Source organism: Jaculus jaculus, chromosome 1 (assembly GCF_020740685.1).
Source record: "Jaculus jaculus isolate mJacJac1 chromosome 1, mJacJac1.mat.Y.cur, whole genome shotgun sequence".
NCBI lineage: Eukaryota > Metazoa > Chordata > Mammalia > Rodentia > Dipodidae > Jaculus > Jaculus jaculus.
In genome coordinates this window covers 248,342,415-248,403,362 of record NC_059102.1, presented here as the reverse complement: position 1 = coordinate 248,403,362, position 60,948 = coordinate 248,342,415, and the positions used below count along the sequence as shown (strand labels likewise).

At 44.0% G+C, this 60,948-nt stretch overlaps 1 protein-coding gene across 3 annotated transcripts; it reads left to right on the top strand.

Annotated features, from left to right (window-relative positions):
• The first annotated feature begins 21,866 nt into the window (after positions 1 to 21,866).
• On the top strand, positions 21,867 to 30,328 carry Pdp2 (pyruvate dehyrogenase phosphatase catalytic subunit 2). 3 transcript variants are annotated; one of them, XM_045156854.1, is made up of 2 exons: positions 21,867 to 21,996; positions 25,187 to 30,328. In XM_045156854.1, the coding sequence occupies exon 2, from the start codon at positions 25,224 to 25,226 to the stop codon at positions 26,814 to 26,816; it is 1,593 nt and encodes a 530-aa protein (XP_045012789.1). In that variant the 5' UTR covers positions 21,867 to 21,996; positions 25,187 to 25,223; the 3' UTR covers positions 26,817 to 30,328. The 3 variants fall into 3 exon arrangements, with proteins under 3 accessions (XP_045012789.1, XP_004663531.1, XP_045012794.1); XM_004663474.2 differs by having other exon boundaries at positions 21,899 to 21,996; positions 25,223 to 30,328; XM_045156859.1 differs by lacking the exon at positions 21,867 to 21,996 and adding an exon at positions 22,298 to 22,564.
• Positions 30,329 to 60,948: the final 30,620 nt, after the last annotated feature.

Here is a 60,948-nt window from a genome sequence, read left to right as displayed (position 1 = left end):
AACTTACAGTAAAGTTGAAAGAATAATAAAATGAATGTTTATGGCCTCTCAGAATGTTCACCCAGATTTGAGCACATCTGCCATTTGTTCTCCTCCTGGTTCTCTTTCTCTTCCTTCTCTCATATTTATACATGGAACATCCAAAACCTTTCTGGGGAGCAAGGCTTTATGATAGGGATCTTCAGGTGACATTTCAGATCTAAAAGGTATTCACTCTGGGGTTGGAGAGATGGCTTAGTGGTTAAGGCATTTGCCTGCAAAGCCAAAGGACCCTGGTGTGATTCCCCAAGACCCACATTAGGGGTGCACAGGTCTGGAATTTGCTTGCACTGGCTGGAGGCCCTGGGGCGCCCATTCTTTCTCTCCTCCCCCTTTCTCTGTCAAATAAACAAATAAAAATAAAATATTTATTTACTAAAAAATAAATAAACTATTTAAAAGGTACCCCCTCTGCATAGGAACATCTGAAAAATGATCCCATGTTGTTTCCAGTGTGGCATCCCAATAGGCATATGGCACTGCCTTGCCCCTTTTACCGAAGGCATTAACTTTATTCATTCATTTGTGGAACTAGGTTTGAACACATTGTTGCAGTCAGGTTCACATTGCTGGTAGAAATCATCCAACCCAGAGCAGCTTGTGGGGAACATAAAAGGTTCATTTTGGCTTATAGGCTCAAGTAGGAAGCTCCATGATGTCAGGGAAAACTATGGCACGAGCAGAGGGTGGACATCACCCCCTGGCCAACACAAGGTGTACTGTAGCAACAGGGGAGTGTGCCAAACACTGGCAAAGGGAAACTGGCTGTAATGCCCATAAGCCCGCCCCCAACAATATGCCCTCTCCAGGAGGCATTAATTCCCAAATCGCCATCAGCTGGGAACCTAGCATTCAGAACACCTAAATTTATGGGGGACACCTGAATCAAACCACCACCTTCTGCCCCTGGCCCCCATAAACTGATAACCAAACATGATGTAAAATGCAATGCATTTATCCAACTTTAAAAGTCCCCATAGGTCAAGATCTTTTAACTGAGCCATAATACCAAAAATAAACCCAAAACCCACAATGGCACAGAATAAACATTCACACTGCAAAAGATGTCACTGGCCATAGCAAAGAAATATTCAGCCAATACAAGATTTAAAACAACCAGGGAAAGCCGGGCTTGGTGGCGCACGCCTTTAATCTCAGCACTCAGGAGGCAGAGGTAGAAGGATCACTGTGAGTTCAAGGCCACCCTCAGACTACATAATTAATTCCAGGTCAGCCTGGGCTAGAGTGAGACCCTACCTCGAAAAACCAAAAAGAAAAGAAAAACATCAAACTCTGCTGTAGCTTCAAGTCCAACAACTCTAGTTAGTGACAAATCTCCAAGTCTGATAATTCTAACCAGCAACAAGTCTCTGGCATTCCAATTCCGCCCCTCCAGCTAGGCTACTCACAGTCCTGGAAAATTTCATCAGGGCTGGCAGCTTTCCTAAGCAGCCATCTCATGTTCCCAGCATCTCCACTGCAATCCATGGTTTATCCTCATGGCTCCATGGGGTCTCCATGCAGGCATACAGCAAACCGGCTTCACACTGCCCATGGCCATTTCCAAAACACAAGACTGTTGCAAACTCAATGGCCCTCTCTTTTTTGCATTTCTTATACTCCACAATACCAGGTAGGGTGCCAATTTGTTAGTGCAGGGGGGAATAAAGCAGACTTTGAAAGAACAGGACACTCCTTGAGCACTCAGTCCCCTCAAAAAACTCTACATTCTTCCTATTGCCCCAGTGCAGGTCAGCTGGCCCAATCTCAATTGCAGCTCAACAGACAGCAGTTTTGGCCTAAAGATTCTTTCTTTCTCCATATCCCTCTGCTCATACCAGTTCATCTCTACACAAAGAAACCCTGCACACCTTCTCAGGACACAGGCATAACAGCAAGCTTCTCACATAAACTGCTAGCCCAGTCCAAACAAAACTTTTTCTCACCCTCATAAGCCAAACCTCACAGTCCATAGTTCTTACTTCATTTAGGTCTTTTCAACTCTGACCAGAATAGTCCATCAAGCTGTATTTACAGCACTGTAAGGCATCTCTTAGGCCAAGGTTTTAAGTCCTTCCACATTCCTCTTGAAAATCAGCTCCAAAAGGCCCAAACCACACAGTCAGGTATATAGCGGCAATCCCATGCCTCAGTACCACTTTACTGTTGCAGTCAGGTTCACATCGCTGATAGAAATCATCCAACCCAGAGCAGCTTGTGGGAAAAAAGAGGTTAATTTTGGCTTACAGGCTCGAGTAGGAAGCTTCATGATGGCAGGGAAAACGATGGCATGAGCAGAGGGTGGACATCTTCCCCTAGCCAACATAAGGCATGCGATAGCAACAGGGGAGTGTGCCAAACACTGGCAAAGGGAAACTGGCTATAACACCCATAAGTCCGCCCCCAACAATACACCCTCTCCAGGAGGCGTTAATTCCCAAATCGCCATCAGCTGGGAACCTAGCATTCAGAACACCTAAGTATATGGGGGACACTTGAATCAGACCACCACACACATGCTCAAAAAGTACTCTGCCATTGAGCTACACTCTCAGCCTGTTTGAGGCGTAGCTTAGACACAGAAAAGTACATACCATTGATGAATGTTCATAAATTGAATAGACCCAGCTACCAATGTTATTCCTGCTTAGCCAACCATGCTATGGTCCCATCAGATGGTTACATTTACAAAGTAACCACCATTCTGATTTCTAGTAGCATAAATCTCACTTGCCTAAATTTGAACTTCTAATAAATAGGGTCACTCATTTCAGAAAGGTCCTTCATTTCTGGTTCTTTTGCTCATATTATTTATGTGGAATTCTCAAAACCTATTTTTTTTTAGTTAAAGGTCTTAATTGGCTTTATTTTGCTATTCCAGAATTGAGTCACTCTTTGTTCCATAAAATAGAGCATGCCAAAAGCCTACTTTTTTATATTAATAAATACATTGTCTTCCTGTAGGAGCCTAAAATTAGATTCAAAGAAAATATAACTTATAGACACAATTTCAAAAATCACTTTAATGCCTTATTTATAATATCAAGAATATTAAGTTATCATATGCGATGAGATATTGCTGCATTGCTTTTTCTGAGGAGTGATGAACAAATTCATCCCAGAAAGGGCGTCCATGGCAGACCTGAGAAACTATTTCATCCGTGTCTCGCTTAGTAATGAAGGTGTTCAATTGTGATGACTAGCAGCCACTGACTAGCAGCTACAACAGCGGAGAGGACTCTGCCTCTGCCCCAGCAAGTAACTGCTTATCTATCATTGAGAAGGGATGGGGCCTGTGGCAGTTTGATTCGTCCTCCATAAACCTAGGTGTTCTAAATGCTAGGTGCCTAAGTGATGGCGATTTGGGAATTAACACCTCCTGGAGGCAGTGTATTGTTGGGGGCGGGCTTATGGGTGTTATAGCCAATTTCCCCTTGCTAGTGTTTATCACACTCTCCTATTGCTGTTGTCCACCTTACATGGGCCAGGGGTCATATCCACTCTCTACCCATGCCATTGTTTTCCCCTGCCATCATGGAGCTTCCCATCTAGACTGTAAGCCAAAATAAACCTTTTCCCACAAGCTGCTCTTGGTCAGGTGTTTTCTGCCAGCAGTGCAAACCTGACTGCAGTAGGGTCTTATGCATCCCATCTCTTGCTGTGCCCCACATCCTAAGCCTTCCCTGTCTCCACAAAGGTATGTTAAAAGGTCCAATCTTGAGGGAAATCAGAGCTGCTCTGGTTTCAAGAGCACAAGAGTCATGTCATGCTCAGAGGACTGCGTTCTACAACAGATACATTCAATTATGTAGCCATAATTGATATTGTACTTACACATACAAATAACATAACTTTTAATATGATAATATGCATTATGATGTAAATTCTTGGGCACAGGTCATCCAATGTTTGTACTCATATTTAATAGTTCTGTAACATAGTAGCTACCAGGTAAAGGAGCATATTTTTGCTCTCCTAGGGTGATTTTCCTTGATGGTGAATAACTCCTAGTAAAAGTTCAAACAGTCTTAGTTTAGTCTAAGGTTGAGCAATCTATAAAGAAACAGGTTATTTTGGCTGGCTGTTCTAGTGTAGAAAAAGGTAAAGAGCTGAAACTGGCATCTTTTTAAACATTTTATTTATTTATTGATGTTGTTTTTGAGGTAGGGTTTCACTGTAGCCCAGGCAGACCTGGAATTCACTATGCAGTCTCAGGGTGGCCTCAAACCAATGGTGATCCTCCTACCTCTACCTCCCAAGTACTGGGATTAAAAGTATGTGCCACCATGCCCAGCTAATATTTTATTTATATTTTATCTCAAACTCAGGGTGATCCTCTTATCTCTGCCTCCTGAGTGCTAGGATTAAAGGTGTGTGCCATGACACCTAGCTCTCTGTTTTTTTAAATTTTTTAATCTTTTATTTATTTATTATTTGACAGAGAATGAGGGAGAGAGAGAATGGGTATGCCACTGCAAATGAACTCCAGATGCAATTGCCCCCTTGTGCATCTGGCTTACATGGGTACTAGGGAATCACACCTTTGGCTTTGCAGACAAATGCCTTAACCACTGAGCCATCCCTCCTGCCCAGTGTCATAGTTTTTTTCCTCAATATTTTTATTAACAACTTCCATGATTATAAAAAATATCCCATGGTAATGCCCCCCCCCCACTTTCCCCTTTGAAACTCCATTCTCCATCATTCTCCTCCTCCTCTCAATCAGCCTCTCTTTTATTTTGATATCATCTTTTCCTCCTATTATGATAGTCTTATGTAGGTAGTGTCAGGCACTGTGAGGTCATGGATATGCAGGCCATTTTGTGTCTGGGGGGAGCACGTTGTAAGGAGTCCTACTCTTCCTTCGGCTCTTACATTCTTTCTGCCACCTCTTCCATAATAGACCTGAGCCTTGAAAGGTATGATAGAGATATTGCAGTGCTGAGCACTCCTGTCACATCTTTCCAGCACCATGATGCCTTCTGAGTCATCCCAAGGTCACTGCCATCTGAAAAGAGAAGCTTCTCTACCAAAAGTGAGGGTAGCATTAATATATAGGTGTGAACATTAAGATAAGTGCTTATTGGGCAGTTTGATAAGCATAGTATATACATTTAGCCAGACAGCAACAGACGTTACACCCCTAGGGTTCATGACTACCCCTGTTTTAAGTTTTCAGGATGTATTCCCTCCCATGGAGCGGGCCTCCAGTCCAATTAGAGGGCAGCTGGTTTCCACCATGACAGACGTGCCACTATTACACCCGTTGGCTCATTTGGCCTGGCTGGCCAAGCATAAGGCTTGAAGTGTCCACTATTGAGTATCTTCACTGGTGATTTCTTTCTCTCCCATTAAACTGCATGCAGCATGGCTTCTTCCAGCTTTCTGTCAGCTGGTCTACATGGAGGAGATTTTCAGCTCAGTTCCAGCAGGATTTCTCAGTGGCCTGGCAGCCCAAGTATATGGAGTCTTCAGCAATAGGGTCTTACCATCTATTCCTGGTGGGAAACCCAGGGCCTTGGCAATGGCTTAACTCTGTTTTGTTTTTTTAAAATATTTTATTTTTATTTATTTGAGAGAGAGAAAGAGGTAGGTAGAAAGAAAGAGAAATAATGGGTCCATCAGGGCCTCTAGCCACTGCAAATGGACTCCAGATGTATGCACCACCTTGTGCATATGGCTTTATGTGAGTACTGGGGAATTGAACCTGAGTTGTTAGGCTTTGCAGGCAAGTGTCTTAACTGCTGAGCCATCTCTCCAGCCCCCAACTCTGTTTTTTGTTTGTTTGTTTTTAATTTTTTTAACTTTTTATTTGTATCTTTTTCTCAAATTTTTATTAACATTTTCCAAGATTATAAAAAATAGTCCATGGTAATACCCTCCCCTCCCACTTTCCCTTTTGAAACTCTACTCTCCATCATATCCCCTCTTCCTCTCAACCAGTTTCTCTTTTATTTTGTTGTCATCATCTTTTCCTCCTATAATGATGGTCTTGTGTAGGTAGTGTCAGACATTGTGAGGTCATGGATATCCAGGCCATTTTGTGTCTGGAGGAGCACATTGTACCTAAGGTGTGAGAGTATTTCAGTACTGAGCACTCGTCTGTCACTTCTTCTTAGCACTATGGTGCCTTCTGAGTCATCCCAAGGTCACTGCCATCTGAAAAGAGAAGCTTCTCTAACCAAAAGTGAGAGTAGCATTAATATAAGGGTATGAACATTAAAAGAAGTACTTACTGGGCAGTTTGGTGAGTATAGTATATACATTTAGCCAGACAGCTTCAGACGTTATACCCCTGGGGTTCATGACTACCCCTGTTGTAAGTTTTGAGTATCAGGGTCTCACTCTAGCCTAGGCTGAGCTGAAATTCACTATGTAATCCAAGGTGGCCTTGAACTCACAGCAGTCCTCCTACCTCTGCCTCCCAAGTGCTGGGATTAAAGGTGTATGCCACCATGTTCAGCTTAATATATATATATATTCATATAAAATATATATATATACACACACATATATTTTGGGGGGGGGTTCAAGGTAGGGTCTCGTTTTAGCCCAGGCTGGCCTGGAATTCACTATGTAGTCTCAGGCTGGCCTCGAACTCATGGCAATCCTCCTACCTCTGCCTCCCGAGTGCTGGAATTAAAGGCATGCGCTACCATGCCTGGCTTAAAATATATTTTTTAAAACACACAAAAAGTGCTGGGATTAAAGGTGCACACCACCACACCCAGCTCTTCTTTTTCTTTTTGTCTTAGTTTTTTTTTTTATTACTAATTTTTTGGTTGACAACTTCCATAATTGTAGACACTAACCCATGATAATTCCCCCTCTCCCCCCACTTTCCCCTTTGAAACTCCACTCTCCATCATATCCCTTCCCCCTCTCAATTATCTCTTTTTTATTTTGATGTCATCATCTTTTCCTGAACACTCCTCTCACTTCTCATCAGCACCATGATGCCTTCTGAGTCATCCCAAGGTCACTGCCATCTGAAGAGAAGGTTCTATAACCAAAACCGAGAGTAGCATTAATATAAGGGTATGAACATTAAGAGAAGTGCTTACTGGGCAGTTTGATAAGCATAGTATATACATTTAGCCAGACAGCAACAGACATTACACCCCTAGGGCTCACGACTACCCCTATTTTAAGTTTTCAGTATCAGGGATGTATTCCCTCCCATGGAGTGGGCCTCCAGTCTGATTAGAAGACAGTTATTTTCCCCTATAACAGATGTGCCACTATTGCACCTGTTGGCTCATTTGGCCTGGCTGGCCAAATCTAAGGCTTGCAGTGTGCACTGTTGAGTATCTTCACTGGTGTTTTCTTTCTCTCCCATTGAACTGCATGCAGAGTGGCTTTTCCCAGCTTTCTGTCAGCTGGTCTACATGGAGGAAGTTTTCAGCTCAGTTCCAGCAGGATTTCTCAGTGGCCTTGCAGCCAGGTATGTGGAGTCTTCAGCAACAGGGTCTTACCATCTATTTAAAATTTCTAAAAAAAATATATATTTGAAAGCGAGAAAGACAGAGAGAGAGAGAGGTAGAGAGAGAGAGAGAGAATAAGTGCTCCAGGGCCTCAAGCCACTGCAAAAAAAAAAAAAAAACTCCGGACACATGTGCTACCTTGTACATCTGGTTTACATGGGTCCTGGGGAATTGAACCTGGGTCCTTTGGCTTTGCAGGCAAGCACCTTAAGCACTAAGCCATTCCTCCAGCCCTAAAAGTAGTATTCTTATTTTAATCTTTCAGATGAGATGCTGAGGACCAGAATGGTTAAGACACTTGCTCTAAGTCACACATCTGGGCATTGCTGGGGTCAGTGTTGGCCTGTTTTAGAACCAAGTCTGAGACTGGACATTATTTAGACCCCTGAAAAAAAGTTAAGTGGCCTGCTCCATCACTTGCTATGCTACAACATGACTGTTCCTAGTGAGACAGACAGACAGACACACAGACACACACACACAGCCCACTCTGTGAAGATGCTTCCTATATTGTTTACGCCCCCTGGTGGTCATATGTAAAGTTGCCGTTTGGTTCAATCGCAGTGATCCACCACTAGGGGGCCAGGGCACAGCCTCGCTTTGGTGGGAAAGAACCAGCTGGGTTATTAACTTGTGCTCTTCTCTAGAGCTCTAAGCACCTGCCTTCTCTGCTGGCCAGGAACCTAGAGTGGGTAGACAGCCGGCCAGTGCCACTAACTTCTATAAAAAAGGGCATGGAGGGCTGAATCAGTTGGCTCCACTGTTCTCCAAAGGCATGGAAGACAGATGACATTTCAGGAAGAAAAATAAGGGAAAAGGTCTGGAGGTAGTTCCCTGGATCTGGAAATTAGTGTGAGGAAAAAACAAAAAAACAGATTAAATTTGACCCAGTCTCAGCATAGCCTAGGGATGGGGATGCCCTGATTACAGTCACGGGCCCTTGTTCTTCAGACAGAAATAGCTCTGAAGCCAAGAAAAAGAGGACAGATCTGCCCTGACACCCCACATACTGGCTCTGACACCCCACATACTGCTTATGCCCTCATTGTTAAGTCACCCTACAGCTGGGGTAGGATGCCTACCTCACAAAACTTCATGAGAATGGCTACCCCTTTTAATAGATGAAGAGACAGGGCTCTAACTTCAGCACAGGTCCCTTGCCCAAGTCATACATCCAGTTAATAGTGGTGCTGGGCTTCTATGTCTGCCTGAGATCCAGTCTTGTAAGTCGTCATATCAAGGGGATAGCCTATGCCAGAGGCACTCTCCTCTCCTGTATAAGCAGGTGTAAAGGGGTTAGAGGTTTGGCACTTTCTCCATGAGCCTCAAGGCTACAAGGGCACCTTAGCCCTTCACAGGGGAGGAAAAAGTAACCTGGTCTGGATTTTCAGCCTTCTATGAAGAAGGGGGGTTGTTCCAGTGGAGGCTTGCAGGCTTTGATTGTTCCTTTTGGTTGTTGAAAGAATGTTTGGTTTTCCACCACACAGTAGCCATGCATTTCCCACAGTGGGTCAGAGCTCAGAAACACCCACACATTGTTAGTACCCAGGAAGTGAGGGTTCTATTTGAGTTATTGCTGTTACCTAAGATAACCAGGCAAAAACACAGCATGAGGTGGGGTTAAGTGTGCTTCCACCATGGGGCTCTTGGAGCTCCCCCTCTGGCTACAAGGTGCCCAAACGTGGCCCCACAAACTGCTTAATGTAGATAAAGAAGTTTCCAGGACAAATACTTGACTGAAAGTCCAGAGAAGAGGAACCAGATTCATTTTAACCACTGGCTTCCAGGAAGGACCTGAGGGAATCTGAGAAATCAGTTCAGGTCTATAAACTATTTTATTGTGGTGTTTGAATATGTTGCCCCCATAAACTCATGTGTTTTGAAGGCTCCATCACCAGTAAATGGCAACTTGTGAGGTGAAGCCTTCCTGGAGGGGGTGGGTTGTGAGGACAGGCTTCGGGGCATTACAGACAGCTCCCTCTTGCTAGAGTTCCACCTACTCTCCCGCTGCTGTTCTCCACCTGCTCTGGCAGAGGTGATGTCCAGCTTCTGTTCATACCACGCATTCCCCTGCCATCACGGAGTTTTCCCTCAAAGCTTTAAGCTGGGAAAACAAACAAACAAACAAACAAAAACACCTTTCCTCCATCAGCTGCTTTTGGTTGGGTGCTTTATTCTAGCAATGGAAAGGGAACTGCAACATTTGTACTTGAAAGAATAGATATATGGGTGTAATAGACTCTTGGGTTGCTGTGACCAAATATCCAAGAAAAGCAATTTCAAGGAGAAAATACTTATTTTGGCTCATGATTTTTTTAAAAAATATTTTTATTATTTTTTACAAGCAGAGAGAAATAGAAAAGAGACAGAGAGAAAGAATGGGAATTCCAGAACTCCCAGCCACTGCAAATGAACTCCAGATGCATGCGCCACTTTGTGCATATGGCTTTATGTGGGTACTGGGGAATTGAAACTGGATTGTTGGGCTTTGCAGGCAAGTGTCTTAACAGCTGAGTCATCTCTCCAGCTCTTGGCTTACAGTTTTAAAAGACTTCAGTCCAACGTGGCAGTGGAGTGTGGTGAAGAGGAATTTATGTTGTGGTATCCAGGAAGCAGCCAGGGCAAGATACATCCCATCAAACAGGTCGCCAGTAACCTAGTTCTAACTAGACCTGCCTCTCGCCTTTCACCGCTTCTCAATAACAGCACCATATTGTGAATCTATCAAGGAGTTAGTCTATTCAGCAAATCCCAGTCATCAAGCATTACTAGTCTCTGAAAAATGCCATTACAGACACATCCAGAGGTAAGCTTTACTAATTTCCTAGGTGTTTCTTACAAAATCAACAGTCACTCCAGGCATAGTGGGCAGACCTGTAATCCCTTACTCAGCAGTCAGGGGATAGAGGCAGGAGACTCACAAGTTGGCATCCAGCCTGGACTCTGTGTCTTGTTCAAGTTCGGCCTGAGCAATAAGACCCTATCCAACTGTCTCATAAAGTCAATGGGTTCTGTCAGATGTGATCAGCTTTCAAAGCTTTCAGCAAAGGAAGTTCTTTGAAACATTTGGACTTGCTGGAGGATTCCTCAAAGCCTGCACTATGGAATGACCACCAGGAAGTCCACTCAACCACTTTTTCTTCTAAGGAGTGGACTGTGACCCTTTCTCTCGTAACATTTTGCGGGATTGTATCCCAAGGAACACACTTTGGGAAAGTGTGCTTTCCCATCCATGAGGGATGGACTGTCAAGTCCAGTCCGTGCCTGGACCAAGGACTTACAGATGGGGCATGCTGTCCTACTTGTAAAATTCAAGTCCTTTTAGCCCACAAGCTGAGGACCTCTGCCACTGAGGTTTTCTCTGCATGGAATATTTTCCCTCCCCAACTTCCTTCAGATCTCAGCCAAAACCTACCTTACCAGAGAAACCTTCCCAGATTTTCTAGTCTAAAATAACAGTACCTCCAGGCTCCACCCCCAGACCCCGGGCTGCTCCCAAGGCTCCCTCTCAGCGGCCTCCTTGCGTCTGTGCTGGCAGAGAGGATTGTCTTCCTCTGAGTCCTACTCCAATGAGTGTGCCGCAGTGCTGGTCAGACGTTACTGGGGGGTGACACATGATTAAATACGCACTGCGTGCTTTAAAAGTAAACAGTGAGGCTGGAGAGATGGCTTGGTGGTCTTAAGTCACTTGACTGCCAAGCCAAAAGACACAGGTTTGATTCCCCAGGACCCTCGTGAGCCAGATGCACAAATGGTGCATGCATCTGGAGTTCATTTGCAGTGGCTAGAGGCTTTGATGGGTCCATATTCCCTTTCTCTTTCAAATAAATAAACTTAAAAAAAATTTTTAAAGTAAACAATGAAATGGAAAGTTCAAGTTCCTACCGAGTTTCACGAGCCAGTGTTGAGCATTGTTAACTTCTGGCTTTTGTGCCCCCACTCAACTGTTCCTTCCAGGCACAGTAGGGGAGGAGAGGAGGGACAAAAACACAAAAAAGTCACTGTTATTAACAAAATGCCTCTCTTTTTAGTCACGTTCTGTCCTGGCCAGTTCCAATCCCACACTCTGCTAGCTAACTGCCTAGCTGTTTGCGCGGCTGCTCGGCCGAGGCGGGGGCGACAGTGGTCAGCCCTGCACTCCATCGCTGCGCGGTCACTTCCAGCCAGTGCCTCCCTGGGAGAGAGGCAAGGAGGCGCTGTTGGACGCTCGCGGTTTCCCGAAGAACTGCTATTTCATTAGGCAGCACCAGCTGGGACTCTGGGTCATTGCTTGCGACCTCGTTGACACCGCGGTTTCCCGGAGCTGGAGCCTCCGGGAGCTGGAGCCTCCCGGGTGCGAACGCTTGGGGGCAGCGCCCCCTGCTGGCACCCCGCGGCAAGCCTGGGGTGCTCTCCCGCAGGGGTCAGCGGTGCATCTGCTAACGTCCTCATGCCTCTTCCCACGCCTGAGATCTAGGGCTGTTCTTCGGCTCTTCTCCAAACCTACTTTCATGAAAGGATATGAGTCATTTGCAACTTGGAGCGGAGATGACAACTACACCATTCAAGGCCCTTCCTTTCAAGTAGTTTTATAGAGGCTCAGAAAAGTGACTGGCCCAGAGTCACACAGCAAGCAGATCACAGAGTTAACTGAGCCTGAGGCTTGGGATCTTCAAAGTGATGGAAAGTTCTGGGCCCTCCCGTGAACAAGGCCTTGATGAGGTTGGATGTGGGTCGCAGAGGAAGTGGTTGTTTTGCCTCTAGGGCCCAGATCACTGTGGTCTCGTGTGCAGCTGTTGGCGGGTGAAAGAGACTGTTCTGTGCTTGGAAAAGCCTCACCAAGACTGGAAATTCAGATAGCCTTCCCAGAGGGCTACCTCATCCTCCCTAGAGAAGGACAAGCATCTGCTCTCTGCCTTAGGAGCTTAGCAACGTTCATCTTTTAGGCCTTCTAACAACCTGGTAAGCTTGTTGACGATTTGAGAAAGGAGCCAAGGGAGGACTTAAGAGTTTCAAGGCACCAACTCTGCCAACACCTTAATTTTGGACTTCTAACCTCCAGAACTATGAGAGAGGAAATTTCTTTCAAGCCCCCCAGTTTGAGGTACTTTGTTAGGAGGAGGGGCTTGGGAAACTTCATAAGCCTTCTAAAAAGGAGGAGATAGTATTCGGCATTATGGGAGTTCTCTTAAAGCCTATTAATCTGTGGGCCACCGTGCCCTGCAGTAAATGAGGGTTTTTTTTTCTTTTAGTATATTTTATTTTTATTTATTTGACAGAGAGAGCACCAGGTGAGGTGGTGCACACCTTTAATCTCAGCACTCATGAGGCAGAGGTAGGAGGATTGCTGTGAGTTCGAGGCCACCCTGAGACTACATAGTGAATTCCAGGTCAGCCTGTACTAGAGAAAGACCCTACCTCAAAAAACTCAAAGGAGAGTGAGTGAGACAGAGAGAATATGGGTGTTCCAGGGCCTCTAGAAACTGAAAATGAATTCCAGACACATGCACCACCATGTGCATCTGGCTTACATGGGTTCTGGGGAATAGAACTTGGGTCCTTAGGTTTCACAGGCATGCACCTTAATCACTAAGCCACCTTTTCAGCCCAGTTTAAAAAAAACTTACTAACATACTTACCTGCCTACTCAACATAAAGCCAGATGCAAAAGGTGGTACATACATCTGGAATTCATTTGCAGTGACTAAGGCCCTCACATGCATTCTTTCTCTCAAATAAATTAATTAATTTTTTTTTCTTAGAGCTGGAGGGATGGCTTAGCGGTTAAGGCACTTGCCTGCAAAGTCTAAGGACCCAGGTTCAATCCTCCAGGTCTCAAGTTAGCCAGATGCACATCGTGGCACATGTGTCTAGAGTTCGTTTGCAGTGGCTAGAGGCCCTGGAGTGCCCATTCTCTCTCCCTCTCTCCTCTGTCCCTCTGTATCTAATAAATAAATAAATAAAATGATTAAAAATTTTAAAAAACTTAAATGCCTCTAAAAAATGGGGTTGGAGAGATGCTTAGTGGCTAAACGTGCTTGCTTGAAAAGCCTACTGGCCCAAGTTTGATTCCCCAGTACTTATGTAAAACCAGATGCACAGAGGTGTATGCATCTGGAGTACGTTTGCAGTAACAGGAGTCCCTGGCACCATTCTCATTCTACTTCTCCCCCCCCCATCTCTTTGCAAATGAATAAATAATATATATATTTTAAAATTTTCTCAAGGGGCTGGAGAGATGGCTTAGCAGTTAAGTGCTTGCCTGTGAAGCCTAAGGACACCGGTTCAAGGCTCGATTCCCCAGGACCCACGTAAGCCAGATGCACAAGGTGGCACATGCATCTGGAATTTGTTTGCAGAGGCCCTAGCATGCCCATTTTGTCTGTCTGTCTGTCTGTCTGTCTCTCTGTCTCTCTGTCTCTCTCCTCCCTCTCTCTCTCTCTCTCTCTCTCTCTGCCTCTTTCTCTCTCCGTCTGTCTGTCGCTCCCAAATAAATAAAAACAATTTTTTGTTTGTTTGTTTTTCAAGGTAGGGTTTCACTCGAGTCCAGGCTGACCTAGAATTCACTGCATAGTCCTGGGTGGCCTTGAACTCATAGCAATCCTCCTACCTCTGCCTCCCGAGTGCTGGGATTAAAGGCATGCGCCACCATGCCTGGCACAAAATTTTGTTTAATGTTTATTAAATAACACAAGGAAAGCAAGGTGGGACACCTTGAGCAAAGGGAAGGGTGTGCTATTTACCATGGTCATGGTCTGCTCCCTGTAACTAAGTTTACACAGTAATCTTATCCCTTCAAGTATGAATCTGAGCTTGTGAAAAAGCATATGACAGCTGAGGTTTTCAAACCACCATCTCCAGTTGGTAGAATGGGAACAGCTAATGAGCTGCTGAAGAGATATAAAGATGAGGGAGGATGCAGAGGGGAAGTGTAAGAATGGCGAATGTCGGGATGCCTGTCACTACAAATACCAATGAGCAGAGATAGGACTGGAATCTTTAAGTTGTGTTTTATTCAGAGAGCTAGTGACTTGAGAAGACAGTGGGGGGTAAACCCTAAAAACATTGTTGTCCTTCTCATTGTCTGCCCTGCTTTATAGGGAGGGTAAACAAAGGCAGTTAATCCTTTCAGAGCTCAGTCTTGCTCCTCTGCTCAGGTGGTGAGCCACATTTCTGAGACCTGTCACGTCTGTGTGTCTCTCATTGCCATCTCCTCTCTTGCACTCTTCCCTCATTCTCAGGTACTTTTTTGTTTTGTTTTGATGTAGGGCCTCACTCTAGCCCATGCCAACCTGGAATTAACTCTGTAGTCTCAGGGTAGCTTCCAGCTCAAGGCAATCCTCCTACTTCTTCCTCATGAGTGCTGGGATGGAAAGGTGCGCACTACCACACCTGATGCCTTTTCATTTTTGAGTAAAACAAAGGAGGTTTGTTGAGAAAATGTTGAGAAAGGCCGGAGTGTCAGGTCAGCATACTTGGGATTTTCGCCAGTGTGGTAGTCTGAATGTGAAATGTTCCCCAAAGCTTCACGTGTTTGTGATTAAGCCTCAACTTAATCCCCAGCTGGTGGCAGTGTGGGAGGCAGAGCCTTGCTGGAGGAGGTGTGTCACTTGGGGTGTGACAGCCCCACCCCCACTCCCACAGCACCAGCTCACTCTTGCTGCTACACTTCCTAGCTGTTGGATGTGCTGCCCCAGCTCTGCTTTCCACGCCATGATGAATTGCCCCCTCGAGACTTTAAGCTGAAATAAACCTTGTCCTCCCATAAGCTGCTTTTGGTCAGGCGTTTTGTCCCAGCAACAAGAATGTAACTGCTACAGCTAATAGCCCCCCAACAAAAAAAAAAAATTAATAGAAATGGGGGAAGGAAAGGTTATGCTTCTTGAGTTAAAACTCAGAAAAGTGGACAGACTTAGCAGTGAGGATCTGCAAGCAACTGCCTCAGGCACTTAAGATGCTGAGCCTAGTCAGTGTGTGCTGTTAAAAACCTGGTCCCAGCCGGGTGTGGTGGCGCACGCCTTTAATACCAGCACTCAGGAGGCAGAAATAGGAGGATCACTGTGAGTTCAAGGCCACCCTGAGACTACATAGTGAATTCCAGGTCAACCTAGTCTACAGTGAGACCCTACCTCAAAAAAAAAATTTTTTTTTTTTTTTTTTTTTAAAAAGAAGAAGAAGAAAAGGAGGAGAAGAAGAAAACCTGGTCCTACCAGGCAAGGTGGCGTACACCTGTCATCCCAGCACTCAGAGAGGTAGGAGGCCATGAGTGCAAGGCCACCTGGGACTATGTAGTGAATTCTAGGTCAGGCTGGACTAGAGTGAGACCCTACCTCGAAAAACCAAATAAAATAAATGAAATAATAAAATAAAATACCCTGGTCCTCCTCCAGGGCTATCTGGGCTGGAGAGTTTGATCAGAACAAGTAAGCCATTAACAGTGTGTATTGTTCAGCTATTTATCCAGTCTTCCCTTTACCTAGCAAGTCACCCAAAGATTAATGGGATTTTCATGGCTCCAGCCCAGCCCAGCCTCAAATATTAGGTCTGCTGTAGCAGGTCTCTCTTTCTTTTCTTTTTTAAATTTTTTTGTTCATTATTTATTTATTTATTTGAGAGTGACAGAGAGAGAGAGAAAGAGACAGAGAGAGAGAGAGAGAGATTGAGAACGGGCGCACCAGGGCCTCCAGCCACTACAAACGAACTCCAGATGCGTGTGCCCCCTTGTGCATCTGGCTAACGTGGGACCTGGGGAACTGAGCCTCGAACTGGGGTCCTTAGGCCTCACAGGCAAGCACTTAACCGCTAAGCCATCTCTCTCTTTCTCTGAAGCAGGATTTCACTCTAGGCCCAGGCTGACCTGGAACTCATTCTGTAGCCCTGGCCGGCCTTGAATTTGCACAGTTCTCCCACCTCATCCTCACAAATGCTGGGTTTACAGTCATAAGCCACATCGCCCAGCTTGCACAGGACTTTCTGTCACCACAGAAAGGTGTAAGGAAAGTGTAAGAGAAAACCAAAAGAGAACACCAGACTTGATCTCTACAGACAGACTGTTTATTGAGAGAAACAGGGAGGGGCAGCAGCCTTCCTGCAGGATGAAGGCTGAGGCACTGAGCCAGGCTGGGGTGCAAGCTTATAAGGAGACTCCTAAGAAAAACACATCGTACCAGGTGCAGGTTCAAGGGAAGTAGATAAGGAATTGTAATTATTTGTGCCCTTGCTCAGAATAAGCTTTTTTTTTTTTTTTTTTTTTTAGCCAATTGTCTAGGGAAGGTATCCCACTAGACAGTTTCTGTTCCCTCAGGTTTTCTGAGTTAAGGGAAGTTTATCAATTGGGGGTAGCCTGTCAAGACTGCATGTCTCTGTGACTTCTTTATTGCCTGCTAGTTTAGTTTTAGGGATAGTTATTAACTCTTTAGTTCCCTCTAGTTTTCAAGGAAGGCTATGAACCCTTCAGTTCATTCTGGCCTCTGGTTAGAATAAGCTTTGCAATGTAAAATACTGTCTCCTTCCTGTGTCTTAGCTTCAGATTAATGTCAGTTTCTGTAGGAAACTTCTATGAAGTACCCTATTCATTCTGCTCAAAATTCTAAACAGGGGCAGTTTAATAAAAATATAAAACTTCAGGATTAAGTATGTGTTCAAGGTTTCTAGGAATAAGGTAACAATGCACTGAAATCTTCCAGTGTGGAAACAGATCCACAATGCCTTCTTGAGCTTGCCAAAAGAAAAAGCTATTCTCAAGCAGGAATGCCACAGAACCACTGCAAGGTTAACTCCTGCTAGCTGTCAAAAAACAAAGACTTTTTTTTTTTTTTTTTTTTTTTACAAACTCTTCCAGATATCAACCAGGTCTGATGTTACAATTTGTTGTTTGTTTGTTTCTCGAGGTAGGGTTTCACTCTAGTCCAGGCTGACCTGGAATTTACTATGCAGTCTCAGGCTGGCCTTGAACTCACAATGATCCTCCTACCTCTGCCTCCCAAGTGCTAGGATTAAAGGCATGCACCACCATGCCTGGCTCAATAGTTTTGACAGAAATAAATTGCCACCATTTCAAATCCTCATGACATAAGATTGTTCTCAGAATAAGCTTTCCTAATATACAAGGTCTTGTCTGCATAGCTAAGGAAATGGAACACTTTACTGAACTCATCTAAGAGATCAACCTTCCTACCCCACTGTGATGGTGTGAAACAGATGTCCCCATAAACTCATGTGTTTTGAAGGCTTGGTTCCCAGCTTATAGTAACTTGGGAAGTGGAGCCGTGCAGGAGGAGGTGTGTTGTAGGGAACAGGCTTAGGAGTGTTATAGCCAGCTCCCCCTTGCCAGAAATCACTCTCCTGCTGCTATTGTATACCTGCTGTGGCAGAGGTGATGTCCAGCCTCTGCTCATGGTTTCCCCGGCCATCATGAAGCCAAAATAAACCCTTTCCTCCCATCAGCTGCTTTTGGTTGAGTGCTTTGTCCCAGAAATGAGAAGGTAACTACAATAACTACTCTATCTTCTAGTTTTAAATATATATATTAAATATATATATATATACTTATTTATATATATATTTAAATATATATTTATATATAATATATTAAAATATATAGTTATTATATTATATATATTTAATATATATAACATATAAAAATATATATATTAAATATATATGTGATTTTTATTTATTTAAGAGAAGCAGACAGAGAAAGAGGCAGAGAGAGAGAGAAAGGATACACCAGGGCTTACAACCATTACAAATGAACTCCAGATGCATACATCACTTTGTGCATCTGGCTTATGTGGGCACTGGGGAAGCGAACCTGGGTCCTTAGGCTTTGCAGGCAAGCACCTTAACTACTAAGCCATCTCTCCAGCTATTTTTTTAAAAATATATTTTTAAATTTTTATTTATTTATTTGAGAGAGAAAGAGGCTGATAGAGAGAAAGAGTCCTCTAGCTTTTTTTGTTTTTGTTTTGAAGCAGTTCCTCATGTAGCCAATGCTTGCCTTTAACTCACCATGTAACCAAGAATGACCTAGAACTCCTGATCCTCTTTCCTCCACTTGCCAAATGCTGGGATTGCAGGCATATGCCACTTCTCCTGGTTTTACGGGGGGCTGGGGATTGAACCAAGGTCCTCGTGCATGCTAGGAAGCATTCTTTTAACTGAGCTGAATCCTCTAGCTGTTTTTAAAATCCAGTTTTTCTTTTTTTGCCTGTGTGTGATGTGCATGGGTGTATATGTGTTCACATGTGTATGAATGCACATATGAGTGCATGTGTGTAAAGGCCAGGAATAAACACTAGCTGTCTTTTTATTAAACTTTTATTTATTTGTGTGTGCATGTGTGCGTGTGCATGCACACATGTGCACACAATGGTGCACTGGGACCTCTTGTCACTGTAAATGAACACCAGATGCTTGTGCCATATTTTTGGATCTGGCTTAAGTGGGTGGCTTGGGAATTGAACCCTGGCTTACAGTCTTGAGGGGAAGCTTCATGATGGCTGTGGGGAAATGGTAGAGCAGAGACTGGACATCACCTCTGTCATAGCAGGTGGCAAACAGCAGCAGGAGAGCAAGCCAGATTCTAGCAAGGGGAAATTGGCTATAACACTCCTAAACCCACCCCCACCAACCCCTCCACCTCCCAAATTGCCATCAGCTGGGAACCAGGCATTCAAAACACATGAGTTTAGGAGGGACATCCAATTCAAACCACCGCAGGTGCTGAGCTTTTTGTTTAAATAGAAAAAGAAATGGGCAGGGGACAAGAGTTCTGCATAATTAAGCAGTCTTGGTCAAGGTGGTCTGGTGGGTCATTGTCTCAGTTCTGGTTCTGCAAGGTGGCCAGTAGTCCTTATTGCTAAAAGGAACAATCTGAGTCCCATGAGATGATTGCTCCTGCTTGGGGGTAATCTCAGTGGGGTGACCTGTGTGCAAGGCTCTGCTGTTCCTGGAATTAAAGGTGACTGGAGACTTTCAGGCACCTTTTGGGGGCTCCAGAACAGGACACTATAAAACTGGCAGTAGATTCTTCAGTTATTCTGAAGAAGGAAAGTGAAACAGATTAGATATTATCAGTCTTTTTCTTTTTCCTTAAATTTTATTTATTTATTTATTTATTTATTTATTTATTTGAGAGCTGACAGAGACAGACAGAAAGGCAGGGAGAAAGAGAGAGAGAGAGAGAATGGGCTTACCAGGGCCTCCAACCACTGCAAATGAACTCCAGGTGCACGTGCCACCTTGTGCATCTGGCTTATGTGCGTACTGGGGAATCGAACCTCAAACCGGGGTCCTTAGGCTTCACAGGCAAGCGCTTAACCACTAAGCCATCTTTCCAGCCCCTCTTTTTGCTTTTATTTTCATTTTTGCTTTTTGTTTTTGAGACTGTAGCCAGGCTGGTCTATGTCATGGTCCTAAGTTAGCCTCTCAAGGGCTGAGATTACAGGTGTATATATGTATATATGTATAATGCCTGGCTTGATATCACCAGTTGTTTTTTTTTTGTTTTTTGTTTTTTTTTATATCAGAGGTAGGAGGATCACCGTGAGTTCAAGGCCAGCCTGAGACTACATAGAGAAATCAGGTCAGCCTGGGCTAGAGCAAGACCCTACCTTGAAAAACCAAAACAAACAAACAAAAAAACAGACTCCCACAAAACCAGGAAAAAAAAAAAAGATTGAGAGGGGCAACGGATATGATGGAGAGTGGAATTTCAAAGGGGAAACTTGGGGGGAGAGGAAATTTCCATGGAATATTGTTTACAATTATGGAAGTTGTCAATAAAGCTAAAATCCAAAATACCAACTTCCTAAAAAGCCTAAGGTGAGTGGCAGTATAAATTTCCAGAGCAAGTGTGATAGGAACACTTTCATGCTAGGCAGCTTCTTGGGTCTAGGCTTTCCAGGTAGACCAGTGTGTCTTTTTTTTCTGGAGACCCATTCTCAGGTCTCCAAGTGGCCTTTTCTGCTGTTTCTCCTTCTATGCTTTCAAGGAAAGACCCCATTTGAACTAATACAATTAGAAAAGCTCTATTAAAGCAATTTATAAAGAAATAGGCAATAACCGGATTTTCACACTAGTAAGACCAGAGAGGACTTGGGAATAGCAGGTGCTCTGGTCCTCTATCTTTCCCAACCTACGAATGGTAATAATGGCTATCATCACTTATCCGTGATGGGTCAGTGCATTTTTGAATTCAAGGCTGTGGTTGGTAGGGAGCCAATAAACTTTAAAAATTTTTTTTCGAGGTAGGGTCTCACTCTAGCTCAGGCTGATCTGGAATTCATATGCAGTCTCAGGGTGGCCTCGAACTCACAGTGATCCTCCTACCTCTGCCTTCCGAGTGCTGGGATTAAAGGCGTGGGCTACCACGCCCGGCTTGCCAATAAATTTTTTTTTAATTTTTTTATTTATTTTTTATTTGAGAGCGACAGACACAGAGAGAAAGACAGATAGAGGGAGAGAGAGAGAATGGGCACGCCAGGGCTTCCAGCCCCTGCAAACGAACTCCAGACGCGTGCGCCCCCTTGTGCATCTGGCTAACGTGGGACCTGGGGAACTGAGCCTCGAACCGGAGTCCTTAGGCTTCACAGGCAAGCGCTTAATCGCTAAGCCATCTCTCCAGCCCAACCAATAAATTTTTTAAGAGCAGGAATTTTAGTTTTAGGAGGGTCATCCTGCTCTGTAGAGAAAAGATGAATAGGACCAAGTTGAAGTTGGCAGTTGATTGGCCAAGTGAAGGGCTTGCAATAGTGCACTGGCGAGTGGATGGGTGAGGAGGTGGGAGTGACAGGATTAAGTAAGTGGGAGGGGTAAAGTAAAAAGGCATCAAAATGATCTCATTCTTCGGACTTGGGTCTCTAGGTGCCAGTAGGGGCCATTCCTGGTTTAGAAAGAAGAACGGCTTTGGCAAGAAAATGAGGTCAGGGCAAATTATGCTTTAGGTGCCCCAAGGCCTTCGGGGCAGGTGTCCAGGCGGTTGAGTAGAAGGGTGTGGCGTTTTGCCTGGAGGGATCGCCACAAAAACCTAGAGGAATCTTTGGGAGTATTAACAACAGTGAGGAATTGGAGAGACCTCTCGGTCCTGGTCCTGGTCCTGGTCCTGGTCCTGGTCCTGGTCCTGGTCCTGGTCCTGGGCGACAGTGCAGGTGGAGGGCTCAGCCACGTGACTGTCTGATCCAGCGCCCCAAGTTCTAGTAGATCCCGAGCCCGCAGGGTAGGGCGCAGTGGAGTGAGGTGCTGGCCCCTTCCGACCCCGCCTCTCTGCCTGCTTCTTGCCCTCTTCATTCATTGGGCAATCTCAGTGTCCATCCAGGGCCCACCTCCGCAGATCAGCCAATCAGAAATGGCAGGAGGGAGCTCCCTCCTGGAGCTGGTTCCTAGACTGCGGCCTCTGCCGGGAAGGAAGACCCGGGCGGCGGCAGCTGCGGCAGTGTGCGCAGGCGCTGGATCCCGGGGCTCGCGTGCGGGTGAGAAGGGGCGAGGGTCCCAGGTAAGGAAGGGGACCAGCTGGGGGTTGCGGAAGCCTCCGCCCCACGCCAGGCCTCGCCGGCCGGGCTGTCCGTGGCCCGCGGCGGCGTCCGCTCAGGTGATGGGGCGGAGGGGAGATGAGGTGAGGGGGCGGGACGAGCTGGGTCCGCGGTCACGGTCACCCCACGCTCGCGCACGCGCCACGTGGGGTCCGCGCCCTGGCGGAGGAGCCCGCTGGGCAGCGGGCCACCCGCGCTCGCTGCTCTAGCCTTTGGGCACCCAGGGAGCTTCTCGTCGCCGCGGAATACCGGTCTTTCTGTACAACCCGGGAGTCCCTGTATGAGACGGTGCCCGTGCCAGGATCTGAAGGACATTCTGTTTGGTAGACTAAGGAACCTGCGTGTTTTAATCCGTGAGGCTGTGGTCAGACCCTTGAACTTGAGACCTGCTAACCTGCTAAATTGCTTGGGTGCAGGCTTTAATGGACGGCTTTGGTCTCCCTCGGCCACCTGCCCTCCCTGAAGGGCCAAGGAGCATCCTAAACCCTCAGGGCCCTCATCGACCTCTTCTGCTCCAAATTCAAGGGGAGGGTAAGGGATGCTGGCTTTGGAAAATTTGTCAGACAATGAATTCTACACTCTATGACCTACTGATTGATTCCTCTTTTGAGAAATAAGCAATTAAAATGTTGCTGTAGGGCTGGAGAGATGGCTTAGCTGTTAATCGTTTGCCTGTGAAGCCTAAGGACCCCGGTTCGAGGCTTGATTCCCCACTTCCCACGTTAGCCAGATTCGCATTTGGAGTTCATTTGCAGTGGCTGGAGGCCCTGGCGCGCCCATTCTCTCTTCCTCTCTCTCTCTCTCTCTCTGTTGCTCTCAAATAAATAAAAGTGCCAAAAAAAATTTTTTTAAACAAAAAAAAAAAAAAAGAAAGAAAATGTTGCTGAACAAAGCCAGCAGTTTTGTGGTTTCTAAGTAGCAGGTTTGGGGTTGGAGAGATGGTCCAATGGTTAACAGTGTTTTCTTGTAAAAACTGATGGCCCAGGTTCCATTCCCCAGTAACCATATAAAGTCAAACACACAAAGTGTTGCAGAGGTAGCAGGTTAGTGGAAACTACTTCCAAGTTCTCAGTAATAGAGAACAGATTAGTTAATTGTGATAGATTATGGCAACATCCTACATTGCACATCCACTGAATGTAATATCACCACAACCATGCTTTTATCTGGGAAGCCGGATTCAAAGCTGTTGGTATGGCAGAGATACTGAGTATGGTGGCTTACACCTCTAGGCCCAGTACTTGAGAGGCTGTGAGGTAGGAGGGTTCCCATGAGTTCAAAGTCAGTGTAAGGGCAACAAAGTGAGTTTCTGGTCAGCCTGGCTAGCCGGCTTCAAAAAACAAACAAAAAGTTGTAGGTGCGACAGTATAAAAATATATGCTCAGTGAGTAGACAAACATACTCCCAATGACAAAAATAGTAACTACTCACTCCCCTTTAAAAGAAGTGTCAAGGGTTAGTCCTCACAAAATGAGGATTTATGAGGGCTGCACCTGGTGGCTGTAATTCCAGCTATTCAGAAGGCTGAGACAGGAGGATCTAAAGTTCAAGGCCAGCCTGGCAACTTAGTGAGATCTTATCTCAAAATAAAAATAAGACTGCCAGGCGTGGTGGCACATGCCTTTAGTCCCAGCACTCGGGAGATAGAGGTAGGGAGATAGAGGTAGGAGGATCGCCGTGAGTTCAAGGCCACCCTGAGACTACAGAGTTAATTCCAGGTCGGCCTGAGCCAGAGTGAGACCCTACCTCGAAAAAAAAACCCAAAATCAAAACAAAATAATAATAAGACTGGAGAGATGGCTTAGCAGTTAACACACTTGCCTGCAGTGCCTATTGACCTAGGTTTGATTCCCCAGTACCCACATAAAGCCAGATGCACAAAGTGGTGAAAGCACCTGGAGTTTGTTTGCAGTGGCTAGGGGCCCTGGCACACCCATTCTTATTTTCTGTCTTTCCTTGCAAATAATATTTAAAAAATAAATAAATAAGAGCCAGGCATAGCCGGGTGTAGTGACGCATGCCTTTAATCCCAGGAGAGGTAGGAGGATCACCACAAGTTTGAGGCCACCCTGAGGCTACATAGTGAATTCCAGGTCAGCCTGAGCTAGAGTGAGACCCTACCTGGAAAAACCAAAAAAAGAGCCAGGCGTGGTGGTATACGCCTTTAATCCCAGCATTCAGGAGGCAGAGGTAGGGGAATCATCATGAATTTGAGGTTACCCTGAGACTACATAGTGAATTCCAGGTCAGCCTGAGCTAAAGTGAGACCCTACCTCATAAAACCAAAAATAACTAAGTAAGTAAGTAAATAAAAAGAGGGCTGGGGATTTAACTCAGTGGTAGAGCTCTTACCTGGCATCTGAGAGGCCCTGGATTAATCCTCAGGACTGCACAAAACAACAACAGCAAAAACCTTATAATAATAGTGTCATTCCCATTCTACCCATACTAATGAGTTCAGGCCAGTAAAGCAACGTATCTAAAGTGAAATAGGCCAACATGGTAGGACATGCCTTTATCCTTGCACTCCGGAGGCTGAGGTAGGAAGATCACTGAGTTTGAAAGCCTGCACTAGAGTGAGACCCTACCTCAAAAAAAAAAAAAAAAAAAAAAAATCAAAGTTAAAAAGTTAGTGTTATACCCAGTGTGTCACTGGGCTTCTGAAAATGCCACATTTAGGTAATATTTAACTGTTGTATGCCAGGTTGGGCTCCTGGTAAGGACAGTTCCTACACTTCCCAAGGACATGCCTAAGGTCAAAGTGTCCCTGTCACATTTATTCTGGATATTTATGTTGCCACTCACTCTGAGGCCTTTTAGGGAGCTGGTTGTTTCTGTTGTTTTGTGGGATTTCCCCCTCATCATCAGTACTGGGTATTGAATCTAGGACCTCCCACAGTTCCTAAATTAAGGGGGGGGGCACAGCAGATACCTAAATGAATGCTTATAGTCTGCTGGGGAGATTTTGACCACATGGGCTGGATACTAGGCTCTGGTATAAGAAAGTATTTGGGGAGGGAAGGAGAAGGTGCTTGGATCATTTGGGAGAAACCCCTCAGTGGCTGTGGTAAAAACTGAGAGGAAATTAACAAGTCAAATTCAGTCCATATTTTTAATACATTTTGAAACTTTTATAAACTGTTCAATTTTTAGGCTTAAAAAATTCCCCGCTTGCTGGTGTGGTTTCAGAATGTCAAGTACCGTGGCCTACTGGATCTTCAGTTCTGCAAGAAACCGCATTGCTACATTACAAGGCGGCAGACGCTTATACTCAAGAGTTGTCTCAAATAGGAATCAGTTGAAATGGAGACTCTCTTCTCCATCACTTCCCGAAATAAAAAACAGTTCCCCGTGTGGTGGCTTCACTTTACAGAAAGCCTACAGACACACATCAACGGAGGAAGAGGATCTCCAGTTGCAGCTTAGCCCTGAGCAGGTAAATGAAGTCCTTCGAGCTGGTGAGTCTGCCCACAAGGCTCTTGACTTCAACAGTGGAGTCCCAAATTCAGTGTTACGCTTTGAGAGCAACCAGCTGGCTGCCAATTCCCCAGTGGAGGACCGACAAGGTGTAGCCTCCTGCCTGCAGACCAGTGGGCTGATGTTTGGCATCTTTGACGGACATGGTGGTCATGCATGTGCACAAGCCGTGAGCGAGAGGCTCTTCTACTACATGGCAGTGTCCCTGATGTCTCACCAGACCTTGGAGCAGATGGAAGAAGCAGTGGAAAACCTGAAACCCCTGCTGCCCATCCTGCAGTGGCTCAAGCACCCAGGGGACAGTATCTACAAAGATGTCACATCAGTGCATCTGGACCACCTCCGTGTCTATTGGCAGGAACTGCTTGACCTGCACATGGAAATGGGCCTGAGTATTGAAGAAGCATTAATGTATTCTTTCCAGCGACTGGATTCTGACATCTCACTGGAAATTCAGGCCCCCTTGGAAGATGAGGTAACAAAGAACTTGTCCCTCCAGGTTGCTTTCTCTGGAGCAACAGCTTGCATGGCCCATGTCAATGGGGTTCACTTGCATGTGGCAAATGCTGGTGACTGCCGGGCTATCCTAGGTGTTCAGGAAGACAATGGTATGTGGTCCTGTCTACCTCTCACCTGCGATCACAATGCCTGGAATGAGGCCGAGCTGTCCCGGCTTAAGAGAGAACACCCTGAGTCAGAGGACAAGACACTCATCATAGATGATAGGCTGCTGGGCGTGCTCATACCCTGCAGGGCCTTCGGGGACGTCCAGCTGAAGTGGACTAAGGAGCTTCAGCGTAATGTCCTAGGGAGGGGCTTTGATACTGAAGCCCTCAACATTTACCAGTTCACCCCACCTCACCTCTACACTCCACCCTATCTGACTGCCAAGCCTGAGGTTACATACCACAGGCTGAGGCCCAAGGATAAGTTCCTTGTGCTGGCTTCAGATGGCCTGTGGGACATGCTAGGCAATGAGGATGTAGTGAGGCTGGTGGTGGGGCACCTGTCCAAGGTAGATCGCCACAAGCCAGACCTAGCCCAAAGACCAGCCAACTTGGGCTTCATGCAGAGTCTGCTGCTGCAGAGAAAAGCCAGTGGACTTCATGCAGCTGACCAGAACGCGGCCACACATTTGATCAGACATGCCATCGGTAGCAATGAGTACGGAGAGATGGAGCCAGAGCGGCTGGCTGCTATGCTGACATTGCCAGAGGACGTGGCAAGGATGTACCGAGATGATATCACTGTCACTGTGGTGTTTTTTGACTCAGACTCTATTGACGCATATTACAAGGGGGGTTAAGAGTCTCCCATCCTGTTGCCAGTGCTAAGATAAATGAGGTTTAAAACATTTTTACTTAACTCTAAATGAGCTATTCAAACCTCTCTACTACAAGAACAGGCAGATACAGGTTGTTGAATCATTAGCATGAGAAGGGGGGAAAGCTGCCTAGTTGTAAAAACAGTAGCAGTGATTTTATGTCCCTGTGTCTATTGGCCAACTCTTCTATGTAGAAGGCACAGAATAAAGGTTATAGAATTGGCTTGGGCTCATGTAGCTCACATCCTTTATAAAAACACATAAATTGTGTCATCCTGTGCTGTTAAAGGGTAAGTTTTAATTATGAGTCTAAGAATAAAGAACTTCAGGGACTTCTGAGATCCAGTGACAAAAATCTGCCAATGTGATAATTTTGAGTTACGCACAACTTCTAGGCTATGGAGTTTGTTTTGCTGTTTAATTATAGAAGCCTAGGTTTACAAAGCATACTACAGTACACTTTTCTATGCAATATTCTAACTTTTTGTGTATGGTTATTTTTGTGAAGACATTGTGTAATACGAGATTCTAGTTTTAGTTTATTTTCAAGCCGAATCCTCAAACTTGCAAGCCGGCCCCACTGTAAGTGTGTTTGGGACCTCTCCTCTTGTTTCTCAGCTGAAATTGAGAAGGATCTAGGCCTATGGACCTGCTGAATTTAATTGTGTAGTATTTGGTCCCCTCTACTGAGCCCCACTCCTGGACTTTTGAGCCATACTAGGAGACAGTTTATATCGAATTCCCACCTCCAGGCATTTCTGCTTAGTAAAATGTTCCCCCTAGGCTTCAGGGTTACTGACAGCATTTAGCCTTTCTGATTATCTCTCTAAATCACTCTTTAAAGCCATCTGACACAATCCTTCTACCTCTGCTATGCTGCTCAGCCCCACCCTTCTGCTACTGGAAAATCTGTCACCTGTCCCCTCTTCAAAAAGTTGGAGGAAAGGAGACATTGTGGTCACATGGTAGTTGTGGTTTTGGACATTTGGGCAAGCCAGGCTTATTCGGTGGTTTGTGGATTTAAGCTTTAGCTTGAATCGGGAGAAATGAAATTATGATGGGCCTAAAGAGAACAGCGACAAGCAGATGCTCTCCTCTCTGTAGCTTGAGAGGGAGGAGTGAGTCTTATCAGATGGGATACCTGCCCTTGACTTTTACGAATTGCCATTGCATGCCTCAGAAATTAAACCATATTTAGTATGAAAGTTGGGCAAAATTAAAAATACAGCTTGTCATGTTTTCATGGGCCACAGAGTCTTTGTATTTACTTGACAATTAACCCATATGGATCCTTTTGGAGGGTATAAATTTTCTCTTCTCATGAATGGTTATAGCATTTAAATAGCAGGAAATGTGTCCCTAAATGGAAACACATTTTTTTTTTTTGAGGTAGGGTCTCATTCTAGCCCAGGCTGACCTGGAGTTCACACTATAGTCCCAGGCTGGCCTCAAACTCATGGCAGTCCTCCTACCTTTGCCTCCCAAGTGCTGGGATTAAACATAATTTTTTTGTGGGATTATTTCACAAAACTGCTTCAGTTTTCCTTTACTTCATCAGATGAAACTCAGTGTAGGTAAACTAAACTAGCTCATTCCTTTCTTCCTCTTACCCCTCCTCCAGAGCCATTCACAGCATACCAGAAACCTAGGTTTGATTCCTCACTTTTCATGATTGACATTCAGTCAAGAGTTGGGACCATTCTGTACATTTTCCAGTGTGTCTGATGAGTGATGTGGCTTCATGTAAGAAAGACTCTTTTGGGTAATTCACCTTAGTCCTTTTTCTCACAGACTTAGACCTTCACTTAAAAATAAACTGTGAGCCCCAGCTACCCGACCCTAAGGAGATTGAAGTAGGAGGAACCTAAATCTGAGGCCAGCCTGGGCTACACAGTAAGCCCTTGCCTCAAAACCAAGAAGCCGGCCAACCATGTGAACCACTGCCATTCTGCTAACATAAAGGCTTGTGCAAATGGAGAACTCTATTTGTCTAACATTTTATGTTTTTCACTCCAGCAAAACCCTGGAGTTTACTTGAGCCTTAACTGGCATACAGTCACGTGCCTGTGACTTTGGAGCCTGGCATGGGTCATAAATGTATCTGATTCAGTAAGATCTGCTTCAGTTGATAGAGTACAGACTTCCCACCTGTGTCTCCAAGCAGGTCTGTGTTTCTTCATTGTCTAATAGATGTCCCTGCTATCGAGTTGACATTGAAGAGAAGAAAGACCAATTTATTGCCTGCCTTTTTTCCCCTCCCACCGTGAACTCTCAGTTCTTGCTGTGCTTGTTCCAGAGAGCCTTGCCTCTGTGGCTAAATGCCAGTGGGTCTGGCTTGCTGCCACAGATCTTGGCAGTGACCTTCTTGAAGCAAATGGGCTTCTGCTTTGGGACACTGGGATAGGAAAGGAGTAGTGGTCCTTGTCAGTTCTTCCAGCACGATTGCCATTTCTTTCATAGAGATTTCACTCTGCAGACTTCTTGAACCATTGCAACAGGGACATTGACTAATATTTTAGATGTAACTTTTGAAGTCAATATGCTTTGGTGCTTAAAATGACATTTATGACATTTGGTAAGGAACTGATAACATTGGCATGCTTTATGTATTTTATGTGTAAATAATACAGTGCTGTTGATTTTGGAAATTGTTAAACATATAAGATAGTATTCTGAGTTTGAATTAGTATGTCAGCTCAAATTATTGAGATTCAGTTTTCTGAGATGTTATTTGTAACGTTAAAGCTAATTTATTATAAAGTAAACCTTGAGGTATTTTAATATATAGACATTTTCCACAGAAGTACATGTAGCTTAAGAACTTTTGGTGTTAGGCACATTGGGCAAAACTCAGTTGAGACACAATCAAGTTGGCACTTTTTAAATGTAAGTGAAATGTAAAATGCTTTAACTTGAGTTAAAGAAGAGTACAACAGCAAAATAGAGTATAGCAGCAAAATGCATTCTGAAGGAAGCTGGCTCTATTCTTTGGCCCATTGCCTCTGGTGACCCGTCTTCATCTGATGGCTTTGGGGAAGCTGTGGCTTCCCAGGTCAAACTAGAATATTCTGGATCTGAGCCATCCTAGTTTCATCAGTAAGTGCTTTGTTTGTCTTTGAAACGTGACTTGTGCAGAAGAAAGCCTGCCGTAGCTGCGGATGTGAAGGATCAAGGCTGGTGGCACAGAATGTGACGCAAGCTGCCACGTGCATAGCCGGGAGGAAGGCGTGTGTGGGCTGCTGTGTAACCATCTCCAGAGCCATCTGAGCCTCTGTCCCTTCCTCCTTGGGTACCTTATACCTAACTTGCCACCTGAAAAATAATTTTTAGCAAGCATTTTCTTGGAACAATCATTAACTTTAATCTTTAATAATTACTGGCATTTGTATTTTAAGCTGTGTACCAGTGTTCGTATTTGACACTGATTTTCTAACTGTTAAAGATATTCAAAGAAAACTTCTAAATAAAAGAGGTAAATAAAATTCGCTTTCCTGTAGTTTGAACACTAACTTCTTTAGCCCATAGGATGCTAGGCCAGCTTTTGTTTCACTACGTTTATTTGACCAGGGGAGAGTTTAGGCAATTCAAGAGTGTACCAAAAGAAAAACACTTGAGCATACAGAGTCCTCATTGATGTTAGCTAGGCACATTGAGACCTGAGAAGGAAAAGGAAGTAAAGACTTTTGTTGTGAGGGGTCTCCACATGCTCGGGGCCAAGGTCTTAAAGGATTTTATATTTTACTGGGAGTCTACTTGTATATCTAGCTGTAGCATTAATAGTAGTACTGAGCAAGCTTTGGGGGAAAATCTAGACAGCTACCTCCGTGGAACTGAAGACCCCACTCTATCCCCTGTTATGAATTACACTGTGCCTGCTTGCTCGGCTGCCCCAGTGGGTCCTTATCACGGGTATACATGCTTAGTAATTAAGACTGAAGTGGTTAATCTGGGCCTGGAACAGGTTTTTTGATTGACATAATAATTGCATGTATTTTGGGGGTACAAAGTGATGTTTAGTTCATATATGTTATGTAATGGTCAGATTGAGATAATTAATGTTCTATCACTTTAACTTTTTATGTTTTTTTTTTAAATATTGTGAGAGGTTTTTTTTTTATTAACATTTTCCATGATTATAAAATATATCCCATGGTAATTCCCTCTCTCCCCACCCCCACACTTTCCCATTTGAAATTCCATTCTCCATCATATTACCTCCCCATTACAATCATTATAATTACATATATACAATATCAACCTATTAAGTATCCTCCTCCCTTCCTTTCTCTTCCCTTTATGTCTCCTTTTTAGCTTACTGGCCTCTGCTACTAAGGATTTTCATTCTCACGCAGAAGCCCAGTCATCTGTAGCTAGGATCCACATATGAGAGAGAACATGTGGCGCTTGGCTTTCTGGGTCTGGGTTACCTCACGTTTTTTTGTTTTTTGAGGTAGGGTTTCACTCTAGGATCAGGCTGACCTGGAATTCACTATGTATTCTCAGGGTGGCCTCGAACTCACAGCCATCCTCCTACTTCTGCCTCCCAAATGCTGGGATTAAAGGCGTGTGCCACCACGCCCGGCCTATATTGTAAAAAGTTTATTTTCATTAATTAACTCCTTTTTCCACCATCAAAAGAGATACTGACATTTGTTCTTTGTGACACAGAAAAGACATTTTGGGATGAACAATCTGATTCTACTATAACATTCACTAAGGAAACAGGTCTTTAAAACAAAATCCAGGTGCAAAATCTTTCAGTTGTTTTCCTATCTCCAGTGTACTCCAGCCAAATATTCACAGTTGTGAAGAAATTCATAAATCCCGAGCTGTACTTTACTGTGTTTTTCCTATGTTGTCTGCAGTGCATTCCTGAAAGCACCCTTTATTCCTGCAAAGTCAGGTAGCCTCACTAAAGCAATAGTGGTCACTGCTTTACAGAGCCTCAACCTTTATTCATGACCAAGAACAGAACTCTGTCACCTGACCCTCAATCACAGCCTAAACACCAGGGACCAACAACAAAGCTGGCTCTGGGCTTCCCAGTTCTCATCTCAAAATTCATGTTTGTTTGTTTTTGTTGTTGTTGTTGTTGTTTGCTTGTTTTGTTTTTCAAGGTAGAGTTTTGCTAGCCCAGGCTGACCTGGAATTCACTATGGAGTCTCAGGGTAACCTTGATCTCAAGGTGATCCTCCAACCTCTGCCTCCTGAGTGCTGGGATTAAAGGCATGTACCACCATGCCTAGCTCTGTTTTTTTTAGGTAGAATGTCACTTTAGTTCTGGCTGACCTGGAATTCACTGTGTAGTCTCAGGGTGGCTTTGAACTCACATCAGTCCTCCTCCTACCTTTGCCTCCCGAGTGCTGTGATTAAAAGCATGCAGCACCACGTCCTATTTTCACTTTAACTTTTGATCATTTCTTGAGCAATTTTGGTGATGGAATGGAGGATGTTGAGGGTCTGATAAGAATAAGAAGGGCCAGGTGTGGTGGCACACTCCTTTAATCCCAGCACTCGGGAGGCAGAGGTAGGAGTATCACCATGAGTCCGAAGCCACCCTGAGACTCCATAGTGAATTCCAGGTCATCCTGGGCTAGAGTGAGAGCCTACCTCGAAAAAACAAAAAAAAAAAACAAAAAAAAAAAAACATAAATGAGGAGAAGGGGCTGGAGAGATGGCTTAGTGGTTAAGGCATTTGCCAACAAAGCCAAAGGATTCAGGTTTGACTCTCCAGGGCCCATGTAAGCCAGATGCACAAGGGGGCACATGCATCTGGAGTTCGTTTGCAGTGGCTGGAGGCCCTGGTGTGACCATTCCCCTCCTCCCTCTCTCTAATAAATAATAAAATATATTTTAAAAAGTAAGGAGAAGCTATTGCCCTGCTTTAAAAAATATGATCAAACTCAGTGAAAAACTGCACATTGAGCTGGATGTGGTGACACATGTCTTTAATCCCAACACTTGGGAGGCTGAGGTAGGGGGATTGCTGTGATTTTGAGGCCAACTTGGACCACAGAGTGAGTTTCAGGTCAACGTGAGCTAGAGTGAGGCCATGCTTAAAACATAACAAAACAAAAAAAACCTGAGCTGGTTGTGGTAATGCATACCTTTCATCCCAGCACTTGGGAGGCACAGGTAGGATGATTGCTGTGAGTTCTAGGCCACCCTGACACTACACAGTGAAAGAAAAGCAAAAACAAAAAAAAAAAAACTTCACTTGACATCATACTACAACTAGAATTTAAACCAAATCCAAAGTATTGTCCCAATTCTGGATTTTTGGTAATAATGCATGGGAAACGTCTCTCTGTGACCTTGGCCCAAGGTAGAAGGGCTGCAGCGGAGAAGTTGGTGGCACTGAAAAGAGGGTAGAGGCTGTTTTTGTTAACTCCTCTTCATAGTGCATGACACTGCTTTGTTGTTAGGAGTCGTCCTCCATATACCCAATGTATACATTCCAATGTCCCAACATTTTGGAACATGAAACGAATATAATGTGGGAAAATCACATCTTTAAAAATGAGCTGTTTGTAGCTGGGTGTGGTGGTGCACACCTTTAATCCCAGCACTCGGGAGGCAGAGGTAGGAGGATCGCAGTGAGTTCAAGGCTACCCTGAGAATCCATAGTGAATTCCAGGTCAGTTTGGGCCAGAGTGAGACCCTACCTCGAAAAACCAAAAAAAAAAAAAAAAGCTGTTTGAGAGCCAGGCGTGGTGGCACATGTCTTTAATCCCAGTACTCTGGAGGCAGAGGTAGGCAGATCGCTGTAAATTTGAGGCCACCCTGAGACTACATAGTGAATTCCACATCAGCCTGAACTACAGTGAGACTCTACCTTGAAAAACCAAATAATAATAATAAATAAATAAGTAAACAAAAAATGAGCTGCTTGGGGCTAGAGAAATTGCTCAGCAGTTAAGGTGCTTGTCTGCAAAGCCTAATGACCTGGTTCAAGTCCGCAGTACCCATGTAAAGCTAGATGCACAAAGTGGTGCATGCATCTGAAGTTCACTTGTAGTGGCAAGAGGCCCTGGCATGCCTATTCTGTCTCTACTGTCTCTCTTCCTTCTGTATGCATATAAATAATTTAAAATAATGAGTTGGGGTTAGAGAGATGGCTTAGTGGTAAAGGCACTTGCCCGGTAAGTCTAAGGACCCAGGTTTGATTCCCCAGTATCCAGGTAAGCGAGATGCACAAGGTGGTACGTGCATCTGGAGTTAACAGTGGCTGGAGGCCCTGATGCACCCATTCTCTTTCTCTGTATCTGCATCTTTTTCTCTCTCAAATAAATAAATAAACAATAAATAAATATTTTTTAAATTTTATTTTTCTCAATTTTTAAAACATTTTCCATGACTATAAAAAATATTCCATGGTAAAACCCTCCCTCCCCCCCTTTTCCCCTTTGAAATTCCATTCTCCATCATATCCCCTCCCCTCTCAATAAGTCTCTTTTATTTGATGTCATGATCTTTCCCTCCTCTTATGATGGTCTTGTGTAGGTAGTGTCAGGCACTAAGAGGTCATGGATATCGAGGCCATTTTTTGTCAGGAGGGAGCACGTTGTAAGGAGTCCTACCCTTCCTTTGGCTCTTACATTCTTTCCACCACCTCTTCCGCATTAGACCCTGAGACTTGGAAGGTGTGATCGAGGTGTTACTCAGTACTCTAGTTGCTTCTTTCCAGCACCATGAACCTTCTGTGTCGTCCCAAGGTCACTGCCATCTGAAAAGATAAGATTCTCGACCCAAAGTGAGAGTAGCATTAGTATAAGGGTATGAATATTAAGAGAAGTGCTTACTGGGCAGTTTGATAAGCATAGTATATACTCTTATCCAGACATCAGCAGATGTTACACCCCTAGGGCTCATGACTCCCCCTGTTTTAAATTTTCAGTATCAGGGATGTATTCCCTCCCTTGGAGCGGGCCTCCAGTCCAACTGGAGGGCAGTTGGTTTCCACCATGAAAGACATGCCATTATTGCACCCACTGGCTCATTTGGCCTGGCTGGCCAATTATAAGGCTTGAGTGTCCACTGTTGAGTATCTTCACTGGTGATGTATCTTTCTCCCATTGAACTACATGCAGAAAGGCTTCTTCCAGCTTTCTGTCACCTGGTCTACATGGAGGAGGTTATCAGCTCAGGTCCAGCAGGATTCCTTGAAGCCCAAGTATGTGGAGTCTTCAGCAATAGGGTCTTACCATTGATTCCTGGTGGGAAACCAAGGGCCTCGGCAATGGCCTGTAATGTTCTGGAGGCATCAGGGACCACCCTGGCCAAAAACTCACTGGGAGGTATCCCATCCTTGGCACTGAAAATTTTCTAGCAACGATCTATGGCTTCTTAGTGTTCCATTGTCCAAAACCGAAGGATTCCATTTGATTTATTTGTATCCTCTTAGGTTTTGATTAGCCCTCCCTCCACCTTTCCTTTACTCAATATCCTCCCCGACCTCACTTTGGGTTTTTTCGCCCCCGTTAATCTATTCTTCTACTTACATATATACAATACCAACCTATTAAGTACCCTCCACCCTTCCTTTTTGTATCTTCCTTCCCTTTGTATTTCTTTTTCAGCTTACTGGCCTCTCCTACTGAGTTTTTTCCTCACACAGAAGCCCAATCATCTGTAGCTAGGATCCAAATATGAGAAAAAACATATGGTGCTTGGCTTTCTGGGCCTGGGTTACCTCACTTAGTATAATCCTTTCCAGGTCCATCCATTTTTCTGCAAATTTCATAACGTCATTTTTCTTTACCACTGAGTAGAACTCCATTGTATAAATGTGCCATATCTTCATTATCCACTCATCAGTTGAGGGACGTCTAGGCTGTTCCATTTCCCAACTATTATAAATTGAGCAGCAATAAACATGGCTGAGCATGTACTTCTAAGGAAATGAGATGAGTCCTTTGGATATATGCCTAGGAGTGTTATAGCTGGGTCATATGGTAGATCAATCTTTAGCTGTTTTAGGAACCTCCATGCTGTTTTCCACAATGGCTGGACCCGATTGCATTCCCACCAGCAGTGTAGAAGGGTTCCTCTTTTTCCACATCCCTGCCAACATTTATGATCATTTGTTTTCATGATGGTAGCCAATATGACAGGAGTGGATGGGATCTCAATGTAGTTTTAATCTGCATTTCCCTGATGACTAGGGATGTAGAACATTTTTTTAGATGCTTATACACCATCCGTATCTCTTCCTTTGAGAACTCTCTATTTAGATCTGTAGCCCACATTTTTAAAAAAAATTTTGTTTATTTATTTGAGGACAACAGAGAGAGAGAAAGAGGGAGAGAGAGAATGGGTCTACCAGGGCCTCCAGCCATTGCAAACTCCAGATGCATGCACTCTCTTGTGCATCTGGCTTATGTGGGTCCTGGGGAATCGAGCCTCGAACTGGGGTCCTTAGGCTTCACAAGCAAGCGCTTAATCACTAAGCCATCTCTCCAGCCCGTAGCCCACTTTTTAATTGGCTTGTTTGACTTCTTATTATTTAACTTTTTGAGTTCTTTGTATATCCTAGATATTAATCCTCTATCAGGTATATAGAGGGTGAAGATTTTTTTCCCCATTCTATAAGTTGCCTCTTTGCTTTATTCACAGTGTCCTTTGTTGTTATTTTATGAGGTCCCAATGGTTAATCTGTGGTTTTATTGCCTGGGCAATTGGGGTTGTATTCAGAAAGTCTTGGCCAAGACCAATATGTTGAAGGGTTTCCCCTACTTTTTCCTGTAGCAGTTTCAGGTCTTATGTTAAGGTCTTTAATCCATTTGGACTTAATTCTTGTGCATGGAGAGAGAGAAGAATCTATGTTCATCCTTCTGCAGATACATATCCAGTTTTCCCAACACCATTTGCTGAAGAGGCTGTCTTTTCTCCAGTGAGTATTTTTGGCATTTTTATTGAATATCAGGTGGCTATAGCTACCTGGACTTACATCTGGGTTCTCTATTCTGTTCCATTGATCTACATGTCTGCTTTTGTGCCAGTACCATACTGTTTTTGTTACTATGGCTCTGTAGTATAGGTTAAAATCATGTATGGTGATACCACCAGCCTTATTTTTGTTGCTCAGTATTATTTTAGATATTCAAGGTTTTTTTGTGATTTTAAGTGAATTTTTGGATTGTTTTTTCTATTTCCATGAAGAATGCCTTTGGAATTTTGATGGGGATTGCATTAAATGTGTAGATTACTTTTGGTAAGACTGCCATTTTCACAATATTGATTCTTCCAATCCATGAACAAGGGATGTTTTCCCATTTCTAGTGTCTTCTGCAATTTCTTGCTTGAGTGTTTTAAAGTTTTCATTGTAAAGATCCTTTACTTCCTTGGTCAGGTTTATTCCAAGGTACTTTATTTTTTTTGATGCAATTGTGAATGGGAGTGATTCTCTGATTTCATCCTCTGTGTGTTTATTGTTAGCATATATGAAGGCTACTGATTTCATGTATTTATTTTGTATCCTGCTACATGGCTGTAGGTTTTGATCAGCTCTAACAGTTTGCTAGTAGAGTCTTTAAGGTCCTTTATATACAGAATCATGTCATCTGCAAATAATGATAACTTGATCTCTTCCTTTCCAATTTGTATCCCTTTTATGTGTGGCTCTTGCCTTATTGCTATGGCTAAGACTTCTAGTACTATATTAAATAAAAGTGAGGACAGTGGACACTGTCTTGTTCCTGATTTTAGTGGGAAAGCTTTCAGTTTTTCCCCATTTAGTAATATGTTGGCTGTAGGTTTGTCATAAATAGCCTTTATTATATTGAGATATGTTCCTTCTATCCCTATTCTCTGTAGGACTTTTATCATGAAGGGATGTTTGATTTTGTCAAACGCTTTCTCTGCATCTAATGAGATGATCATGTGAGTTTTGTCCTCCAGTCCATTTATATAATGTATTACATTTATAGATTTGCATATATTGAACCATCCCTGCATCTCTGGGATAAAGCCTACTTGGTCAGGGTGAATGAGCTTTCTGATATATTCTTGTACTCTGTTGGCCAATATTTTTGTTGAGAATTTTTGCATCTATGTTCATGAGGGAGATTGGTCTGTAATTTCCTTTTTTTGTTCTATCTTTGCCTGGTTTTGGTATCAGGGTGATGCTGGCTTCATAGAAGGAGTTTGTTAGAATTCCTTCTTTTTCTATTTTATGGAAAAGCTTAAGAAGCAATGGTGTTAGCTCTTCCTTGAAGGTCTGGTAAAATTCAGCATTGAACCCATCTGGGCCTGGGCTTTTTTTAGTTGGGAGATTTTTGATAAGTGTTTTGATCTCCATGCTTGTTATAGGTCTATTTAAGTGATTAATCTCATCTTGATTTAATTTAGGTAGGCCATATAAATCAAGGAACTCATCCATTTCTTTCAGATTTTCATACTTTGTGGAGTATATGCTTTTATAATATGTCCCTAGGACTTTTTGAATTTCTCTGGCATCTGTTGTGATGTTACCTCTTTCATCTCTAATTTTATTCATTTGTGTCTCTTCTCTCTTTTTGTCAGATCTGCTAAGGGTTTATCAGTCTTGTTTATCCTTTCAAAGAACCAACTCTTTGTTTCATTGATTCTTTGGATTGTTTTTTTGCTTCTATTTCATTAATTTCTTCCCTAATCTTTATTATTTCTTTCCACCTACTGATTTTTGGTTTGCCTTGTTCTTCTTTATCCAAGGCTTTAAGGTGAACCATTAGGTTGTTTACTTGTGACCTTTCTGATTTCTTTTTTTTTTTTTTTTTCTTTCAAGGTAGGGTCTCATTCTGGTCCAGGCTGACCTGGAATTAACTCTGTAGTCTCAGGGTGGCCTTGAACTCATGGCGATCCTCCTACCTCTGCCTCCCGAGTGCTGGGATTAAAGGCGTGTGCTACCACACCTGGCTCTTCTAATTTCTTTCTTTCTTTTTTTTTTTTTTTTGATTTAGACTAATTATATTTTGACCCCCACAATTTTTTTTTTTTTTTTTTTTTGTGGGAAAGAGGTTTATTTTGGCTTACGGGCTTGAGGGGAAACTCCACAATGTCCGGGAAAAGTGATGGCATGAGCAGAGGGTGGACAACAGCAACAGGAGAGTGTGCCAAACACTGGCAAGGGGACACTGGCTATGACACCCATAAGCCTGCCCCAACAACACACTCCCTTCAGGAGGTGTTAATTCCCAAATCTCCATCAGCTGGGGAGACTAGCATTCAGAACAGCTAAGTTTATGGGTGACACCTGAATCAAACCACCACATTCCGCCCCTGGCCCCCATAAACTGATAACCATACATGATGTAAAATGCAGTGCATTAATCTAACTTTAACAGTCCCCGTAGTTTTTATCAATTCCAGTGATGTTCATATATCCCCATAACCCAAGGTCTTTTAACAGCCATAATACCAAAAAAAAAATCCCCTCCCCTCAAAAAACCCATAATGGCACAGAATAAACACACTGTAAAACATGGCATTTGGCATAGAAAAGAAGTATTCAACCACTACAAGATTTAAACAGGGCAAACCTCAAACTCTCTAGCTCTTTTTTTTTTTTAAATTTTTATTAACATTTTCCATGATTATAAAATATATCCCATGGTAATTCCCTCCCTCCCCACCCCCACACTTTCCCGTTTGAAATTCCATTCTCCATCATATTACCTCCCCATTACAATCATTGTAATTACATATATACAATATCAACCTATTAAGTATCCTCCTCCCTTTCTTTCTCCACCCTTTATGTCTCCTTTTCAACTTACTGGCCTCTGCTACTAAGTATTTTCATTCTCACACAGAAGCCCAGTCATCTGTAGCTAGGATCCACATATGAGAGAGAACATGTGGCGCTTGGCTTTCTGGGCCTGGGTTACCTCACTTAGTATAATACTTTCCAGGTCCATCCATTTTTCTGCAAATTTCATAACTTCATTTTCCTTTACCGCTGAGTAGAACTCCATTGTATAAATGTACCACATCTTCATTATCCACTCATCTGTTGAGGGACATCTAGGCTGGTTCCATTTCCCAGCTATTATAAATTGAGCAGCAATAAACATGGTTGAGCATGTACTTCTAAGGAAATGAGATGAGTCCTTTGGATATATGCCTAGGAGCACTATAGCTGGGTCATATGGAAGATCAATCTCTAGCTGCTTTAGGAACCTCCACACTGTTTTCCACAATGGCTGGACCAGATTGCATTCCCACCAGCAGTGCAGAAGGGTTCCTTTTTTTCCACATCCCTGCCAACATTTATGATCATTTGTTTTCATGATGGTGGCCGATCTGACAGGAGTGAGATGGAATCTCAATGTAGTTTTAATCTGCATTTCCCTGATGACTAGTGACGCAGAACATTTTTTTAGATGCTTATATGCCATTTGTATTTCTTCCTTTGAGAACTCTCTATTTAGCTCCATAGCCCATTTTTTGATTGGCTTGTTTGATTCCTTATTATTTAACTTTTTGAGTTCTTTGTATATCCTAGATATTAATCCTCTATCAGATATATAGCTGGCGAAGATTTTTTCCCATTCTGTAGGTTGCCTCTTTGCTTTTTTCACTGTGTCCTTTGTGGTGCAAAATCTTTGTAATTTCATTAGGTCCCAGTGGTTAATCTGTGGTTTTATTGCCTGAGCAATTGGGGTTGTATTCAGAAAGTCTTTGCCAAGACCAATATGTTGAAGGGTTTCCCCTACTTTTTCCTCTAGCAGTTTCAAAGTTTCCGGTCTGATGTTAAGGTCTTTAATCCATTTGGACTTAATTCTTGTGCATGGCGAGAGAGAAGAATCTATTTTCATCCTTCTGCAGATATTTATCCAGTTTTCAAAACACCATTTGCTGAAGAGGCTGTCTCTTCTCCAATGAGTATTTTTGGCATTTTTATCGAATATCAGGTGGCTATAGCTACTTGGGCTTACATCTGGGTCCTCTATTCTGTTCCACTGATCTACATGTCTGTTTTTGTGCCAGTACCATGCTGTTTTTGTTACTATGGCTCTGTAGTATAGGGTAAAATCAGGTATGGTGATACCACCAGCCTCTTTTTGTTGCTCAGTATTATTATAGATATTCGAGGGTTTTTGTGATTCCAAATGAATTTTTGGATTGTTTTTTCTATTTACATGAAGAAAGCCTTTGGAATTTTGATAGGGATTGCATTAAATGTGTAGATTGCTTTAGGTAAGATTGCCATTTTCACGATATTGATTCTTCCAATCCAGGAACAAGGGATGTTTCTACACTTTCTAGTGTCTTCTGCAATTTCTCGCTTGAGTGTTTTAAAGTTCTCATTGTATAGATTCTTTACTTCCTTGGTTAGGTTTATTCCAAGGTATCTTATTTTTTTTTTGATGCAATTGTGAATGGGAGTGATTCTCTGATTTCATCCTCTGTGTGTTTGTTGTTAGCATATATGAAGGCTACTGATTTCTGTGTATTTATTTTGTATCCTGCTACATTGCTGTAGGTTTTGATCAGCTCTAACAGCTTGCTAGTAGAGTCTTTAGGGTCCTTTATGTATAGAATCATGTCATCTGCAAATAATGATAACTTGATTTCTTCCTTTCCAATTTGTATCCCTTTTATGTGTGTCTCTTGCCTTATTGCTATGGCTAAGACTTCCAAAACTATATTAAATAAAAGTGGGGACAGTGGACACCCTTGTCTTGTTCCTGATTTTAGTGGAAAAGCTTCCAGTTTCTCTCCATTTAGTAATATGTTGGCTGTAGGCTTGTCATTAATAGCCTTTATTATATTGAGATATGTTCCTTCTATTCCCAGTCTCTGTAGGACTTTTATCATGAAGGGATGTTGTATTTTGTCAAATGCTTTCTCTGCATCTAATGAGATGATCATGTGATTTTTGTCCTTCAACCCATTTATGTAATGTATTACATTTATAGATTTGCGTATGTTGAACCATCCCTGCATCTCTGGGATAAAGCCTACTTGGTCAGGGTGAATGAGCTTTTTGATATACTCTTGTATTCTGTTTGCCAATATTTTGTTGAGAATTTTTGCATCTATGTTCATGAGGGAGATTGGTCTATAATTTTCTTTTTTTGTTCTATCTTTGCCTGGTTTTGGTATCAGGGTGATGCTGGCCTCATAGAAGGAGTTTGGTAGAATTCCTTCTTTTTCTATTTCCTGGAAAAGCTTAAGAAGCAATGGTGTTAGCTCTTCCTTAAAAGTCTGGTAAAATTCAGCAGTGAATCCATCCGGGCCTGGGCTTTTTTTAATTGGGAGATTATTGATAACTGTTCGGATCTCCATGTTTGTTATAGGTCTATTTAAGTGATTAATCTCATTTTGATTTAATTTAGGTAGGTCATATAGATCAAGGAAATCATCCATTTCTTTCAGATTTTCATACTTTGTGGAGTATATGCTTTTATAGTATGTCCCTATGATTTTTTGAATTTCTCTGGAATCTGTTGTGATGTTACCTTGTTCATCTCTGATTTTACTAATTTGTGTCTCTTCTCTCTTTCTTTTGGTCAGATTTGCTAAGGGTTTATCAATCTTGTTTATCCTTTCAAAGAACCAACTCTTTGTTTCATTAATTCTTTGGATTGTTCTTTTTGTTTCTATTTCATTAATTTCTGCCCTAATCTTTATTATTTCTTCCCGTCTACTAATTTTTGGTTTGCCTTGTTCTTCTTTTTCCAAGGCTTTAAGGCGAAGCATTAGGTCGTTTACTTGCGACCTTTCTAATTTCTTAATATAGGCACTTAAGGCTATACATTTACCTCTTAGAACTGCCTTCATTGTGTCCCAGAGATTTTGGTATGTTGTGTTCTCATTATCATTTGACTCTATAAATTTTTTGATTTCCTTTTTGATTTCTTCATTGACCCACTCATCATTTAGTAATGTATTGTTTAGTTTCCATGATTTTGTGTATGCTCTATAGCCTTTCTTGCTACTGATTTGTAGTTTAATTCCATTGTGGTCAGATAGAATGCAAGGAATTATTTCAATTTTCCTGAATTTGTTAAGATTTGCTTTGTGTCCTAATATATGGTCTATTTTAGAGAATGTTCCATGTGCTGCTGAAAAGAATGTATATTCTGCAGCCTTTGGATGAAATGTCCTGTATATATCTGTTAGGTCCATTCCTTCTATGACCTCATTTAGTCCAGATGCCTCTCTGTTTATTCTTTCCCTGGATGACCTGTCAATTGATGAGAGTGGGGTGTTAAAGTCACCCACCACCACTGTGTTTGGTGTTATCTGTGACCTTAGTTCTAATAGTGTTTGTTTGACGAATTTGGGAGCCCCCATGTTAGGTGCATATATGTTTAGGATTGTAATGTCCTCCTGTTGGAGTGTGCCCTTAATCAATATAAAGTGACCTTCCTTATCTTTCTTGACTAACGTCGGACTAAAGTCTACCCTGTCTGATATTAGGATAGCAACCCCTGCTTGTTTTCTAGGCCCATTTGCTTGAAACACCGTCTTCCAACCTTTCACCCTAAGATAATGTCTATCCTTTGTAGAAAGGTGAGTTTCTTGGAGACAACAAATTGTAGGATCCTGCTTTTTAACCCAGTCTGCAAATCTATGTCTTTTCGTTGGGGCATTGAGGCCGTTGATATTAAGAGATATTCTTGAAAGGTGTGTATTTATGTTTCCCTTTTTTTTGTGTGTGTGTGTTTCTGGTTCTACCTGTGCTCTCTTCTGTTAACTGGTATTTGAGTATAGCTTGTTTTTTCTAGGTTCCTTATATGTGTGCTTTTCCTTTTGTTCAGCATGGAGGATTCTATCAAGTATTTTCTGTAGAGCTGGTTTTGTCTTCAAATACTCCTTTAACCTGCTTTTGTCATGGAATGTCTTTATTTCTCCATCTATTTGAATGGATAACTTTGCAGGATAAAGTAACCTTGGTTGACAGTTGTTATCTTTCAGAACTTGGAATATATCACTCCAAGCCCTTCTGGCTTTAAAAGTTTGTGTTGAATAATCTGCTGTAATCCTGATGGGCTTGCTTTTGTAGGTAACTTGATTTTTCTCTCTAACTGCTTTCAATATTTTTTCTTTGGTTTGTGTGCTTGGAAGTTTGATTATAATATGGCGAGGAGAGGTTCTTTCTGGGTTTTGTCTGGCTGGGGTTCTAAAGGCTTCCTGTATCTGTATTGGCACCTCTTTCCCAATTTGGGGGAAATTTTCCTCTATGATTTTGTTGAAGATGCCTACTATGCCTCTGGAGTGGAGTTCTTCTCCTTCTACTATGCCCTGAATTCTTATATTGGATCTTTTCATGGTGTCCAGAATATCTTGAAATTCCCACTCATACTTTTCTATAATTTTGTCTTTCTCTTTGTTGGACTGCATTAGGTCTGCCACCTGGTCTTCTAGCTTAGATATCCTGTCCTCTCCCTCATCCATCCTACTGGTGAGATTTTCTACAGAGTTTTTTATTTCATTAACTGTGTTCTTCATTGCTAGTAATTCTGACTGTTTTTTCTTTATTATTCCTATTTCCCTATTTATGTCTTGTATTGCCTTCTTTATTTCATTAAATTGGTGTCCTGCCTCTTCTTTGATTCCTTTGATTTCCTCTTTGATTTCTTCTTTGATTGTTTTCATGTGTTCTTTGACCTCTTTGAACATATTTATAATTATTCTTTTGAACTCTTTCTCAGGCATTTCCTCTAACTCTTTCTCACTGGAGGACATTTCTGATGCATTAATACTTTTAGGTGGATTTATATCATCTTGCTTTTTAGTGTTTCTTGTGTTATAATGTATATATTTTTGCATCTTGTATTAAGTTAATGCTTGGATTTTCTAGCTAGCTGTGTATTCTTAGCTGTATCAATTGATTTGATGTAATATATTTTCAGGGTAGGACCTTAAGGTATTAGGTGTGGCTCTTAAGACTCTCAGAGTATCTACAAAGATGTTCTTAGGGGTTGAGTTTCCCTGCTATAGGAGTATTCAAGCAGGCTGAGTGGAATAAAATACAGGTAGATTCTAAAATTTAACTAAACACTGTACACATTCAATCAAAAACAGCCCCGAGTATGTATGCAAGAGTAGTTATAATAATGACCAGATCTTCTATCAACAAAGAGGTTTAGATTTCTGGTCTGTTGAGGGATCCAAGTCAGCTTGTGACCAAGTGAGACCCTTCCCTGGTGCAATCCCAGTTACCTTGGGTGATTTTGGTCTCAGTCAAGTTGCTGCCTGGGTCGTCGGGCTGCTGTTCTGATTTCTGGAGCTGGGCACTTGCTTTTCCTACGGGGGAAACCGAGTCGCTGCTGCTGCCTCTGCTGCTGCCGTAGCTGCCACCACCGGAGCCACCACCGCTGCTGAAGCTGCCGCTGCGCTGTCCACCACCGCTGCTCCCCCTGAAGCCGCTGCTGCGGGATCTGCCGCCGCTGCCGCTCCTGGGTCCGCTGCTGCTGGGGCCGCTGGTACCGGTGCTGGAGCCGCTGAAGTTGCTGCCGAACTCTGCTCCTGCTTGGGTCCTGCTGTCAGCCCAAGTTGGCGTGGCTGGGTCCCGGGCCGCTGCTGTGCTGCTGTGTTCGCTGGAGCTGGGTTCAGGTGTTGGGGGAGGGAAGGGAGCCGCGGCTGCTCTGGTTGTCTCGCTGCTCCACGTGTTCTTCTACCTGCGGTCTGCTCCTCCGCAGCTCGCTGCCGCTCTCCCCTCACGTTTCCGAGTTGCGGAGAGCGCGGTGTGAGGGGAAAATTCCGCACCTGGCTTTTCCTGTGGCTCGAGCCGAGAGTCTGGCGGCTTTCTGCTGCGCCGCGGCTGCGGCGGTTGGCCGAGCTGCCAGAGCCGCTTTTCCCGCCTGTGCAGGCTCTGGATGCTCTATAACTCTTCTACTTCTCCGCTGCCGCCTCAATTTCCTATACACCTCACTTTTTAGTAAAAGTGTGTATTTTGCTGTGTTTTTTTGGTCTTTTTCCCTCCTAGGCTGCTTTGGCATGGTACCTATGCCGCCATCTTAACCGGAAGTCTCTTCTAATTTCTTAACATAGGCACTTAAAGCTATAAATTTGCCTCTTAGAACTGCCTTCCTTGTGTCCCAGAGATTTTGGTATGTTGTGTTCTCATTATTGTTTGACTCTATAAATTTTTCGATTTCCTTCTTGATTTCCTCATTGACCCATTCATCATTTAGTAGTGTATTGTTTTGTTTCCATGATTTTGTGTATGCTCTATAGCCTTTCTTTTTTTTTTTTCTTTTTTGAGGTAGGGTCTCATTCTGGTCCAGGCTGACCTGGAATTAACTCTGTAGTCTCAGGATGGCCTTGAACTCACGGTGGTCCTCCTACCTCTGCCTCCCAAGTGCTGGGATTAAAAGCGTGCGTCACCACGCCTGGCTTCTATAGCCTTTCTTGCTATTGATTTGTAGTTTGATTCCATTGAGGTCAGATAGAATGCAAAGAATTATTTCAATTTTCCTGAATTTGTTAAGATTTGCTTTGTGTCCTAATATATGGTCTATTTTAGAGAATGTTCCATGTGCTGCTGAAAAGAATGTATATTCTGCAGCATTTGGATGAAATATCCTGTAGATATCTATTAGGTTCATTCCTTCTATGACCTCACTTAGTCCATATGCCTCTCTGTTAATTTTTTCCCGGGATGACCTGTCAATTGATGAAAGTGGGATGTTGAAGTCACCCACTACCACTGTGTTTGGTGTTATCTGTGACCTTAGTTCTAATAATGTTTGTTTGATGAATTTAGGAGCCCCCATATTAGGAGCATATATGTTTAGGATTGTAATGTCTTCCTGTTGGAGTGTGCCCTTAATCAATATAAGGTGACCTTCCTTATCTTTCTTGACTAACATTGGATTGAAGTCTACCTTGTTGGATATTAGGATAGCAACCCCTGCTTGTTTTCTAGGCCCATTTGCTTGAAGCACCGTTTTCCAACATTTCACCCTAAGATAATGTCCATCCTTTGTAGAAAGGTGAGTTTCTTGGAGACAACAAATTATAGGATCCTGCTTTTTAACCCAGTCTGCAAACCTATGTCTTTTGGTTGGGGCATTAAAGCCATTGATATTAAGAGATATTATTGAAAGTTGTGTATTTATGTTTGCCATTTTTTTTTTTTGTAGTTCCGGTTCTACCTTTGGTTTCTTGTGTTAACTAGTATTTGAGTATTCCTTGTTTTTTCCAGGTTTCTTATATGTGTGCTTTTCCTTGTCTTAGGCATGGAGGATTTTTTTCAAGTATTTTCTGTAGAGCTGGTTTTGTCTTCAAATACTCCTTTAACCTGCTTTTCTCATGGAATGTCTTTATTTCTCTGTCTATTTGAATGGATAGCTTTGCAGGATAAAGTAACCTTGGTTGATAGTTGTTATCTTTCAGAATTTGGAATACATCACTCCAAGCCCTTATGGCTTTTAAAGTTTGTGTTGAGTGATCTGCTGTAATCCTTATGGGCTTGCCTTTGTAGGTAGCTTGATTTTTCTCTCTATCTGCTTTCAATATTTTTTCTTTGGATTGTATGTTTGGTAGTTTGATTATAATATGGCAAGGAGAGCTTCTTTCCAGGTTTTGTCTGGCTGGGGTTCTAAAGGCTTCCTGTATCTGCATTGGCACCTCTTTCCCAATTTGAGGGAAGTTTTCTTCTATAATTTTGTTGAGGATGCCTACTATGCCTTTGGAGTGAAATTCTTCACCTTCTACTATTGAATTCTTATGTTTGATTTTTTTCATAGTGTCCCAAATATCTTGAAATCCCCATTCATACTTTTCTATTAGTTTGTCTTTCTCCTTTTGAACTGTATTAGATATGCCATCTGGTCTTCTAGCTTAGATATTCTGTTCTTTTCTTCATCCATTCTACTGGTGAGATATTCTACAGTTTTTTATTTCATTAACTGTGTTCTTCATTACTAGTAATTCTGACTGTTTTCTTTATTATTTCTATTTCTTTATTTATGTCTTGTATTGACTTCTTTATTTCGTTAAATTGTTGTTGTGTGTCTTCTTTGATTCCTTTGATTTCCTCTTTGATTCCTTTGATTTTTTCTTTGTCTTATTTGAACATATTTACCATCATTCTTTTGAAATCTTTCTCAGGCATTTCCTCTAACTCATTCTCACTGGAGGTCATTTCTGATGCATTAATATGTTTTGGTGGATTTATATTGTCTTTATTTTTGGTGTTTCTTGTGTTATAATGTATATATTTTTTCATCTTGGATTAAGTTAATGCTTGGATTTTCTAGTTAGCTGGGTTTCTTAGCTGTATCTATTGATCTGATGTTATATATCTTCAGGGTAGGAGATTAAGATGTAAGGTGTGGCTCTTAACACTCTCAGAGTATCTACAAAAGTGTTCCTAGGGGTTGAGTTTGCCTGCTATGGGAGTATTCAAGTAGGTTGAGTGGAACAAAGTACAGGTAGATTCTAAAATTTAACTAAACAATGTACACATTCAATCAAAAACAGCACTGAGTATTTATTCAAGATAAGGTATTACACAACCAGATCCTCTATCAACAAAGAGGTTAAGATTTCTGGTCTGTTGAGGGTTCCAAGTCAGCTTGTGACCATGTGAGACCCTTCCCTGGTGCAATCCCAGTCACCTTTTTGGATGATTTTGGTCTCAGTCAAGTAGGCTGGCTGGGTTGCTAGACTGCTGTTCTGTTTTCTGGAGCTGGGCACTGGCTTTTCCTGTGGGTCAAACCAAGCCTGGCAACTGTGGCCCTGCAGACTGGCACACTGCTGCTGCTGCTGCTGCTGCTAAAGCTGCTGCTGCTATAGCCTCCACCACTGCTGCTGGAGCTGCTGCCACTGCTGCTGGAGCCACCGTTGCCGGTGCCAGCACCACTGCTCATAAATAAGTATTTAAAAATTATTTGTTTGGGATCTTTAACCAGAAAGGGGAAAAATCAAGATCAATTTATTTTTTAAAATCTTTTTTGTTTAATTTATTTATTTAAGAGAGAGAAAGAGGCAGAGAGAGAGAGAGAGAATTGGTGCACCAGGGCCTTCAGCCTCTGCAAATGAGCTCCAGATGCATGCACCACCTTGTGCATCTGGTTTATATGGGTCCTGGGGAATCGAACCTGAGTCCTTTGGCTTTAAGCCATGTCTCCAGCCCGATTTTTTTTCCTTTCTAAGACAGGGTCCCATTATGTAGTACAGGCTGGCCAGCAATTGTGGAGCCTCTTGCTCCGGCCTCTAGCATTGCTGGAACTACAGGCGTGCAACATCATACTCAGTTGGAAAAGTTAAATTTATAAATTTTTGTTACCTTTTACCTCTAGATTTTGGGCAATATATATATATATATATATATATATATATATATATATATATATTATATAATATGTATATTATATAATATTTATTTATATATTAATATATATTATATAATATACATATTTATATATTGGATGTTATAAAATGCTTTTATTTATTTATTTTTTTTAAATCTATTTATTTATTTATTTGAGAGCAACAGACACAGAGAGAAAGACAGATAGAGGAAGAGAGAGAGAATGGGCGCGCCAGGGCTTCCAGCCTGTGCAAACGAACTCCAGACGCGTGCGCCCCCTTGTGCATCTGGCTAACGTGGGACCTGGGGAACCGAGCCTCGAACCGGGGTCCTTAGGCTTCACAGGCAAGCGCTTAACCGCTAAGCCATCTCTCCAGCCCATAAAATGCTTTTAAATGGCCCTCAACCTTGGATCTCTCTGGATTGGGAGTGACCAGATTCTAAAGCAAGTAGCTCCTTCTGGGAAGGTTAGCCTTTACTGACTGCATTGCAATATCTCAACCCCATTGGTCCCTGACCTTATCTGCTTTAAGCGCATGTATGTGAGTACACACACACACACACACACACACACACACACACACGAGAAAGGCTGGGTCAGCAGGGGTGGGGTAAGGATGGCAGGATTCCTTTTCTCACTTTCATTACCAAGAGAATAAGCAGGCTGGACCCCAGGGAAAGGACTGTGGAGGGGCACCGTGGAGCCCACACACTTTCTCTGTCAACTCTGCTTGCCTTTCTTAGATTCTGGAAAGACCTTACCTGCCTTCACCTCCATGTAGTAGATAAATGAAGGCATGTCTTCCAGGGGTGATTGTTCTGTCCACAACACACAAGCCTTGCATGCCCTAAGGCCAGTCATGTGATCTGTCCAGGGATGGCCCCATCAATCCAGGGGAGGAGAGGCTTTTGACACTCCTGACAGTAGACCCGGAGGGGTCATCCAGGGGAAGGAGCACAGAGATTGGAGCCCAATATCTGGTCCACTTCGCTGTTTAGGAATAGGACTTATGAGACATCATAGAGGGAGGTGGAAGAGTCAGTGAAGAACTAGTTGAATGTGCCTGGATGGGCAAGAGGGGCCTTCAGGTGCTCTCCAAGGGAAGAAAGAAAAAGGCCATGCATGCAGTGACCGCTTGTGTGTCATGGCTTCTCTTCATCAGTCAGGGTTGAAAAGGGGCCAAGCAAGGAGTGCTGTCTTAACCTCTCCATTTCCCTGTGGTGTTGCCATCCGGGCTGTTGGCCATTTGTGCTCATTAGTCTCCGCACCTTGTCCCTACGGCCTCAGACCTGCCCCTCTGTTCCATTCTGATTGTGGAATAAGAGAGGAAGAATGAAAGAACAGATGGGTAGATGGACATCAAGAAGAAGAAGTGGAGCTAGCAAAAGGGAGGCAAACCAGAGGAATAGGGAAACACAGCAAGCCATGAGATAGAAGCATAACAAAGGGGAGTGTTGGCTATAAGGATCTCACACCAGAAAGAACATGGACGTGGATGGGTGAAATTGCCCCATTAGCTAAAAATAATCAAACAAAATAAAACCCACTACAGGCGAGATAAGGGCTGAACTATACTCTCACTTGAGACTTGGGACACAGAATGGGCCTGGATGACTAGGCAGTAGTAAGGACATTGGTCTTGTGAGAAGAGGGTTGGCTGAGCCATTGGGGTTATGCACTTCTAAATCAGAGCAGTGTCCTTAGCAGGAGGAGGTAGGGAATGTCATTCACAGCTAGCATACTCCTAAGTTTTGGGGAGAGGAGAGTGTCCACGATTCACTTTGGGGTCCCAGGGGCTTGGGAGACCCCCAAAGTAGATAGCTGGGTCTCTTTTAGGAGCCCCCCCCCCCATCCGCCCCTGGTTACTAATCCTGTGGACGAGGCTTTGTAAGACTCAGAGGCTGCCTCTAGATGTCGCCATCTGTCCACGCTGGCATCAGCCACCTACACAGAGGGAGAAGTGTTCGTGAAGTTGGTGAGGTCTGAGGGTTAACCCTTGCATGGAACTATTGTCAGGCATCCTCACGTGCCTCTGCGCATCTTCAGGCCTGAAAACAAGTCAGGATTGAGAGGAAGACCCTGTCTTATGGCCACCCAGCCCTCCTTTGAGGAGAAGGGACCTCTGCAGGCCAGGTTGTGCCAGAGCCCATGGTGGGCTGCCCATGAAACACAGTAGTTACCACCTGGACCAGTCATCCCCAGGGTAGTTGCTTTCCTCTGTGGACTTCTGGACATGCCATCCCCATCCTTCTTACCATGTTCCCTGCAGCCGGTTCCCACAGTGACTCTCCCAGCAGCCCTGGGGTCTATTTCCTCCTGCCCACCTCCAGTCCTAGCTTCAAGAAAAATCCAAACCCCCTTTATCATCCTATTCCCCAAACTACAGCTGTTCCTACAGTCAGGTGCTTCTGTCATACAGCAGTGATGTCTTTCTTATTTATTTAGTTAGTTATTTGAGAGAGAGGGAAAGAGGCAGACAGGGTGGGGGTGGGGGAGGGAGAGACTGTGCACGCCAGGGCCACCAGCCACTGCAAACGACTTCTAGACACATACGACCCCTTGTGCATCTGGCTTACATGGGTACTGGGGAATCAAACCTGGGTCCTTTGGCTTTGCAAGCAAGCTCCTTAATCACTAAGCCATCTTTCCAGCCGACAACAGTGACATCTGACCTTTCACTCCTTTACTCTTAACCCTTGCATGGCATCCAATCACCCTTATGATGAGATCTCAGACTCCTCCTCTCTATGACCCCCGCGTCCTCCCCCTCTCTTCTAAGTGTGTGGGCCCTATAGCCGTGCAGAGCTCCACGTTCCTCGAGGGTGCCAGGCCTTTGCCCTTGCTCTTCCCTCCAGCTGGAATGCTTTCCATGTCCTCACCACCTCTCATTCACCCCCTTTCTGCTGGAACATCACTCATCTGGCAGATTCCCTGACTTTGTAGGCCTCCCCCCTTTCCCTAGAACTGGATGTCCCATTTTATCTCTCCAGATGTCTCCCATTTGTCTGCCTGCCTGCCTTGTTCCCAGCATCAGGGACCTCGTCTAACTCTTCCCTGTACCCCAAGGATCAGCCTAGTGTCTGACATGAAGTAAGCACTTGACATTTAAAATGCTATGGAGGTGTCTGGGGCTGTAGCTCCGTGGTAGAGTGCTTATTTAGTATGCATGGGGCTTTGGGTTCAATCACCAGCATCACAAAATTATAAATAAAAATAAATAAAATGTTAGGGGAATAAGAGGGAGAAAAGACATCTTGGTCTTTTTCCGCAAGCTGAAGTCATCTGTCCCAAGAGTTAAGCTAGCCCTCTGGTCACTCTTAGGATGGGGCTTGGAACCCTGCATATTTTCCTTCTTATTGGTTTATTTTTTTTTAATTTTTTATTTTCTTATTTGAGATATAGAGAGAGACAGAAAGAGAAGGAGATTGAGAATGTGTGCATCAGGGCTTGTAGCCACTACAAGTGAACTCCAAATGGATGTGCCACCCTGTGCATTTGGCTTATATGGGTCCTGGAGAATTGAACATGAGCCCTTTGGCTTTGCAGGCAAATGCCTTAACTTTTAAGCTATCTTTTCAGGCCCCTTATTGGGTTTTAATGACATCACAAATTCTTTCACACTTCCCATCAGGCAGTGAGGTCTTCCTTCCTTTCCATCCTCCTCCCTTGAGACAGTGTCTTGCTATATAGTCCAGGCTGGCCTTGAACTCTCCCTCCTCCCTCAAGCCTCTAAGGGCTGGGATTATGGGCATGTACCACCACTCAGCAGTCCTCTTGAGCCTAGGATGAACTTAGTTACTTGCTTGTCTGAGATTGACAACATTATACTGTGGCAGTCTTGATAATTAGTAAAAAACCACTGTTGAGTATGTTGGAAAGTAACTTAATTATTATTTTTAAAATTTTTGGTGCTGAGAAACAAGTTCAGGATCCCTTGAATGTTGTGTCTTTGGAGGCTTGGAGATGGCTCAGCAGTCCAAGGCATTTGTTTGAATGTTCTGTGTTCTACACTGAGCTATATTCCCAGCTCCTGGATGTTTATTTATTTGGTACTGGGGTATTAAACCCAGTACCTTGTGCATGTAGGTGTCTATATTTCCTAGCCTGTAGATATTTGAGACAGAGACTCATTATGTAGCTCAGGCTGGACTCAAATCCACAATCCTCCTGCCTTAGCTTCATTAGTGCTGGGGTTACAGGCATGTGTTCACACTTCCAGGCTGGAAATTCTTCTCATTAACAACAACAAAGCCTTCAGTGACTTTTACCACTTTCTCTTACTTCCAAAAAGTAGGAAAATACGTCAATCCCTCCCTTCCTGATGTGTGGAGGCCAAGTATGCGCTCACCCCGCCCACCTTCCCTTCCACCTCTTTCACGTTATGCTTTAGCCACTCTGACCTGCTTTCAGCCAGAGTGGGCAGAGCAGGGGCTCAATTTATTACACACATTATATATATATACTGAGGTAGGGTCTCACTCTAGGCCAGGCTGACCTGGAATTCACTGTGTAGTTTCATCCAAGGGTGGCCTCCAACTCACAGTGACAATCCTCCTACCTCTGCTGCCTGAGTGCTGGGATTAAAGGTGTACGCCACTACACCCTGCACATTTTATTTATTTATTTTTCTAAGAGATGGAGAAAGAGAGAGGGAGATAGAGAATTGGTATGCCAGGGCCTCCAGCCACCCTTACAATAGAACTCCAGACGAGTGTGCCATCTTGTGCACATGTGCGACCTTGCACACTTGTGTCACCTTGTGCGTGGGACCTGGAGAGTGGAACATGGGTCCTTAGGCTTCACAGGCAAGTGCCTTAACCAATAAGCCATCTCTTCAGCCCTTTTAACTTTTATTTTTTTCCAGCAACTTATGATAATTTAAGATTATAAATGAGGCTACATTTGTGAGCATATGACCAGGTGTTGTGGTGAGCACGTTATATGTATTACCTTCTTTAAGTTGAGCATGATGGCACACACACCTGTAATCGCAGCACTCAAGAGGCAGAGGCAGAAGGACCAGGAGTTCAAGGTCATTCCTGACTACATAGCTAGTGTAAGGCCAAGACTAAATGAGACCCAGTCTCAAAAACCCCAAACAAAACAAAAATCATGCATTATCTTACTTAACCCTCATACTCTATGAAGAAGTCATATGGGATTTTGAGTTCAGGGAGGAATTAAATTCCATAAACATGGAGGAGATATTATGCCCGTGGACCCCAACTTTTGGATCCTTGTCCAATTCAGCAAAGACTTGAAATCATGGACTCAGAGAAAGGTAAAATATGAATTATAAGGTTTATTTTAGGGACAATTAGGGTACAGAGGGAAGTCTAGTAGGTTGGCCTAAGCCAAAAGAGGCTCTTCCTCTTCCTGGCTGAGGGTGGGGGGACAGGGACTGGGAGGGGAGACAGAGAAAATCTCCCATCACATGTCTGGGATAGAAACCTCTGGGGAAGGCTGCACTCACTCATGCAAAGATCCCAAGTCACAGGTCTCATAGGGGATCAGAAAGGACTAAGAGACAGAAAAGGACATAGAACTTAAAGATTATACCTGTAGCAAAGCCAAAAAAGCACCCTAAAACAAGGCAAGAAAGCACATGGACAAAAGAGGGAGACTTACACATGTTTGCTGAAAGAGAGGAAGAAGATAGAAGAAGAAGAAGAAGAAAAGAACGTAGATACACATGCCAGGACCATTTATGGATCAAACATTCAATTAAGATGAGGCTCACCACCAGACTCAGGTGTGTATGGGAGAGACTTGGCTGTTGGCAGACTCAAGACGCTGACTCAGGAGGGGCCAGTCCCCCAAGTGTGCCAGGCCTGTGAAAACTTGAAGAAGCATCAGGAAGCACTCATAAGCTGTTGCTTGCAGCCTTCCTGAATGAGACTGGGTCAGACGTGGGTTATAGTCCTGCTAGTGCAAGCGAGGTGACATTCATGTTCTCCTTGGTCCTCTGTCTCTGGCCGACTACCTATAAAAAAAAAAACAAAACAAAAACTACCTCACTCCTATTCTCTGCCACAAGTATTGCCAACCCACTTACAGATGGAGAAGCTGAACCTACAGAGGTAAACTGCTGTGCCCTAGGTTACAAAACTAACAAGTGAAGAGCTCGGCTTCAAATGCTGTTGCCTGACTGCTAAGTTTCCTTTTAGCACTCGGGGAGCTCTGTTGAATATTTGTTCCTTTGATAGGACTGTCTACCAGCTCCCCAAAGACCCAGCAGCAATTTAGGAAGGGCTGAGCTGTTGACCCATGGAAACATTCTAGAAAAAAAATCAAGGGCGGGGGAGTTAGTTCAGTGGTAAAAGATACTTGCTTGCAAAGCATGCTGGCTGGCTGTGGTTCCCAGTAACCACATAAAGCCAGATGCAAAAAATGTACATGTATCTGGAGTTTATTTGCAGTGACAAGAAAGCCATGATTCTCTCTCTCTCTCTCTTTCTCTCTCCCCCCTTGCAAAATAAATAAAATGTCTAAAAAAATCAAAACCTGGGTGAGCACAGTACTCAGCAAGACATGAACTGTATGGGACGGAAGGGATCCTTGCCAGTACTTGGGGTGAGGGGCTGTATAGCTGCAACCTCGGGCACGGGTCAGGAGACCCTGTATCACACAGGCTTTTCTCTGTGTCCCCAGCCAGGCAGGCCTTTCTGGCTAGGAGGGCCAGTGCCAGTGGAAGCGAGGGAGTGTCTGCCTTCAGCTAGCCGGAGGGGCCAAAAGTCGCAGTCTGCCCCTCTGTCCTGACCTCGTGGTGCTGAACTGGTCTCCCGCCCTGCTTCCTGTCTTGGACCTGGCATCTCCAGCTTGGCCATGGCCTCAGAACTCCTAAGCCTCACAGTGAGGCTTGTCCTCTCATCTAGGACCTGTAACTATTTATTTATTCATTTAGTGAGAAAGAGGAAAAGAGAGTGAGGGAGGGAGGGAGAGAACTGGCACGTGAGGGCTCCAGCCACTGCAGTCAAACTCCAGATGCGTGCGCCGCCATGTGCGCATGTGCAACCTTGCGCACTTGTGTCACCTTGTACATCTGGCTTATGTGGGACCTGGAGAGCCGAATATGGGTCCTTAGACTTCGCAGGCAAACACCTTAACTGCTAAACCGTCTCTCCAGGCCACATTTATTTTTTATTTTTTTATACTTTATAATTATATATTTTTATAATTTATAATATACAAATGTAATTATAATTATGCACGCACGCATGCGCGCGCGCGCACACACACGCACACACACATATCCGGGCATAGATGGTAAGATGTTTGCACACAAACATGAAGACCTGAATTTAGACCCCCAGATTGCATGTAAAGTGTGCTGTACACCACCTTTAACCCCAGCACCAAGGAGGCTGCAGACAGGAGGCTCACTGACTAGCTCAGGCCACATTTTTTAATTAAATAAATTTTATTTATTGGCAAGGAAAGAGAGGGAGCGAATATGATTATGGGCGTGCCAAGGCCTAGTGCCATCACAAACGATCTCCAGACACGTGCACCACTTTGTGCATCTGGCTTTACATGGGTAGTGGGAATTCGAGGCCTGGCCTTCAGGCTTTGAAAGCAGGTGCTTTTAACCACTGAGCCATCTCTCCAACCCACCTGTAACAATTTATCTTAGGAGAGAGGGAGGGAGAGTGGGCCAGACAGCTACACCAGGAGATTGGAACAAAAATGGTCATGGCACTGGTGTTTGTAAGAAAGGAAAATTGCTTTGTTGCAAATGTCCTCCCCAGCACTGTACACAGAACCTGATACAAACATCCCAAGGCTTTAAAAATGACTGTGAAAAAGAAACGTGATTGCTGAAGACCTATGTAGTGAATATTGGAAATACTGTTAAGTGGAGTGCCGAGAAAGCAGCAGAATGTACATACAGGAAGACCCCAAGTCCAAGTCCTTTCCCCAGCCTTCACAGGATTCCTGCACCAGCTCCCTTCCTTCCTCCCTCCCTCGTGATTTACCCCTGTTGGCCAGGCCAGCAGTGGGGGAGGGGAGCGCACTATCTTGGGATGGGGATGAGATCACTGGAAGCCTGGCAGATTTAGAACCGGGTAACTTTTTCCACCCATATGGCTCTCTGAGACTTCTGCACTGGCTCATAAACCTTGGCGTCAGCCTCAAGGGGTGGCCATGGGTCCCCTCCCCAGCGTGGAGATGGCAGCCAAAACTGGATGGGGCGTGGGATAGGACTGAAGTTGAAATAGAATAGCAGAATGGAGAAGGGCGGACGTGGTGGCGCACGCCTTTAATCCCAGCACTCGGGTGGCAGAGGTAGGAAGATCACTGTGAGTTGGAGGCCACCCTGAGACTCTATAGTGAATTCCAGATCAGCCTGGGCTAGAGTGAAACCCGTACTTTGAAAAATCAAAAAAGAAAAAAAAAAAAAAAAAGGTGGGGGAGCTCCAGGATCCTGCTGGGACCCAACAAGGACTTTGCTCCCAGCAGATCTACGTGCCCTAAAAGCCCCAAGACTGTGCATTTTGTGGATGCAGAATATCCTTGGGGCCAGCCACCTTGCCAAGAGCGGAGCTGGGCTTCTGGCGGTACTGCAAACACCTGCTGTGTCTGGGGAATCCAGTCAACAGCCTGGCGCTCTGGGAGGGGATTCCTATTTTGGCCCGAACTCCAGAGTAGTTGTAGAGGGGAAGAGCTCTGGACTGAGAAGGGAATGGGGTCCGATTTTAGATCAGTCCAGTTCAGTATCCTCACCTTGTACTTCCAGCCACAATGCCCCGTCAAGCCACTGGAGACCCAGGCTGCAGCCACCAATGAATTTACACTGTGTCTCAGTCTGAGTTCTGACACGTCTCTGAGTCTTTGCCTAGGCATTTGTCCCAGCCTTGCTACTCTTTTCTCTGTCGTCTCCCCGGACCTCAGTCAGGTGTCAGCTGTTCTCAAGTCGGTGTCCCTTGTGCTAGTTTGTCCAAGCTCACCTGAAGCCAGGCACTGGATCCTGGGGAAATTCCAGGACATGTTGGAGGAAGGGAAGGACAGGCCCTAGGAAGGATGAGGCCAGGAGAGGGCCAACTGTGTGCTCAGCTAGGGCCTCCAAGGGGAGCCAGGAGCCTTGGGCCTCTCATGCCCTGTCACACACAGCCAGAGAACTCTGATGTTGGACACTCTGGCCTGGGCTCCGCAGGCAAGGAGCAAGAGCTGGGCAGAACCGGAATGAGCTGGAGCCCTCCTCACCCTGGGCCCTGAGCAGCAGGGCTAGGAATGGAATTCTCCAGCTAAATGGTTGTTTCTGGAAAATCCCCATGAGTCCTTTCAGCAGGGTGCTATGTGCTTCACTCTGGCTCCTTAAGAATTGGAGGGGCAGGGCCCTTTCTGCTGCTGAGCCACTCAGGCAAAGCCCTTGCTTCCTTTGGATGCAGAGGACTGGATTCTGGGAGAACTAAGGTGGGGATTTATACATGTACTGAATGTCGCCTGTCAGCCTCACCAAATTCTCTCAACTATGCTAAGAAGCAGGGGTCAGGGTTCCCATCATCTGAGAAGGAAGTTGACATTCAGGGATAACAAGTGGCTTGGTCACATACCTGCATCAGGATAGGAGCCCCGATGTCTCTGGGGATTTACTGAGAAATCCCGCAAAGACATGGTGTTGAAGATGCCACTTCCAGCTCAGTACCGCCTGACTGAGGCCTGGCCCCCAGCCCTGCACCCGTAACTCTCAGAATAACCCCAGTGGTTCTGGGCATGGATTTCAGGCCATCACCTGGGACCTATTTTTGTCTTCCGGGTAATAAGGAAGTCTCACCTTGTGCAGTAACCACTTGGGGCAAGGCTGGAAGATGTAACCCTGACCCCAACTAACCTTGCTGCCCTGCTGGGAAATGACTCTGCCTGGAAAGAGGAAGGCCTGACTCGGCCACACTCTCTTTCTCCCCCTGCCCTGGCCTCTTTCCAGAATCCTAACATGTCATCACAGTTGCCTGTTTAAACCTCCATATACATGTACACCATGGCCAGGAATCCAAAAGCACCTCCATTTACCCTTAGGGGCCAAGGTCAAATCGTATGCACCTGTCTAGCTATGAAACAAGTCCATTTCCTCCAGTTCCAATTAGAAAGTTCTAGAATCCTGGTGTTGGGACTATCTGGAAATCCAGCATCTCGAGCTTGGTTTTCAGAATCCGAGACCTTGGAACCTTATCAGGCATTTAAGGAGATGTGGGCACACCCACATGCATTCTGCAAGTTTTTTTTTTTTTTTTTTTTTTTTTGAGCTAGGGCCTCACTCTAGCCCAGGCTGTCCTGGAATTCACTATGTCGTCTCAGGGTGGCCTTGAACTCATGGTGATCCTCCTACCTCTGCCTCCCAAGTGCTGGGATTAAAGGTGTGCACCACCACACCCGGCTTGCATTCTGAAAGTTAAAATAAAGTCCCGAGGTTTGGGGAGCTGGAGAGATGGCTCTGTGGTTGAAAGGGTTTGCTTGTAAAACCTAATGGCCTTGGTTCAATTCCCTAGTATTCATGTAAAGCCAAACGTACAAAGTGGTGCATGTGTCTGTTCGTTTGCAGAGGCAGGAGGCCCTGGCATATTTATGTGCTCTCTTTGTCTTTCTCTCTATCTCTCATAAATAAATAAATAAATAAAATATTAAAAAATAGTCTCAGGGGTCACAGACCTGAAATCATTTATAGAGTACAACCCACAAGCACATAGAAGGGCACCCCAGATGATTTGTGGCTATATAATGCTAAAATAGATGTGCATGAGTGTCTGAGGGATGAAGACATATCATGTTCTAAGCCCATCAGGCAAAGATAAATATTCAGAAAAAAGATGAACGCATCAAGTGTAGTGGTGCATGCCTTTAATCCCACCATTCCGGAGGCAGAGGTAGAAGGATTGCCATGAGTTCAAGGCCAGCCTGAGTCGACATAATGAATTTCAGGTCAGCCTGGGCTAGAGCAAGACCCTACCTCAAACAACAACAACAAAAAAAACTAGCAAACAAATAAAAAAGACTGAATACAAGTGCCTAGTGCTGAGAAGCCAAGGTGGGACAGTTGAAAGTTCAAGGCCAGGGCTGGAGAGATGGTTTAGCAGTTAAGGCACTTGCCTGCAAAGCCAAAGGACCCAGGTTCAATTCCCCAGGACCTACATTAGCCAGATGCACATGGCACATGCATCTGGAGTTTGTTTGCAGTGGCTGGATGCCTTGGCATGGCAATTCTCTCTCTCTCTCTGTCTCAAATAAATAAACAAATAAAATATCTTTAAAAGAAAGTTCAAGGCCAGCCTGGGCTACCCCTGTCTTAAAAAAAAAAAAAAACCTGGAAAGAAATCTGATCTTAAAAAAGTTACTGTAGCAACAAAAATAAGAATGACTGCAGCTGTGAAAACAATAATAGTAGCTGCTACACTGGTCTAATTAGGTGTTTATCCTGTGTGAGTCAGGACCCATTTGAACAATCTTAGTGAGCCCATAGGGTGCTCTTCTCTGGGTAGACAATGAAGAGTGGCCTACAGCATGAAGTCCATAAATGTGATTGGGTTTTTGTTTTGTTTTGTTTTGTTTTTTCGATGTAGGGTCTCACTCTAGCCCAGGCTGACCTGGAATTCATTATGTAGTCTCAGGGTGGCCTCGAACTCATCGTGATCATCCTACCTCCGCTCCCTCAAGTGCTGGTATTAAAGGCGGGTTTGCAAGGTCTGTGGTGCGTGCTGAAGCCTCAGGCCCTGACACTAGGGGCGTGTGCTCTCCCTACTCCAGAACAGGGCACAGGGCACGCACAGGGGGGCTGGCCCCTTGGGGATGCCCTCAGGGAGTTGGCCAGGCCAACTCAGCTAGCCCTAGTCCACTTGGCCCTACTCTTCTAGGCGTTGGGGCTGGAA

Bases quoted from the DNA above. Each gene is read 5' to 3' on its own strand.
- Pdp2 (XM_045156854.1), top strand. From the start codon at position 25,224: ATGTCAAGTACCGTGGCCTACTGGATCTTCAGTTCTGCAAGAAACCGC.